The sequence below is a fragment of the Rattus rattus genome, chromosome 2, assembly GCF_011064425.1.
Source record: "Rattus rattus isolate New Zealand chromosome 2, Rrattus_CSIRO_v1, whole genome shotgun sequence".
NCBI classification, from domain to species: domain Eukaryota; kingdom Metazoa; phylum Chordata; class Mammalia; order Rodentia; family Muridae; genus Rattus; species Rattus rattus.
The window spans coordinates 101,200,019-101,265,933 of NC_046155.1; the positions used below are offsets into that span (position 1 = coordinate 101,200,019).

General features: G+C 40.1%; 1 protein-coding gene across 1 annotated transcript; it reads right to left on the reverse strand.

Annotated features, from left to right (window-relative positions):
• Positions 1-2,165: 2,165 nt before the first annotated feature.
• Positions 2,166-57,949, reverse strand: Lix1 (limb and CNS expressed 1). The gene is made up of 6 exons (XM_032893143.1): positions 57,438-57,949; positions 35,699-35,862; positions 18,143-18,283; positions 15,532-15,627; positions 5,301-5,378; positions 2,166-2,699 (listed from the first exon to the last, which is right to left on the reverse strand). Exons 1-6 carry the CDS (start codon positions 57,517-57,519, stop codon positions 2,412-2,414), a joined length of 849 nt encoding a protein of 282 aa, XP_032749034.1. The 5' UTR covers positions 57,520-57,949; the 3' UTR covers positions 2,166-2,411.
• Between the last annotated feature and the right edge of the window lie 7,966 nt (positions 57,950-65,915).

Here is a 65,915-nt window from a genome sequence, read left to right on the forward strand (position 1 = left end):
CTGCAAAATAAAAAATAAGAACTCTAAAACATCCAGACTATAGTCAACTAAAACAATTATTTTGGCTGAAAACATTTTTCACAAAGAAATGGGAAGAGTTATAAATGTTGGTATTCTGTCTAAACTCCACCCTCACAGCTACCTGGCAACAGCCCTGCTCCACCCCACAGTTGCCTGGCAACAGCCAACAGTGCCTAACTGTAAAGGGGGGTGCTGGCCCCCTCCCCTCCCTCTTACTCTCTTTTGCTGCTCTCATGCCCTCTTCCCTGTCTCTTCTCTCCCCACCCCTACCATTTCCCCTCCACGTGCCCATGGCCGGCCTTTCCTCTCTTCTACTCTTCTCTCATTAAACCTCTCATGTGGAACCATGTTGACTTGGTGTGCTTTGTCCGGGCGCTAGCCGAGATTTAAACCCCAACAATAAACTTTTGGTTTTTTTTTCCCATTTATTTATGTCCAGATTGAGGGCACCAAAATTACCAGCATCCAAGGACTTGATTCTTTTCCTTTTCTAGAAATAGTTGATGATAAGAGCAAAAACACTCGTGAACTGTAGCTTTAAAAAAATGGGTAGCCAAATTCAGAATATCGAAGGAATAATGATTTTTATTAAATCTGTAATATTCTGATAAAGTTGCCCAAGTTTAGTGTCTAGTTTGTCTTAGTTTCTTTGTTCACAACAACAACGTATATTTTGATTTTTATAAAAATTAAGCTATCATTGCCAAAACAATACAATTCTTTATTTCAGAATGATGGTAGTAATGTTAAAAATATGGTCTATGGGTTATTAGATCTCTCTTGTGAAGTATAAGATTATGCTTTTAAAATTGTGAGCTTCAAACTAAGGGTTAGTCATGCTCTGGGCTAATCCATAAATTTGGGGGCAGGACCATATGTTTTATGAAATTGTTATATTTGGCTATGAGCTAGTCTATGGCTTTTTATCCAATTTTCCGGGAGTTCATAGCAACAACTGACACCTTCAGGGTTCCATCTTCTTAGAGACTCCTTTACTCTTGCCCCTTCCCACAGTTCAGTATTAAGAACAAGACATGAGCCAGTGTTTGTTTTGTTTCTCTCCTATGTTCCTCTGTGCCAGTGTTACAGACATGGGATACTCTTTCCACACAATGTCCTGGCTGAAGTTGATTTGCTATTAGATAGGGTCACCCATGGCCGTAACCTTTGTTACATTTGCTGAGGCTTCTGGGAATATTCCAAGGAAAAGCAGTCTACATGATTTTCGGTTCAGAAAATTTGTACAGTGTCATGATTATAAAACAGAAGAGAAGCTGGTTATTGGTCCACCCAATCTCTGTTCTTGTACCTAATCAGATATCATTCTTCTGAGGTGGACATGGTCAAATACAGCAAAGATATGCTACGTGTAAAGATCACAGCCAACATGTGGAAATGTGCTGGATTTGAAATGACAGAGATTTTGTGAAAAAAATCAAATAGAAATGTCTTTTACTTAAAAAAATTTGTTCAACAAACAAACCAAAAATTCCTAATTCCCTCTCAGGATTACAAAAGCCTAAAGTTTTCTTCCTGATATTTAGTCTCATAATGGGAAGTGATGTGATTTTTTTTTTTGGCTAAAATATCATTTTAAAATGGAATCCATCTAACATTACACATCATTACCTTTTTAGGACATTGGGATAGGGAAGTTATGTACTCAATTTCATCTTCTCTGAGAAATGTATGTGATAATTTTTGTTATTAAAGCTAATTTCAAAATATATGATGAGAATACAGTAATTTTCAGGAGGTTTCAAAAACATGGTGACTGTTGTACTTTTTTTAAAAAAAAAATCACCTGTACTATTTATTTAATCTTAAGTATTTAAAACATTATTACAAGATGGGGGTTGTGGCACATGTCATTAATCCCAGTACTCAGAAGGCAGAAGCAGGCAGATCTCTGAGTTCACGGACAGCCTGGTCTATAGAGCAAGTTCCAGGTCAGCCAGGACTACATAGAGAAACTGTGTAAAAAAAAAAAAAAAAAAAAAAGTGAGCATGATGCTTTCCCTAGTCCTGGTTGCTGTTTTCTTCCAACACTGGACTGTTGTGTGAAGCAAAGCATACAGTTGAGCAAGGCTCATGTCAACTAGGCTTTTTAGATTAGATCAAACCCTGAAGGACACGTTCTAAAGCATTTTGTTGTCTTTCTTTTATTCTGAAGTAGAACCACTAAGGGGATGGTTGAAAACATACATGAAGTCGCAAGTTGGGGTCTGGACCAGTCAACAACCCTAGCCTCCCATTCTGTGACCAGACTGTGTAAGAGCAGTACAGTGTTCAGGTACTGACTGTCATGCTAAAATGTCTAACACCTTCCGTCACGTAGATTCCTGCTGTGAAAGTCCTCAGGAAACCGGAGACTAGCCTTGCTAGCCTTGCTAATGATAACCACACAGAGCGGTGAGGCTCAGTTGGTCATCACTGGGCGAGGAAGGGTCAGGGTCACTATAGATCTGTGTCAGAGCCAAGCTCAGGATTTCTTTTTTTTCTTTGTAAAATCGTAGTTCTTGTCCAGCCTTCCTGGCTTCCTCCAGCTGCCCCAGGGCTGCACGCAGCTCTTGAGAGAGAATTCCTGGTGATTCACGCTCCTTCATAATCCAGTCCAGGGCCATATGGCTACGCATCTTTTCATCTAAAGAATATTGGGAATAATAGGAGATGACTTCCTAGAACCAAGAAACAAAAGTTCAGAGTGTCAATAAAGAGGAACAGAGGCGCATGTGTGTAAGGCCTTCCATACCTCCCCAATCATATGGCCTTCAAACAACTAACTCTAACTTTAAAAATCTGAAACCAGATCCCATTGACATATTTCTGAAAAGGAAATGATGAACTAATCATGTCTCGAAAAGCCTGTCACTCCAGGCTAAGTCAAAACCTAATACTAGAAAATACTGCAATGTTCACAAAATGAAGCTCTGGAAAATATAAGCCTGTCCTTGAAAATGTATTCCTGTAACAAGTAGTCTAAATATGACTTAATTCTTCATTGGATCCTTGGGTCTCGTACCATTGCCTTTCACAAGACAGAAACCTGAAAGAAGTTACAGACAAGTTGAGGTAGAATAAGGTTTGGCCATGCCTATTTCAGAAATGAGGAAGGAGTCAGTCACGGGGTCTTCAGAACAGGACTTTGAAATTCAAGACTCTCCTTCCCAGCCTCTGTGCTTTGTTGTTGGAACACAGTTGAAGAGTGGGGTCTTGTGAGGAGAATTTTGAGTGCTTGTAAGAAAACGCCAAGAAAGCAAGACTGTTGGGGTCAAGGTTGTCTTTGTTTTATTCAAATGTTGATTTCTGTACTGGCAGAGAGCTGAGTACTGTTCAGATTTCGGTATTGTTATTTTTATACATCATCACCTGCCTCATACTTTGCAAGCATACATCTCCCTCACCTTCTGATTGGTTTGATAAAGATCTGATGGCTAATAGCTAAGAGGGACAGGAAAGGTAGGACTTGCGGGTCAAGATAGGAGGGAGGGGTGGAATGAGCAGGTGCCTGGTCTGAGGGAGAGGTCACAGACTGCATGGCAGATGTGGACTAGATGAGTGGGGTTAATTTAAATGAGATGAGCTAGTTGGAGGTACCCATCTATAGTGAGTGCCTAAAGTGTCATAAATGTTAATAAGTATCTGTGTGGTTATTCAGAAGCTGGTGGGTCTGAGACAGTCCATCCATACAAGACAAGAAGAATCTTGTGATCTCTGTTTCTTTAAAAACATCTAATTGTTCTTGGAATATATTTTCATGCTCCTTCCAAGTGTAGCAGATAGGAGTGAGCTTCCTTCATATTTTTCATTACTGTTGCCTCTATGGAAGCCATGTGTGGCTTGTCTGCCATGTGGAGCTTTCTCTTGTGATGGTATACTTTACTCATGTGACTCTTCTTAACTCTCGAAACTTAAGTTGTCCGATGCTCTGTGTGAGCTGGGCTATGGCAAGAGACTTTAGTCCACCTCATTCATTGGCTCAATTCTCCCAAGCCTCACTGCCTTGAGACTGGTAAACACTTTGTTAACATAAGGAACACAAATATCCAAGTAGCCCACAATAAACGCAGAAGAAAACACTTCAAAAATATATGATCGAATAGGTGGCTTTCACTACTGGTATTACAAAGATACCTTTGTGATACACCGTTTCTTGCTTTTGCAAAGCAATTAAAAAATTAGCCACTCCTTTCGATTCATCTCTGAAAAAATATCCATCTATCATGCTGTCACATACATGTTTGATCACGGGGAATGGATGCGTTGCTTATTTTTATTTTCAAGAACATATGGTATTTATTTATGACCTTAACAAATTAAAAACAATCATGGAAAAGTGTTTATAACCGACCCAACATATTTCAAAGGACTTTAATAAAATCAAAGGAAAGGAAAAAAAATAGCCCAGGCTGTTGTCAGCTACTCATCTCTTTTCTGTCTTTGACCATTTGAGAGCCAGACTTTCTAAGCAAAGAACAAAATGGACTGGGGCTGCAGAGCCTCCACCCGCATCTTGCTGACTATTAGAGGCTTAGTTCTTCATACGAATTCTTATTAGGAAATTCTCGAAAATCAATTATTGTCTTCCAAGTTCCAATGGTGCGAAGAGAAAGCATACATCTCACAGGACAACGTGGAGAAAATATGAAACATACAGGACAAGGTTTACATTTGGTACTAAACAGAGGAAGGGTTCTTATTCTAAGTAATGAAGACATTGCAAAAACAAAGAGGGGAAACTTCTAAAATTAAGGTGACTAAATTCGAGGGTGTCCATTTCATGATCTTTTCTGAAGCTTTTGAAGAACTTTTAATGGTTGAGAAATAACCTTTTGGTATAACGATTCTGTCTGTGTTTACCTAGGAGGTTTTGAAAGCAACTCGTTCTCTTTCTTTCTGTACTGGAGAGTGCAAGAGGGCATAGATCCAAGGTATGAAACTGGTGGCACAAGGTAAGTCAGTACCTCACTGAGACTCCAACACTGTCTTAATGGTTGCTTCACTCTGCTTCCAGTATAATGGGTGTTCAGATCAAACCGATACAAAGCCAACATTCTTACTGTGTTGCAATCTCTGATTCAGTATTTCTTCACTTGTCCCTGCTCTTAACTCAATAGGAAAATATAAATTTAAAACAAAAAATTGCATAAACAGAGGAGGTTTTAGTCCGTATGTGTAAAATGTAAACAAGTGTCTGAACAAAGAAAACCTCTTCGAAGTTTGCTAAGCTCCTGACCTTGTCCTCAGCACGCTAATCGGTGTCGAGCAGAACGTCTCACCTGTCGAGAGCACTTTGTTTCACGGAGGGCTTTCAGGCTTCCATTCCAGTGAAGTAGTTGGAAAATGGTCATTAGTTCCTACAAAACCCAAACATCTGTCATTGATCTTAAAGAAGTACATGCCAGTAAGAGCTGAGTAGACATAAGTCTGACCCCCAAAAGCAAAGGAAACAAGATATAGGATATTGTCATATACCTTAAGGCTTTCCGAAGAATAGAGTCCTGAGGCCCCTGAAGTGTAATCCCCATTCCCTTGCTCTGTCCTATGTTCAATACAAAATTACTAAATGATTGACAAGTGTCTTTCGACACTAAAAATATACACATTAAAATAATTCATACACACCAAAAGTTACTTAAGTATGTCAGAACATAGGAAAACTAAAATCCAAAGTTATGTATATATCATTTTGAATAGGCAGAGACTGAAAACATTTTAAATGTTCATTTTTTAGAACAATTAAAGAACGATTTGTCCATATTACTGAACCCTGCATACATAAGGGATATAAACACCCTCTAAGCTGTAATACAAAGAAGTCTGTGATGTATTGTTAACATAACAGAAAAGCACACAACAATGTGTACTTTTGTGTTTTATTTTAAAAGAATAGGAGATTCCTATACACAGGTTTACTTGTAAATGCCTGTAAGAGTTCTTAAAAGATGCAAAAGAACCCTGTAATAGGGAGTCCTAGGATCTCACTTGGTGGCAGAACATTTACTTAGTGTGCATGAGTTTCAATATTGAATCTCCAGCACCAAAACAATAAACAAAATTTGATTTGGTAACATGCCTGACTTGAGAGAAAGGGGTGGGAGGGATTCTTTGCAACATTCTAGAGAAAAGATTTTAGGTTTTAAATCATGTAAATAAGTGACATTAAAGAAAAACACAACTGAAATTTTAAAAATGTAAACTGAAAAATAAATATGCGTACATTCCTAAGTAAAATTTATAGGAATCCATCTGCTTTGGACCATGTTCCTTCCAAAATTTGATCCAAAATGGACCAAACAAAATAGAATCACTCATGTTAAAGTTCCCTGTCAACAATTTGAAATATATTATTCACCTGACTTTCTCAAAAATCAGGAAAGGGGGCGGGATAAAGAGAAAGAGGAAGAGAGGCATGGGGGAAGGGAAAGAATTTTCGCCAGCATAAAAAGAGAGTAAACTTCTCCGCTTTAAGAATGCCTTAAATAGGGCTGGAGAGGTGGCTCAGTGATTAAGAGCACTGAATGCTCTTCCAGAGGTCCTGAGTTCAAATCCCAGCAATCACATGGTGGCTCACAACCATCTGTAATGAGATCTGATGCCCTCTTCTGGTGTGTCTAGGACAGCTATGGTGTACTCATATACATTAAATAAATAAATCTAAAAAAAAAAAAAAAGAGTGCCTTAAATACATGGACAGCATGGTTGTATTTACCCTGAAACAAAGGGTTCTGCATTCAGTGTTCTCATCCTTGAGTGAGCACAACAGGAACCTGGCAGCTCTATTCCCACTTCCCTGCATAAAGTCAAGGTGAGCAGAAGCCCAGCCAGGTGACTATTTCCATTTTCCTAATGTAGTCACAGTTTTCCACTGCAATAGCTGTCTTTTACTTATTCAGGGATTTTGCTTTTGTTCTTTGTTTTGTTATTTAGCTAGACATAAATTATGGATCAATACCATAAACCACAACCGTGTAATCCTTGGAAAATAACATTATATAGTTAAGAAACTTCCTGCTCATGAAAATAGTCAGGAAATCTTAGCATCTAGACAGATGTCCTATTGACTATTCATAACAACAGTCTCTTACTGACTCTTCTGTTTGCTCGAGAACATGCTTTTCTTCTGAAAGGTATAATGTTAGGTTGCAGGCACGTTAAAGTTAGCTGGCTTGTCTCGGAAATGTAGGATTATCAGAGGAACGAGCAGCACTAGTCTCAGCGCTACAGTGGCTATTTCTAGTTTTCATCCTGAGATACAGTTGGGCACATTGTCTCCACCATACAATGCGTATCCCAAGGGACATTGAACGTGAAGTAAAAGCAAAACCATTTGTTTCCATCGATTAAATATCACACACATATAAACTACGTTGGTCCTTCCATGCCGAACAAAGACCCCACTGTACAGTGTTCTAAGTCAAATGCCCAGAAACTTTCCCTGTTCCAGGCCTTCTCTCTGGCCCCATGCAGTTACATGATGCCAGCACATCACTACAGGAATATGAAAATGTCAGAGCACTTCAGCAGACTACTAAATCTTGCCCAATAGGGCTCTCACCGTGCCTGTCAATCCACTCATCAGAGAATCCCCAGTTGCTCAGGAGAGTAAATTTCTGCTGCCTTCCTCAATGCTCCCTTTAAAACCATACAAACTCTTGCCACTCATGTCATTGTGGCTTTGCAGCCACCAAATGAATATAAATTCTCTATGTTCTATGTTGTAATAAAAGTTTCTTTTGATTTCACATTAAAAATCTACTTGACTCTTGCACTCGTTATATTTTTATTTGTGTGTCATGTATACCCATACATGTACACGTGAGTAGATGTGTGCACAAATATAAAGGAATGTAGAGGTCAGAGGTGAACAGTGGACGTACTGCCTAGTAATCAGTAACTCAGCCACCCTTCTTTTTTATTTTCTATTTTTTGAGACAGGGTCTCAACGAACTTGGGGCTCACTGATTTGACTAGATTGCCTAGCAAGCCCTACGTATCTCCTTGTCTCCATCTTCCCACTGCTCAGACTACAGGCTTGAGCCACCATGACTGGCTTCTTGGGCCCATGCAGAGGGCAGAGTTAAAGTCCTCTTGTCTGTGTGTAAGCACTTCAGCCTGAGTTATATCTACAGCCCTGTATTTCTTTTTTAATAAAAATAAATCACTTTGCTTCTTCAGTTGACCCCTTGCCCATCCCAGAACTGCAGTTGGTTTTAAATATATTTACTTTTTTCTAGTTCTGGAGATCAAACGCAGAGCCTTGCATATGCTTGGCAAGCCCCATACCATTGATATATACTCACGGTCCCTATGTAAATTTGGCAGCCGAAAGAGAGAGGCAGGACTTGTGTTACAGCTTGCACTGCCCATATTAGCACTTTCCCAAGATGACACTGTCTAAGTAATAGCTTATTGCTAATATGGCTCTTGATGCCCTCTTTGACTGTTTTTGTTGTTGATGTATACTCTTCTTTCTTCAGGGTCTTCTGAGACCCCATTCTCATCTCTGCACCAATGCCTGCTTCTTGTAGATGTGCTGTTGTTCATCTACCTGGAGAACCTCCCAGAACTTTGCAACCCATGGTTATACTGTGAGCAGACCCAGGAAGCTTTCTCATGCCCCCTGGCAACCTTTATCTCTCAAAGGCTCCCCAAAAGGCTGGAACTCTTCTTGTCTCTAGGAAGAAGGTCATTTTATCTCCCCACTGCTCCGGTTTATCTAAAAAGTGCTTCCTCCTGAGTGTGGCTCTGGGTCTTGCATTTCTTTACGGAAGGTGACCACCTTCTCATCCACCTTCTCTCCATCTAGCTTTTGCCCTGCTGTGTGAAAACACTTGCTATCATTGTACAAGGTATTCCTAATTATTTACACTTCTGTTCTGTTTCCTTATGTGTGACCAAATTCTCTTTTGTTGTTGTTTTGTTTGCTGGGTTTGTTTTTATTATTTATTTATTTATTTATTCATTTATTTTTTATTTTTCCTTTTCCAAGACTGAGTCTCACTATGTAGCTCTGGCTGTTCTGAAGGTCGCCTTATGTGGACAAGGCTGATATGGAACTCAGGGGTCCACCTGCCTCTTCCTCCTTAGTGGTGGGAGTACAGTTCTCTTCACAACTTCCTGAGGATTAGTTTGTGCTTGGTCCATTGCCTCCACGCTCTGAGTATCTATCAATGGAAATTCATGCACAACTTCCGAGGACTTCTGTAAAGCATTCTTTTCTAGTTTCACGGTGGTTCCTGCTGCCTGGGTTTTGCCCTGGCTTTGTATCTCATCAAGCCCTGACCTCCACAGGAACTTGGAGTCACCTACTCTGTGACAATTTGCTCTGTTTTTAAGTTGTGGAGTTTGTTAAATAGGCTAATCCTGTAGGTTTGGGAGCCTGGCTGGGCTGAAAGGAACATGAGAGGCTCATTAGGTTGAGGTATACGAGGTAAGACTTAAACTGGGTGGGGCTATTCATGAATTTTCTGGATCTTTTAAAAAGTCAGTATTTTGTGCCAGGCATTGTTGTACACACGTTCATCTCCAGTACTGGGAAGGCAGCAGCAGGCAGCTCGTGTGCTTTCAAGGCAATCCTGGACTACCTACTGAAACCTTGTCTTAGAAAAAAAAATTATTATTATTGTATTTTGTTTCTTAGGATGGCTTTTTGCATTCATTTCATATTTAAAATACATTGTTGTATAATATTATCTATCTTACTCACTGAGCTTTTTTTTGATGATTTTTATTGGATATTTTCTTTATTTACAATTCAAATGTTATCTCCTTTCTGTTGTCCCCCTCTAAAAAGCCCCTTTCCCATCCCTCCTTCCCCTGCTTCTATGATGGTGTTCTCCCACCAACCTACCCACTCCTTTCTGCCTCCTCATCCCAGCTTCCCCTACACTGGGGCATCCTTCACAAGACCAAGGGCCTCTCCTCCCATTGCTGCCCAACAAGACCATCCTCTGTTACATATGTGGATGGAGTCATGTGTAACTCCATGTGTACTCTTTGGTTGTTGGTTTAGTCCCTGGGAGCTCTGGAGTGTCTGGTTTGTTGATATCGTTTTTCCTATGGGGTTGCAAACCCCCTCAACTACTTCAGTCCTTTATCAAACTCCTCCATTGGGGACCCCATTCTCAGTCCAATGGTTGGCTGCCAACATCTGCCTCTGTATTTGTTAGGCTCTGGCAGAGCCTCTCAGGAGACAGCTATATCAGGCTCCTGTCAGCATGCACTTCTTGGCATCTACAATAGTGTCTGGATTTGGTGACTGTATATGGGATGGATCCCCAGGTGTGGCAGTCTCTGGATGGCCTTTCCTTCAGTCTCTGCTCCACACTTTGTCTCCATATTTCCTCCTGTGAGTATTTTGTTCCCCCTTCTAAGAATGACTGAAGTATCCACACTTTGGTCTTCTTTCTTCTTGAGCTTCATGTGGTCTGTAAACTCTATCTTAGGTATTCCAAGCTTTTGGGTTAGTATCCACTTATCAGTGAGTGCATATCATGTGTGTTCTTTTGTGATTGGGTTACCTCATTGAGGATGATATTTTCTAGTTCCATCCATTTGCCTAAGAATTTCATGAAGTCATTTTTTAAAAATAGCTGAGTAGTATTCTATTGTGTAGGTGTACCACATTTTCTGTATCCATTCCTCTGTTGAAGGACATCTGGGTTCTTTCCAGTTGTGGCTATTATAAATAAGGCTGCTATGAACATAGTGGAGCATGTGTCTTTGTTATGTTAGTGCATGTTGGGGTATATGACCAGGAGTGGTATACCTGGGTCCTCAGGTACTTCAATGTGCAATGTTCTGAGGAACCTCCAGACTGATTTCCAGAGTGGTTGTACCAGTCTGCAATCCCACCAACAATGGAGGAGTGTTTTTTCTACACATCCTCGCCAGCATCTGCTGCCACCTGAGTTTTTGATCTTAGCCATTCTGACTGGTGTGAGGTGGAATCTCGGGGGTTTTTTTGATTTGCATTTCCCTGATGAGTAAGGATGTTGAATATTTCTTTAGGTGCTTCTCAACCATTCACTATTCCTCAGCTGAGAATTCTTTGTTTAACTCTGTACCCCTAGGGAAACGACGCCCTTCACCAGAGCCACAAATAATATAAAATACCTCGGTGTGACTAACCAAGCAAGCGAAAGATCTGTATGACAGGAACTTTAAGTCTCTGAAGAAAGAAATCAAAGAAGTTCTCAGAAGATAGAAAGATCTCCTATGCTCATGTATTGTCAGGATTAATAGAGTAAAAATTGGTCATCTTGCCGAAAACAGTTTACAGATTCAATGCAATCCCCATCAAAATTCCAACTCAATTCTTCATAGAGTTCAAAAGAGCATTTTGCAAATTCATTTGGAATAACAAAAATCCTAGGAGAGCAAAAACTATTTTCAGCAATAAAAGAACTTCTGGGGGAATCACCATCCCTGAACTCAAGCAGTATTACAGAGCAATAGGGATAAAAACTGTATGGTACTGGAACAGAGACAGGCAGGTAAATCAATGGAATACAATTGAAGACCCAGAAATGAACCCACACACCTATGATCATTTGGTCTTTGACAAAGGAACTAAAACCATCCAGTGGAAAAAAGACAGCACTTTCAACAAAAGGTGCTGGTTCAACTGGGGGTCAGCATGGAGAAGAATGCAAATCGATACATTCCTATCCCCTTGTACAAAGCTCAAGTCCAAGTGGATGAAGGACCTCCACGGTAAAACCAGAATCACTGAACTTTTAAAAGCATCTTTGGATTTTGTGCAAAGATTGATGTATCACTTGCTCCTCCTTGTCTGGGCCTTTTCGGGTTTGTCTCAGCAAACTGCCCTGGGTTTTATCCTCAACTTAATCGTTTTTTGAGCAAAGCCCCTGGCGTTTTTATTTTGCACTGAGCCCCACAAATTATATAACTGGTCTTGATCAGCAAAGTGAATTGTAAACTGAATGGTGAATAAAGCCTGTGTTTTCTTTGCTCGGCAGGGAAAATTGCAGTTGCTGCTCTCCATCCACAGCCCACAGCTCCCTGTCCTACTTTGTCATTCACTTCGTTTAATCCTGCAACAACTGGGCTCTGTCCTGGAAACTGCCTGCCTGCTTTCACAATGGCTTTTCAGCCGCTCTGCGTCGCTTTGAGTTGCCTCTTCTGGGAGTTTGGGAGGCTGACTTGGTTCTGCGATTCATCAGAAATAAGAAAAACAAACACTGTAAATGGAGAACTTGGAAAACAGGTGGGCACCATCTCCCCACCCAAGAAAATGAGTTTAAGAGGAAATTTGTTTATGGGATGAGGCTTTAAAAGGCGACCTGGAGAATTTAGCACAGATGTAAATAAACAACTCTTCCTTGGGTTGCATTAGTCTTCAGAGTAAATATATTAACCAACTTCAGTCAAATTCTGCCTGGAGTCTGACCTTGACAAGACCCAGCGCCCGCTGGTTGCGGCTCCTGTCCCTCCCACTAACAGCAGGCAGTTTTCTCCCAGGCCAGCTTACCTCACAATAGGCAGCTCCTTGCCTCCCAAGGAGTGAAGGTAAGCTGAAGCCTATTGCGATTCCTCAGCGCAGCAGGACTGGCCCACCGAAACCCAAGGGCAGTCCGGAGACACCAACCTTGTTTTTCTACGCTATAGTCAACCATTCCTAGATCCAAACACCCTTCTGTAACCACCCCCGCTCCAGGAGGGGGCACTGATTTGTGCCTTTGCAGAAACAGCACAAGTCTGTATTCTTTTCCCTTCATGTGTAGACACAAGCTGATAACATCTGCCCAGACCCTATGGAACAAGCTAGGCCACAGCAGGCAGGCGGAAGGAAAAGCTTGGCTCCCTGGGTCCTCCCTCCTGACCCGAGGATTCGGGTTTTCCTGCCTTCTATCTTTTCCCTTTGTCCTTATCCTGCCTCCCAGCCTTTAGGAAGCATTTCCAGAGTGTGGTTGAAGTGATTATATATCATTTAAATACATTACAGTGGACCACACAGAAAGCAGACCAGCAAGACAAGGGTTAAAGCGATAGAGACCAAAGATTGAGTAGAGTCTTTCATAGTACTTAGAAGGAGTTTTAAGAAAAAAATAATTAAAAAAAAATTGCCTTATCAGCATTGGCAGACTAAGCCACCCATGTTCAAAATCATTTTTTTTAAACTTCTGCTAAATCACGTACAACTTCTTTGTACAGGGATAACAGTAACAGATATAGATATATTTGAGGTTAGATTGTAGGGAAACATAGGCCTTTTATAGTTTCTTCTTTTTATTGTAAGGGAGGAGGTCATGAAGCATTTTGTCAGGGAGTCTTATGAAGCTTGTGATTATATAAAGGTGTGTGTGTGTGTGTGTGTGTGTGTGTGTGTGTGTGTGCGCGCACGCGCTCGTGCTCGCGTGCGTGTCTGTTTGCGTGAGTGTACGTGCGTATACGTGCGTGTGCATGTGTGTATGTGTGTGCATGTGCATACGTGTGTGTGCGTGTGTGTGTGTGTGTATGTGTGTGTGTGTGTTTTGTGGGGGCATGGGGATGCTCCATCAATGAAGTAGCCTGTTTTAAAGTAATACAATCCTGCAGAGTCATCCTTAACCTTCATGGAGTGTTTACCATACGCCAGGCTCTTCTAGACTCCTCTCATTGGGCCCTATTTCACCTTCACACTGGTACTGTGAAGTAATACTGGGATTTCCTCAGATTTATACACAAATGAAAAAACACATCTACAGATAAGGAACAGAGTAAGACTAGAAGCATCCAGTCCATTCCCTGGGTCCTCAACCACTCCAGAGAAAAGTTGGTGGCCTTGGGCTTCGGCTGCAACACAATGATTAAGTTTTGCCATGATAAACAATATTTGTCCATAACATTCTGTAGGTCTGATTACTTCTTAAAATCAAACTGAAGAAAATAGCAGCACTGTGGGTGCTGCTGTACTATTACATATTAATTTTAACTTGTTCTCTGTGGTCGGATATTTTAGTTTCTTCAAGCTTAGCTCTTTAGAGGGACGCACATTTCCTTCCAAATCACTGCTGAATTTTCGTCTGCCTATTGCCAGAATACGAGAATCTGATATGTAAGAAAAGGAGAGAGATTGCCTTGCATGGGTCTGAAGCCAGGAGCTCAGCCATCTCTTAAGTAAAGATAATCTCCCTCGGATAATAACGTCAGGATAATAACAACTATTTCATATAGCTGTTGTAAGGGTTAAATTTTAGTAATGGTTGTCAATACTCAATACGATGTCCCCCCAAAATATAAATAAGAATCAGGTATTGATACCATTGCTATTAATGTAATTTTCATATTGCAAATACAGATACAATAAGCCAGTTGTAATTAGCCATCAGTAAGCCCAAAATGTATACAGTACAGCTAATCCAGGGAACCTCACAGGCTTGCAGAGTATGCCTTCGACACGCTCAAAACATTTGCACTGGCTTGCCATCGGGCAAAAGTTTATAATGAGGAATTAAATATCTTCTGTGATTTATTGAGCAATATACTGAAGAGACAAGGAGCTGTATTGTTTCCATGCCAACGTAAAAGTGGGAAATCGTAAATTGAGGACTGTGTGTGGTAAGTAACAGAGTTCCTCAGCTGTTACCGCTTGTCAGCTGTGGAAGACGTGGTGCTAATGTTGGTTTCCCTCCTAGGAGGGAGAGGCACATGCTTTTCAATAGAAACATCAGAACTGAAGTAGTGCTTTAGAAACTACCTCCTTAGAAACCTTTATCTGTGACTTCTGGAAATCAAGGAAGCATAAGCATTATTATATTATACACACATTATTAAAAACAAATATATAAGATGAAAGAGTTGCACATTTCCCAAGCTTCAAACAAATATGGTCATAAGCAATATTTTTAACTAGTAATAAATATTTGATTTTGTTTAAAGGGGATCTTAGTCCTAAAGATCTAGTTTAGTGCTACTAAGTTGCCAAACAGTCATTACCCACCTGTGTCTAAGAGATATAAAGTGGTGGATGCCCCGAGTAGTTCTGCGGGGTTTTAAATGGGTGTATCTTTTCTCCTGTGCCAAGCCTCTTTCTCCTGTTATTCTCCTCTATGTTTTGGGTTAGTTTTGTTTGGGAAAAAGAAAGACTGTTTATTGTCCTCCTTTTTGTTTTAAGACGGAGGCCTTGAAGTTTGGAGGCAGGGACCCTCATAAGAGCAGTGTTCCGTGATTGCTACCTGATTTGGCTTATTGAATGTGGCCAAAATGAAGTTATCATGCTGGATTCTAAAAGCAGACTCTTGGCACAGAAGGTATCAGTGCTAGTGATAAGAGTTGCGTGTCTTGGGGTTGGAGAAATGGCTCAGTAGTTAAGTGTGCGTCCTATAACTTAAGCTCCAGGCAGATCTGTGATACTCTGCCCTCCACAAGCATCTGAACTTGTGTACACACACACACACACACACACACACTATTAAGACCAAATAGATAAGACAAAAAGAGTTGCACATTTCCCAAGCTTCCAGATTGGATCATCAAACAAATAAACGGCAGGGAGCCAGGCACCTGAAACTCCAGCATAGTCTTCCCCATGTTTGACTCCAGCATGTAGTGATAGGCTCCGACACTTGTGCTGGGGTCATCCGCATCGTCTAAAGTGCCCTTGGGAAGGAAAGCAAACAAAGAAACTGTCACTGATAATGTCTTCCCTTCTTTAAATGATCAGGACCTAATCCAATGGACCTTAAGGTGCTGATATACAGTTCCTCTTGGATTAGATACTTAGTCTCACATGGTTCAAGGAAAGAGTGTTTCATGATCAGCTTGAAAGTGGCTTTTGCTTAAAATGGTAGCACACTGTGTAAGTGCTGATGGGATGATGATCCCAAAGTCGGGATTCCTATATATTTGCCCTATTAATTTGCTATATAAATTCCTATATCAATGCTTTGTGTGTCTGCTGTTCATGGCTGTCACTGTGGGTTACCGAAATCTTGCAACATCAAGACTGTTCAACAGAACTTAAAACAACGGTGTGGTTGTACGGCCCATTCCTTTCTTCCTGCCTGTTTCTTCAAGGAAAGTTTTCATAATAAGCTGCGGTTAACAACTTGAGCGTCTGTTGGTTTATATATATTTTTTATACTCAGACCATTTAATCTTTAAGAAGCAGGAAGGGAGGTGACAGGTAGAAATGAAAGTCCTTTTAAGCTTGGTGGTAGGGAACAGCACTAGGCAGCAAACACAAGCTCTGGAGTGGCATTTCCTTCAGTACCCCATGACCTTGGATTCCCAGGACGGTGGGCAATAGCAAGGTTCTGAGGCTGAACTAACAACGGTCAGCATCAGACAGCAGCAAATATATAGCTTCGAACGCAATAACATTAACACTGCTTCTGAAATATTTATGTTGGCCTTTTAGATATCCTAGGGGAAATCCATCCGAAAGCCTGCAAGTCATATATACTCTCTCTCTTTAGAAATTGCCATGAAAAATGACAGATTACATTTACATTGAGAGCCCTTTCCTGTTCCTAAGTAAAGTCCACATGTTTATAAATCAGGCATCATTTTCCTAACTTCTCTTCCTCAAAGGCTCTTGAAATTTACAGGGTCGGAAAATAAAGGCTTCCTTTTATCTTCGAACCAGACATAGTGCAGAACTCTCCACTTTCTCCCAGCCAAGCTACTAGTCCTACTGTCCTGCTAATGCCATCCCATCTCTCCTCTAAGTGATAAGCGCACTTAACAAGGGGGGAAAGAGTCCCTAACAGTCTGATCATCTCCTTCAGCAGCAGCGGCCCTGTAAAGGCAGAGCCTGTCAATTTAGCTCAGGAGGCAGAAAAGGAGGTGGGGGATGGGGTCGCACTATGGCCTTCAATTTCAGTCCTCAGGAGGCAGAGGCAGGTGGATTCCTGTGAGGCTAAGGCCAGACTAATCTACATAGTGAGTTCCAGGACAGCCAGGACTACATTGTAAGACGCTGTCTGGGGCTGGGGGTGAGGGAAAAGGGAGAAGAAGAGGCAGAGGGAGAGGGAGAAGAATAGGAGGAAACTGACAAAGTTTGCTCTGCTATAATTCAAACTCCTACTCTGGAGCACACACAGAAAAACATCTGCTGTAGGCGGGGCCCAGGTTTCCTCTGTGGCTTTCTTTTTTTTTTTCCCCTCCATCTTTATTAAATTGGGTATTTCTTATTTATATTTCAGTTGTTATTCCCTTGTTTCCAGACCAACATCCCCCTCCCCTTATCTATCAGTGTTCCCCTCCCCATCCTCCCCATTACACCCCCCCAAACAATCACGTTCACTAGGGGTTTAGTCTTGGCAGGACCAAGGGCTTCCCCTTCCACTGGTGCCCTTACTAGGCTATTCATTGCTACCTATGAGGTTGGAGCCCAGGGTCAGTCCATGTATAGTCTTTGGGTAGTGACTTAGTCCCTGGAAGGTCTGGTTTTCAGGTGGAGATACTGGGCAGGAACTCTCCACCATTTATTGGACAAGTAAATATCCAGCCGTGGATGACTGAGAAATTTTCTTATTTAAATTTCTAAGACGCATTTTGATGTGTCATTTTTCTCTCAAAGCCTTTAATTATATCTGTCACGAAAAGTTTCAAAGCTTACTGGAAGATGTAAACGGCTAGAAACCATGATTATTCTAACACACACAGAGCTGTCTAATCTGCCTGCACTTTTTTTTAGCGCTATAATCTGCAAGACTGCACCCTAGCTGGGGAATAAGCATTTACAATAAGGACTTCAAATAATTAGCGGAGTTAGTTAAGTTTGGGGGAAATTAGAACTAGTTTGTCATTTGACTATAAGTTATACTTCCATTGCATACGTTCTTGGACCCTTAAAAAAATACCTATATTCCTCAAAAAGCAAACACGGGAATCAGTGTGATCATGTGATCTTCCTCAGTTTGAAACTTGATCTGTTTGGATCCTGAATTGTCAAGAGTATTAATTAGCAGGATGTACAATGGGTAGCCAGCTCCACCTTCGTGATTTCCAACCTAAGGTCCCATTTTGCTGAGCATTAGTAAGTCACTGGACAAAATTTAACCTGCCCATTTTGAAATGAGAAATTTGCTTGCTTTAGTTATTTCCCAAGATTCAAATGTCCCCATGATGTTCTCACAGAGGCCACCTCTTGCCTCCCTTTGGTACTCACCCTGGTGGAGGCTACTGCTTCCTGAACACTCTCCATGATGAACTCCTTGGTGATCCTTCGGGAGGGCAGCTCATTGAAGAGAGAGTTGATGAGCGCCACTTTAGCTGCGTCTCGCCTGGCCTCAGCTCTACTTAAGCAGCACTTGAGAAGGAAGGAGAAGGAGCTATTAAAGAAGTCAGCATCTCACCATTCCAACACTGCTCATGTCATGGGTTCTGGACTCAGATGGTGGCATTCAACTCTTAACAGTATACACCTTTGCACTAGTTAATTATTCTCTGCTCATGATGTCCTTCTTAGCAACACAATAGAAGGGTTGAACTTGAAATCGATTGGTTGATATGGAGAGAGCCAAGCATGATCATGATACTTGACATATTGTCGTGCTCCATGAAAACATGTCAGTCATGTATATTTTGCCATCATGGCACTGATAAGAATGTGTAAGCTGATGCAAAAGGTCCTACCGTCCATACCTACTGCTTTTACACTTCTAGTCTCCCACCATTTGTTCCCCACCTTTTCCCCCAGCAGTAGTTCTCTGATTTTCTTGAGCATCGCCCTTTCCATTTTGCTTATATAGTTTGGGTAGGAAACTAGTTGGTTAAGTTTAAGGGAAATTAAACTTAAAATTAAACCGTACTTAACCAAAGCCATTTGTTTTTCCCAAAGTTAGGGGTCACAGACAGCCTGTGTACTCGGTAACTCATTAAGTAATTTTCAAGTTTGGCAGAGCAACAAGTCCCATGCAATCCTAGTCCTTTAAAGGCTGAAGGAGGGGGAAAATGATTTTGAGGCTAACCTAGGCTAGAGAGGGAGTGTGAGGCTTTGGCTGAGTTGTGGAGTACTTGCTTAGTATGCACAAGGCCCTGGGTTTGAGTACCAAGACTGTACAATAGTTTTTATCTGTGTTCCCAAAGTAACATTAGTCTCCATTCTCCTAGTGGGCTTCCCTCATTGTTCACACAGGCTCGCCTGTGCATCTCACTTCCACTCTGTCCTCTAATCTCCTTTTCTAATGCTTCAAGTTCTACTTTGGTGTGGCGTTCGAGTGTCCAGAGACAGAGGTGGGAGCCCTAGAAGAGCTGGAATGAGACGATACCTTTACAGCATTTCAAGGTGGGATTACCCCTATCCAGGAGGTTCCTGTGAACACTGGGCTATAGACGCTAAGGTTCCTAGTGGGAAACCAGTCTCATGAAGAAAAGTCAAGTCAGTGGGTAGTCAGGCAGCACGGGCTTATAAGATGTAGTCTGAGTTGTGGTGGCTGTTCTTCCTCATGCACAGTTTCTACAATGTGAAATGTGAGGCTTTCAGAAACATTATGATGCATGGCATGAAAGGAGAGGCAAAGTACCAAGGGTCACACTTTAGTTTTTCAGTTTCACAGCCTCAAGGTTTTTATTTCCCCAACAGGGAAAAACCCAAATCCCCCTGTGTGTGTTCAGCACTCTTCACCCTACGCTGACCTTTCTGCCCTGTCCAGAGACACACACTTGTATCATTTAGAGCTCAGTCTCTTCTCCCCACTACTGAATCCTTGTGATCAGATTCCTGATTTCCAAACCTTCCAAATAGTAGGGCTGTTCCAGTATAGCAATCATGCAGTTAACAATTGATCACTTCTTTTGGTCCCACTCCAAACTTTGGTGCTTATGGTTATGGTGTTTGTATGCTTCAACAGTCTTCAGTGTCCAAGCCACCAAGCCAGGATCAGTGCTTTAAGATCCCTATGTACAGTCAGGGAATGGAAAAGGTAGTAAATTATAAGGACAATAGTGTGTGTCTGTGGGGGGGTGTCTGTGTGTGTGTGTGTGTGTGTGTGAGAGAGAGAGAGAGAGAGAGAGAGAGAGAGAGAGAGAGAGAGAGAGAGGAGATTTAAGACTTGGACTCCAGTTTATGGTGCTATTGGAAGATGGTGGAAACTTTAGGAAATGGGGCCTAGTGGAAGAGAAAGTTAAGCCATTAGAGGCCCCAGAAAGAAATATTGGGAGCCTGGCACCTCTTCTCTCTCTTTTTGTCACCTGATTGAAACCATGAATGTTCTCCGCCTTGATTCACTATAGACCCCAAAGCAGAAGAGGCAATTGACTATGGACTTCTTGAGACCATATAGATCTTGGAAACCATAAGCAAAACGAACTTTTATTCTCTTAAAGTAGATTCTCTCGGATATCTGGTATGGTGAAAGGAAATGACCAAAATACTTTTAAATGAATAGAGTTGAAGTTCTAGACTATATGTAGAATATATATATATATATATATATATATATATATATTGGGTCTCTTTCATGTTTGACAAGCAAGACAAGCAAGAAGGCTTTTGGTATAGTTTGAGGCAACAAACATTTCAAACTTTAGATATCTTTCAAGGGTTGAAATACTTACATTAGATCAGAGAGTTTCTGCTTACATAGTTTTATTTTGTGCTGTAGTCTTGGCCAGAAATATAAAGGACCATAAGGTCTGAGTCAGTTTGTCCTTCAGTGGTGCTTTAAAGCTGCCTTTTTGGCAATTTTTGCCTACCACTCTCAAGCCAGGCTGAAGGCACTGACCATCTTTGAATATAATTGTTTGCTGGACTTTGCCTGCTATTTCCTACCTTCATGCCTTGATTGTTACCCATTTTATTTTGTGTCCCTCTTGTATCATATAATCATGAGGTAATTTCTTTGCATCCCTGCCCTGTTATGATTTGCTGAATGGATAACAGGCTGAAGTATAGACTAGTCAGTAACAATTCAATAAAACACCTGATAAAATGTGTAAGAAGTTCTTTCAAGAATAACTATATATACTTCTTATTCGTAAAAAGTACTATTTTATATACTTTTATGGTATTGTAACCCAGCAATATGAAAATATAATAACCGTGGACTAAAATTCATAAGGATAATTGGCTATTATGTTTAGACCCTGATATGAGCATTTTTGCCAATGCATAGGCAAAAAATGTCATGTTTCTTGTTCTTTGAAAAGTTAGCTTCCCATTAAAAAAAGCAAAGGTTTTTCCAATATCACACAACATCTGTAACAGCAGTTCATTTTAATATCAGTTTTGCTTTATAAAATCTACAACAGAGCCTTGAGGTTTTTAGAATTTAGGAAATAAAAGTCAGATCAGAGCACTCGTAAGAAATATTTTTCTGTCTAAATAATAGCAGTTTAAGACAACTTTGTGTGTGTGTGTTTGTGTGTGTATGTGTTTGTATGTTTGTATGTGTGTGTTTGTGTGTGTGTTTGTGTGTGTGTTTGTATGTGTGTGTATGTGTGTGTGTGTGTGTTTTTGTGTGTGTTTGTGTGTGTGTGTGTGTGTGTATTTGTGTGTGTATGTGTGTGTTTGTGTGTGTGTTTATATGTGTGTGTTTGTGTGTGCATATGTGTGTGTGTGTGTATGTGTGTGTGTTTGTGTCTTTGTGTATGCATGTGCATGTCTGTTTGCGTGCACGTGAGTGTGTGTGCCTGTGCATGGGTGTGTGTGTGCATGCACACATGCGTGTGCGTGTGTATATGTGTGTGTGTATGTATGAGAGAGAGAGAGAGTATGTATGTGTGTATGAGATGTATGTATGTATGTGTGTGTGTGTGTATGAGAGAGAGAGAGCGCGCACTACATAGTTAAAAGAAGCTATCTATTTAAGTAAGAGCAGCTAAGTACAAGATCAAAAGCAGCATGTACATTTACAGCAATATGGCACTGCCTCATAGATCAAAGAAGAATCGGGCAGGCCGGCCATAGACAGAGCCTTTACCAAGGAAGCAGGAAAAAAGGAGGCGGGAGACTCAGCTAATATCAAAATATGGGATCAGACACCTGTCTTTACTTGTCTTATTATTTCGGGGTATTGTCGGTTTTTTGTTTGTTTGTTTTCTTGCTTGCTTTTCCCTCCCAATGGGGAGAAAGTGTGCCTGTTAATAAGCACATAAAATAAAATCAGTTCAGAGCCATCAAAGAACTTTCCTCTCTATTGTTCTTTGTATTTCTGAAAGACAAGGTCCTCAGAATGTCTATAATGTTAGCCAGCTGCTTTCTTCTGAAACTACAAATCCAAGCCAGTAACTGCCGCCTGTTTTGGTTTTGAGAGCTTTAAGGAGAACCTTTCCCCCATAAGAACTTGTACTTGAGCAAGCAATTTAACTCATTTGCAATCTGCTTGGGGTGTCAAAGCCAAAGTCCAGATGCTTCTGTAAGAACAAGCACTTTCAGAGTCACCCCCGAACAGTGGGGGGCCACTGTAAGAAAATAAAATATGGCAAGTTACAGGGTGTTTTATTGTTTTCCAATCTGGTTATCAAGGACATCAATGGGGGTAAGTGAAGTATGATGTTATTTCAAAGCAGCTCCCTGCTGGAATTAGACTTCCCTGTATGGTTTATTCTTGCTGTTTTTCCACCAGACCTCATCATAAATATAGATCTGTAAACTGTGCCTCATGTGCTCTCCATTCTTACTTGCTAATACCCAGAGACGGCTTCCATCCTCTGCACTCTGTGCAAGTTCTGGGCTTGAATATTCAACAGCCATGATCTTTAGCAAAGTCAGCTGTGGACTTCTCAGGCATGCGAAACTAGATGCTTTGTGAGTGGCCAGCAGACCCCACTCAGACGTTTTTTTCTAGCTACTCAGCTGCCTTTTATTTGTGGGTAGATTGTAAGCCATTATAATCATTAATGTCTTCTTAAAACTAAAGCAAAAACAAACAAAACCTCTCCTCCCTGTGAAGCTACAACCTCCCCCCCCCCCGCAAAAAAAAAAAAAAAAAAAAAAAAAAAAACCACAAAATGTGGTATAAATTGGGAAAGCCATTTAAAGGTAATGATGGGCCCAAAATACAATCAATGATCCATCCCCTTTCCCAGCATTCACATTTTCACCTCAGCATTAGTCAGTGGAGCACGGCAGAAGTGACAGTTGTATTTCTCTGCTATGGTTCATAAAGAAAACCCATGGCTTTCAAATTGGTCCTGTCCCCATTTTCTCTGATTGCCTGTATGAGGAAAAGCTAATGATATCTGTGAGTAGCCCTATGGAAAGGCATACATGGTCAAAAATAAATAAATAGATAAATAAATAAATAAATAAATAAATAAATAAATAAATAAATAAAAACCTTTTGTCAATAACCACCTTGGAGAGTCTGGAAGGAGACCCAATCTAACCTTCAGATAACAGCATCTCATCTCGAAGCCTGACTGGTACCTCCAGCAGAGGGTGAGCCAGACAGTCCCAGATAAACCGATTTCAGGGTCCTGAACACGTTTGTAAGTTTCAAGGCAATTTAGTATGCAGCAGAAGATAACTATTACAGAGACTTCACTTGCTTCAGGTCGTTTAGAAGTTCCTTTAGCACACTCGTGGGGAGAGCTCAATAGCAGAGAGATTACAGCTGATCCTGAGTATTTGGGTGCTGTGCTAAGCACTGCAAAGTTAATATCATGTCTAGTTATTACAACAATCTTATGAGGTTGGTTTTATTATTACACTTACTTTGCAAAGGTTATGCATCCCAAGGTGTGGTTGACTTAAAAATTTGTCCTCAAGTATATCTGAGCAGTAGATTATTTTGTACTTCGTAGGAAGGCTAACCCACATTTAGCCAAGATCACATACCATTCCTTAAACCCATACAGTCCTCCAGACACATTTCCCACTGGATACTCTATGGGTCACTTTTACAGAAGATTCCAAACTTGACTTTGCGTAAAAGAAAAACGGGAGAAAATGCAGTCCATTATAAAACAAAACACACACACACACACACACACACACACACACACACACACACACAAAAACCTTGCTTATTGGGGAGGACAATGTGTCATTAAGGTCACCTTAGTGTCTTCTTTCCTATTTTCTGCTTTTCTGGACTATAGGGCAAGGCAGAGATAGAAGGATAAGCTATGGCTTGATCAGAGATCACATACAACTTTGTCTCTGGCTGGATGTGCCCTCATAGATATCATGGGGGTTACGTGCTATTGTATAATGTAAGTGTTGACCAACAATTGTAAGAAGTGTTTGGTAACTCTTCAAGAGTAAAAGTCATTTCCGTTAAACTTTCCAAAGTCTACTGGATAAGACAATTTCCCCAAGCCCAAATCCTTTGGCTTTGTATTTTATTTTGGAGTTTAGGTCATCAGGACCCCACAGATGATCCAATGAAGATCTCCACTGAATCTACCTAAAAACTCAAGTGCAGTAGTTCAAAACCTTTAATGTTCATGTTGCTGTTACCTGGTGACTTATTAAATATGTCTATTTCCAGGCACCCAACTGAGTCAAAACACCTAATGTTAGATGTGTGAGTCATAGTGAATGGTATGCATGTATGTATCTAGGGCAGGGAGTACTGATTTCATTGAATGTGCCTGGAGGACAGTCTTTAGGAGAATATGTCTAGAGGTAAGCAGAAAATTTGGGGTGTTGGTTCTCTCCTCTACCATGGGTCCCAGAGATTCAGCATCAGGCAAACAGTTTTACCTGCTGAGTCACCTTGCTGGCTGGCCTTCCACCTTATTTGGGGACAGGATCTTTCACTGAACTCGGAGTTGACCAATTACTTAGATTGGCTGGGTAGCAAGCTTGAGGACCCAGTTCTGGGATCATAGGCATTTGTCTCTATGCCTCGCTTTTTTTTTTTTTAACCTTAATGTGGGTACTGGGGATCAAACTCATAACCTCACATTTGTATAGCAAACACTTTATCAACTGACCCAACTCCCCAGCTCCCAAATATGCATTTTAATAAGCCTTCTAGATGATTCTGAAGTCCCTAGACCCATTCTTAGCAGAATGCTATTTCAGCTGCTTCTACCTATCTCATTTCTAACTGGCGGTGGCAGAATTTGGTTTTGTAGGTCCTTGGACTTACAATATTTCATGAACCTTATTTAAGAAAAACAATGAAAATTTTAAAGTAAAATAAGTTGACATTATGTTTTTAGTCAGTCTGTGTAGAAGCTTCTTTGTCTTCATAATAAATCCCCCTCTGTGAACATAGAACAATGCTAGTTTCTCAATAGAGGAACTGTTTTCAGGTTAAAAAGTTCTTTGATAGTTGATGGCTTTTCCGAAATACATTGAAGTTCTGCTTTTATTCTAGGGAGTTTTTTATTTCTTCTGTGAACAACACAATGTCAAGATACAATTAAGATTAATCTGTAGGCTATCCTCAAATCAAATAGTAGCTAATTATGTTCATTCATTTTCTTTCTTTCTTTCTTTTTCTTTCTTTCTTTCTTTCTTTCTTTCTTTCTTCCTTCCTTCCTTCCTTCCTTCTTTTCTTTCTCTCTCTTCCTTCCTTCCTTTCTTTCTTTCTTTCTTTCTTTCTTTCTTTCTTTCTTTCTTTCTTTCTTTCTGTTTTTGAATGAAAAGAAGTTCAAGAAGTTCTTAGAATAACTTAAATAAAATTTGATAATTATAGGCAAATTTTTAGTAGAAATGCCTAACAAGAAATTAGTATCACTTTTAGCAATTTATGAAACACTTTAGAACTATTTATAGATGGGCTCATTATAGGATATCTTCTTGTCGTTCTGACACAACTCAGAATGAAGAATAACTTTCATAGAACCTGTCAGTGGATTGATTTTCATCCATAACTTGTTTTAGAAAACAAGCTGGATACATGTGTCAAGTCATCATTTCTATACCCAAGATTTTATTGAACATATATCCTAGGTTCTGTTGGAAAGCATGTGGAAAGATATCAACTCCATATTAACAGGCTTCCTAGAATTATTCATCCATGTGCTTTAAAGATTAACAAAAATAAATCCTTCTCATCTGAATCTACAGAGCTAAATTAAGTACACTCTACTTAATGCATTTGAACAACAGCTGAGGAGCTGTAAAGGCATGGTGAGCAGGATTTTGAATAACTGTAATGTTAGTGTCTGCAAATGTTACAGACTAAGGATATGAAAACCCAAGTTAAGGATGCATCTTTGCTGGGTTAAAGACAGATCAGTGATAATGTAGGTAGACCTCACTCGACGGGGCACTGTACCCAAGGGGCTCTCCCAGGCTAAGATTTTGCAAGTGACAAAACAAACAACTGACTGCAAGAGGTGAGATTCTTGTCCTAATTGTAGATGTTGTAACATCTGTCTTTCACATGGTGGAGAACATTTTGCCTTTGCAACCTGTAGTCCACATTTCTGCATGTGACTTGCAGAGTTTTTGTGTATGGCCTGTGGGCTCTGGTCAGTGTCACCAACACCTCAGTTTTATCCTGACAGCGAGCAAGCCTTCCACAAAAAGAATTCCACAAGCCAGACCCTACTGCTCTTAGTTTTAACACTTTGACCTCTCTGGTCAAAGCATGAACATTTGCATGTGTTCCAATATATTTGGCTGTGGATATATTAGCATCTGCCCCTTCCAAATGTTGATGTGAAAAGGGCAACCTTTGAGCCTCCATCACTCGGGTTAATAGCATCCCTGCAGGTCAGGCTGGAGGCAAGTATGTAGGGAACAATTCTGAGCTCTGTGTGTACTGAGAACAGGGGTTTCTAGGCATGGGGGAGGGGGCTGGTTGGAGAGTCCGGTGTTCAGGAAAAATTCACAAGTTCCTGTTAGCTTAGAGGAATATTTCAGGCATATGGTGGGTCAGAATGTTATTTTCATAATATAAACCACCTGCCCCCCTCCTCATTTACCTCTGCTTCAAATGCTATTCTACACATGTACCTAGACCAAAGTCCCTGGTAATCATTACAATCCTAAATTGTATTATACCCCTTCAGGATTTTCTCCCCCCCTTCCTCTCTCCCTCTCTCCTCTCCTTCTCTCCCTCCTCTCCTTCCTTTCTTTCTCCCTCTCTCCTTCTCTTTCCCTCCCTTGCAGACTTTCTTCCCTCTCTCTGTCTCTTCATCCTTTTTCAAGTTGAGTTGAAGACAAGATGAATTAATCAAAACTCAAATTTTTTGACTTATTTTAGTGGCTCGAGAGGTGGATGGTTCAGCAGTTAAGAGCACTCTCTGCTCTTCCAGAGAATCAATGTTTGGTTTCTATCCCTGACATCAGATATCTCACAACTACCTGTAACTCCAGTTCTAGGGGGTTACACCTCTTCAGACTTTAGAGGGACCCTGCGCACACATAGCACATGCTCACACAAACATACACACATACACTTACATAAAAAGAGTTCTTCTAAGAATTGGCTTATTATTATAGTAGTTTTTGTGTAAATAGAGAGGGATGGGGGAAGGTCATGGAGAGAAAGTCAGTCTTCCCCTCTCAGCAAGGGAAAACAGTGACCATCTTCCCACAGTGTATATTACAAGGGCTGGAAGACTCCTGTGGAGATATCTGACATCCTTGTTTTTCCATGGGGCCTTTTCTAAGCTTTCCTTTCTCTATATGCTACCATTCTCCCTGGAGGTCAAGCATCCCTATTCACTTTAACAGGAAAAGAAACAGGCTAGAATTAAGGGAAAAGCTGAAGTATAAAGGATCTTATAAAAATAATACACACTTCCAAGTTTCATGCAAGTTGTTAAAGTCTGGTGGTTAGCTAACACGCCTTTCAAATGGAGTAGGGTCATAACTAACCTTACTATCTTTGGGTCTCATTAGTTATGACAGGATGTTTTTCTGTGCAGATTTCCACCAGAAAATTCTTCCTTTAGGAGTTGTTATACTGCGTAATGTGTGGTGCATCTGAGCCTAGTACCAAAGGCAGGAAAAAAGCCCAGAATTGTTTCAAACAGTAATGTTTAGAATTAAAGCAGTATTGGTGCTGGACAGTAGACTTGATTTTTATGGCAGGAACTTCACTTATATCTGGAATGGAATAATGGAATTTTAAGGTGAGGGCTTATTTGATTACTACCAAAAAAAAAAGCATTGCATTTCTGTTTAGTCAAATATGTGAACCGATCAAATGTTCTCTCAGTCATGGGCAAAACCTGTTTTATAAACGGATTTATTGTGATTTAGATATATGTTTAGTTTCTTGAATTTTGAGAAGACATGCAATCTATGAAGGTATAAAATGTGTTTCATGTCTGCTTATACAAATAAGTAAAAGAAAACAGTATTTTCATAAGAAATGACTATGAAAAGCAGAGTTGCAAAATCATTAAAGTCCATTATATGAAGACAAAGAGCTTTGCAAGGATACCTCTGCTCTGAGTGTTTTCTCTTTGGCTTCCTACTGTACAGCCCATTGAACAACACCAGATAGAAGTTAAAAATGGGTTGAGGGAGCTAATCAAGAATCTGCTGGTAGAGATACTGAATGTTACAACTTCATGTACAACTGGCATTATACAACTAGTCTAAGAATCACTCTACAGCACGGGACAGCTCTGCTTACTTCCTATGAAACACTTCTGTAGGATGATGTCATACAGGTGAAGGCAGGTACAATATAGAACGAGGCCTGTCATTGGACAAAAGGAAGGATGGGCAGGAGAAAAGTTTTAGAGAGAGGAGGAGATGGGAGCAAAGGGGAGAAGTCACCGAGAGAACATGAAGGCTGATGTTAAGATTCCACTCTGCACATTTACAGGTTGTTATGAATGTTCTTAAGGGATGGATGTGTATAGGGCTTTGTGTGTCTAGGTGGGCAATTATATCTTATCAATTGGATCAGAGGTTATTGTGTTGTGTGTTCTTTCGTGTGGCTATTTAAGTTCAAGAGAGTATGTGGTGGCTGTAACACTAGGCCTCCACAGAATTGGGATGTATATTTCTGGCATGCTGGCAACCTGCCTTGGGAACTAGATAGGTACAGAGAGAAGCCATCGGCAGTGTGATATGGGATAGAACAAAGCAGGTGAGAGGCTTTGCTAACTGAGATGAAGATGTCTACCAGATATCTCGGGGCACTACGGTGCCGGATGTAGTGCGGGGTAAAAGACAGCATTTTTCATAATTTTACAGCAACACACTTCTAACAATAGCACCCAAATAGTTAAGAAAGATACAATACCATAATAAGTTGAACACCCAACATTTTAAATACATCAAATAATACACCGATGTTTGACGGTTTTCTTTAATCATAATTTACAATGTAAATGATTGCATAATAATAGTCTGATACCTAAAGGAAATTTTGCTTTTGCTGATGATAAGAATGAAATCCTCAATTCCAAATTACCCTAACCAATTCTATACAGAGACCACATTATGGTCTTTAAGAAAAAAGTGGATCACAAACATTTAAAATAAAAATATAAAGTAAGATATTCAAGTTTTCTTTTGGGTTTAGAAATAAAAGTAGTTGCTGGGATGAGTGGGTTTCCTTCTGAGTTCATAAGGAGGGCTGGACAATTAGCAAGGACCTTGTTTGTTCATATGTAGAATGTGGGAAATTCCGCTGGTTTTCATGGATGTATTATGTGCCTAGGAAGGACCCAGACCTCCACTCACAAAAAATGGCATGATGAAAACACTCTCAGAATGCACAAATCCCTACCTAATGCTTATAATATTCAATGCTTTCTTTGATAAGGAACCATATTGATGTGTTCCAATATAACTTCTTGGGAAAACTTTTTTATCAGTAGGTTGTTTTATTTACTGTTCAGATATTTCACTTCTCTTTTCCCACACTATAGTAATATGTGAAGGTCTGATCTAAAAGGAGGTCTACAGTGCTCTTTTGCATTCTCTCCATCCCTTCTTCTTCTATTTGGATTTTGTTGAGGGGGGACTTTGGTGCCAAGATTAACTGAAAACTGAAAGCTGCTTCTTCTTCTTCTTCTTCTTCTTCTTCTTCTTCTTCTTCTTCTTCTTCTTCTTCTTCTTCTTCTTCTTCTTCTTCTTCTTCTTCTTCTTCTTCTTCTCCTCCTCCTCCTCCTCCTCCTCCTCCTCCTCCTTCTCCTTCTTCCTTTCCCCCTTTTTATTGCCTATTTTATTTATTTACATTTCAAATGTTATCCCCTTCGCAGTTTCACCTCCACCATCCCCCCTATCCCTTCCTCCCCTTCCCCCCACCTCTATGAAGGTGCTCCCCCACCCTCCACCCACTCCTGCCTCAGCAACCTAACGTTCCCCTATCCTGGGTCATCAAGCCTCCACAGAACCAAGGGGCTCCCCTCCCAGTGATGCCAGATAAGGCAATCCTTTGCTACATAACCAGCTGGAGCCATGGGTACCTCCTGTGTACTCCTTGGTTGGTTGTTTGGTCCCCGGGAGCTTTCGGGGGTCTGGTTGGTTGATATTGTTGTTCTTCCTATAAGGTTGCAAGCCCCTTCAGCTCCTATAGTTCTTGTCCTAACTTCCACATTGGGCTCTCTGCTCTCAACCCAATGTTTGGCTGTGTCTATCTGCATCTGTATTGGTCTGGCTCTGGCAGTGCCTAGCTGAAAGCTTCTTAATTAGCCTTCATGGACACAAGCTTCCCATTTAGTCCAATGAGAGATGCTTTGCATAAAAATCAGTATTAGCTTTTGTCCATCAAAGCTTTGGACAGCTTTCCTTTTAGTAGTCAGAAACCTAAGGATCGTTATGAATGCCACTGCTTTAAAGAATGAATGAGTGGAATTTCTCACAGCTTTCACGAAGCTGCTGAAAGCAGAGGGGTTAGTTCTTTAGCCCAGTCTATGCTCTACTAAGCATCTCTCATTACTTGGTGCACTTGAGGTGATGTCCATGCCCAGCAAGAAGCCTACTCTGGCATGATGGTTTCTGCATGCTTCTTCAATGGGCTTGGCATTAACAATCCATCATAAAATGATCTGCAATGCACATGGGTGGCTTTTTGGTTATGTGAAAAGACATAGCATGATGAAGCATGTAGGTGCTTGAAAGCCAGCGCTGGCAAAACATGGTTTTAAAAAAAGCATTTAAGATAGTTTTGAACTGACAAAGAAAAGGTGCAATATATCTTCACTAGAGAAAGTTTTATTCTTATTTTCTTTCCTGGTTTTTCTCCCCCAATCATATTTTGGAGGGACAAATGGGTTAAGGAGCTGGATTTGATTGTCAACCACCCAAAGACATTTCAAAATACATTTGCTTCAGGAAGTTCTGGATCTTTTAAAGCAAGGATGTTAACAATTCTCTTGAGAACCTTAAACTAGGATGATTTAAACATTAAAAAAAAAAAAAGATGATCAGAGAAGTTGCCCAGAAGTTGCCTCCCTGCTGACGAGTTGTCATTTTTATTTTTTCAAGACCGCAAGGAGGATGTTGAATCTACCACCTAAGGGAAGTTGTGTCATTGGAGTCAAAATTTATGAGACAATAGGGAAAACTATAATTCTCGGGGTAGATAAAACAAAACAAGAGCACTAGAATTCTTAGATGCATGGGCTTTATATATATTTTATATGACAAATGCATTCCTTTTTAGATATATTAAATTGAGTGCATTTATTGACCGTAAACATAATGCACGCCTGGGTACAAGAATAGTCATCATTGGGCAGAGAGATGGCTCAGTGATTAAGAGCACTGACTGCTCTTCCAGAGGTCCTGAGTTCAAATCCCAGCAACCACATGGTGGCTCACAACCATCTGTAATGAAATCTGATACCCTCTTCTTGGTGTGTTTGAAGACAGTGTATTTATATATAATAAATAAATCTTAAAAAAAAAGAATTGTCATCATTGCTTGTTCATGGTCATAAAATTCAGAGAGAATGAAGGGATCTTGGATCAATTATTTCACATTCATCCAATTTCAGTAATTTCGCCATAGATATAAACAAGATAATGGTAAATGAGATATAAACAAGCCATAGATATAAACAACATGAAGGTTCAGGGTTACCGAGCCTTTATAGCCCTACCTGGAAAAGTTAAGTGGGATATTTTTGCAGATTATTGATTACACACAAGAATAATGACATTACATTATTCTTGGAGTATGTTATTTAGTCATGTGGGTATTGATTCAACAAAATGTATTAGGCTGTTACCATATGAAGCAGCCATGCTTAAGATTATGAAGGTTGTAAGGATCTGGGCCCCATCCCTGAGGTGTTTATATTTTATTACAGAGACAGAACATACACACAAGATACCTTAGCATAAGGTGCTAATAGAGAAGCACATAATTGCCTTGAGAAATCTGAAGAGGTAGATTGTTTTCAACAAAAGACACAGAGAATGTACATGGAGTGTATTCTTGTGTGGAGTCCTAGAAGGCGGGGCAGGAGCACTGACTGGTGGAACTTAGGCCAAAAGAATCAAGTGTCAGAAAAGGGACTCTGGGAGATAAAGCCTGGAAGCAAACTGGGGTAGCTGAATAGTCTGTTGCTGCAGAAGGATTTAGACTTCAATAAGATAATGGCAACCACTAGTTTTCCTCTTTACTCGAGCTTTTTCTTTGGAAATAATCTTAGAGAAGAGTTATAAAGATAATATAATTTTCTACCAGCCAGAAAGTGGTACATATTTCTGTGTGCTGTCAAATGCTTTAAGTGTGTGTGTGTGTGTGTGTGTGTGTGTGTGTGTGTGTGTGTGTGTGTGTGTGTGTGTGGAGGGGCCCTCAGAGGCCAGAGACATCAGATCCTCCTGGAGATAGAGTTATAGATGATTGGGACCCACTTGACGAGGGTGTTTTGCAATAACAGAACCTATTCTTAACCACCTAGCAATTTCTACAGATCCCTTGTGGGTTTTTTTAACATAATGATATTTTGTAGTACACTTGTATTACACTTCTATGACTGTAAGACTTGTAAGAATTGAGACACATATCTTTTTAATTCTTATTTTCTTATTAATCAGAAATTCCATGTCTTCCTTACTCAGCTTTTCAGTGGCCCATGCCATTTTGTTAACCAAGTTTACTGTGTTTTAACCCATTTCAAAGTTTCCCCAAAGCTACCTATACACTCAATATATTCTATCTAATTAAAAAAAAAGCAAGATTAATGGATATAGTATCTAAAAAAACCAACAACAACAACAACGAAACGCTCAACACACTTTTTAAGCAGAATGCCTTACTCAACGACTCTGTCCACAATTCCCAGAGTGTGCTCCTGCCTCATCTTTCTTGGCCTGTGGCTGTAGCTAAGATGGAGCTTCCATCCTAACTGCCCAACTTCCGGTCACTTTTCAGTCCTTTCGTATTCTCTGCTGACCATGCCGTGCATGCAGCCACCATCATAGCTGTTCACCCCGGAGCTCTTGGTCTTAGCCTCATTTAGTACTGAAGCATTTTCACGCTACCATAAAAGCAGTCGTTCAGACACATATCTGGATATATTGTTCACATTCAGGGTTCTGATTTCTCTTAGTATAGAACCTGCAGTCCTTTGCAAGGTGTGATGGTGGAGTGTCTGAATGTCATCTTCCTATGAGTCCTTTCCACACGTACACTTTGAAAATCATGGACGTGCTTGTGGTTTCCTCTTTGGGTGTGTCTTAGCACACACCATTCCTAAGAGTGAGAAAGTAGATCTTTCTCAGCTCGCTAAGATACCTTCAGCCATATATGCCTCAGCTTCAATTTACAGTCCCCAGTCACCCCTAACAACTACACTGCTGGTTTGTTTATTAAATGATACCTTTCTTGGGCCAGTGAGATGGCTCAGCTGGTAAAGGTGCTCGCCACTGAAACTGATGACCCTAGCTTGAGCCTCAGGACCTACATGATGGAAGGAGAGAAATGACTCCCACAAGCTGTTCTCTGACCTTCACATAATCACCATGGCATAGTGAGAACACACAAACACAACACAACACACACACACACGCACATGTAATATTTGAAAAAAATTAAAAGCTTAAAAACAGTATACCATTCTCTCATTAGTCGAAGGATTTGAGGCAATATGAAGCAGCTATACCTGGCAATGAGATAAAATAGCGTAAAATAACTAATTCAAAGGGAGAATGTAGGTAGAAATAAAAATAACATCGGGTATGATGATGATAGCCTTAGAAATGTTGAGTTCTGAACACGTTCATGATAAATATATACCCTGAAAACCTTCATCTGGGCTTCTTAGTTGCCAAGGCTCAGAAGAAACTTGGCTGTGTGCGCTTCTCCATATGTTAGAAATGAAGCACCACCGTTAGTCCCTGAATGAGGGATGGTTTATTGCATTAAAGGGGTGCTTAGAAAGAGGACTGGTAATTTTAGAAGCGCCCTCGCTTGTGTTTGCAGTGACCCTTACATATAACTCCATAATTACCATAACTTTTTTGAACATTGATTTCCTAAGGGTATAGAATATATCCTCGGCCTGCTCGATATTTCCTATTGACTCACTGGGTAACCAGATGTTGATTGCAGTGTAGGCAAATGCTATGCATAGAAGTGTTTAGAAATATGTCTACAGTTACACACAAAGAAAAAAAAGTGTAGCCAAAAGTATTGTTCTAACTGTTGGCATTCCTCCTAGGCCCCGCCCAACAGTTACCTGGCAACAGCCAGGTAGGCTTGACTTGCTGCAAAGGCACTGTTTGGCCTCTTCTCACTCTCTCTGCTCTCTCTCTCTGTGCCTCTGTCTCTGTCTCTGTCTCTCTTTCTCTCTCTCCCACTCCCTCTCTCCCTCTCTGTCTCCCTCTCTCTCTTACCACCTCATATTCCTGGCTAGCCCTCCCTCCCCTCCCCCTCCCCCTCTTTGTCTCTCTCTGAGTCTCTTTCTGACTTTCTCTCTCTCTCCCCTCCCTCCTCATATTCCTGGCTGGCTCTCCTCTCCCCCATTCCCCTGTCTCTCTCTGTCTCTACTTCCTCCTCAACTCTCCTTCGTATACCCTTAATAAACTATTCTATACTATATCTGTCCTATGGCTGGTACCTCATGGGGAAGGAATGTCTTAGCATGGTTCTGCCAAAGGCACCCCTTCCACCTCACCATACCGAGCTCTACAAAACATATACTTGACTTTACAAAACACAACAATAACAGTACCTGGATACCCTACAATCTAGAAGATATATCATGCTAACATATTACAAATGTACTTTCTATGAACTCTGGCTAATCGGATGGATATTTCCCATCTCAAAGCTTGGAAAATTGAAAGGTTAAGTAAGTTTTTCAAAGAAAGTGGATAGAGGCATAGGTACTTGATCCCAGCTTTCAACTGGGATAATGCTTTGATGTAAGGTAGGCTTTGTGTATTTTTATTTTAATATTTAGTTAGTTAGTTTTGACACAAGGCTTTATTATATAGCCCTAGCTGGCCTAGAACTCTGCGTTATCAGGCTGACCTTCAACTTACAGAGAGCCATCTGTCTCTGTGCTGGATTAAAGGTATATGCCACAAGGATGTAATACTTAATTACAACAAAATTATGGTAGTGTGGACTTTCAACTGTTAGAAAAGCCCCGATGGAAGACTTCACCACTGTTTTCTAGTCCTATACATTTTTTTCCCAGAATCTTCTTGAAGGAAAGAGCAATAGATATCTTGGAAACAAAATGCTATTCTATAAAATCTGTTGTTTTTTAGGGAAGTATCAGGGCACATCACAAAAATCGGAGCATCTGACTGATTTTTCCAGCACGTGTGAGAGACATGCGTCAGCTTTCTCTACTGTATCAAAAGAATCCTACTAACTACTTTGTGAGAGGCTAATCCTGCTCTAACCCAGTTACCTGTGCTAATGGGGGTGCTGGCTGCTCTTACCTGGAAGTTGCCAAAGCAGCTCCCTCCGGGGAGAGTCACATAGCTCACAAAGGGAGGCCCAGAGGAAGGCATTGACTCATAGACCACCAGCCCCTCACTGGAGAATGTGGCTCTCTGCTGCTGTTTGCTTTCCCAAAATTCCTGTAACATGGACACGACATTCACTGCAAAAGACAAGAAAGAGCATCAGTTAGAAGAGTGGACAGACATCAGGTGTTTAAGGCTGGATTCTGCCACCTGTCCATTTTAAACAGAACTCGCTCAGCACAGGGCTGCTTTCAACTGTGAAGACACGTTAGTTAAGCACGGGAAAAGACCGTTAAAATATATAACTTTAGCACACGTGTATAGTTCCTTTTTAAATTACGTTTTGTTTATTATGTATATGAGAGAGAGAATGTGGGTGTATGTGGGGGAATGAGCATGCGTTGGCACCTATAAGAAGGTCAGAGGACAGCCTTGGGGAGATGGCTCCCCTTTCTATTATGTGGATCCTAGAAATCAATTCAGGTTGTCAGGCTTGGTGGCTGAGCCATCCAACTGGACTATGTGTACGTTTCCTAATGAGTAAGACTTAAGCAGTTTTAGTACCCCAATTCTAACAAGGTTGCAGTATATATCAAATTTGTTTTATAAATTATATTAATATCAAAACTTAAAAATCTGACCATTCATCTCTGAAAATCTGCCTTGGTAGACTTTTTCCAGACCTGTGATTATCTACAGCCCATATCCAGTTTCTCAGGCTCAACCCTGAAAAATGAAGGCACATTGTGAAGTAAAATCTAAGCGAGGTAATATTAATCTGGACTTACTATTTCTATGACTTAAGAGGAGAAATTTAGAAAGAAGAAAACTCTTTTATGTTTCCTCTGCCCCAATCTCAAGGAAAATCAAAGGCAATTGTCAAATAAGCAAGAGGCTGCAAAGGCCATAAGTAAACTAATAACTCGGAGTCTTTGTAAAGACAAGGTCTGTTAGAAGACGTTGGAAATCACAGGAATGGGTAGGGCCATGTGTTTTAGATTAAATGACCTGTGATAGCCTGCAGAGGTTCCAGATCAAATTAGGCTGGTTTGTTTATCCTGTACTGCAAATTGAATTTGGGAAATTAACAAGGATAATGGAATTGTGGAGTCAAACGTGACCTTATGAGTCATGTAGGCTAAGCTTCGCCTGACGCAGGAATCCCTTGCCAGCATCGCTTCCAGGACAGCTGTCAGTCTGACCTGTACACAGACAGTTTCAGTCGCTGATGTTTCTAAGGGAAGGTGAGCTGAAGTCTGCTTTCCTTTAAGGTTTTTGGAAGGGGTCTACCTGCATTTCTGGTGAGCTCAGGGCATATTTGAAGGCAACACTGGATGTTTGTAGGTTTTGCTCGTGGCGTAATTTGCTCACCTTTCCTTGAAGTATCACATAGTCTTTATGGTTGGGACTGGGGATTTGGCCAAAGCTTATGCATTTAAGAGGCAACAGTCCAAGACTTCTGTTGGAAATTCTCCTTTGTTCATGTGTGCGTTGAAGGAATAGGAGAGAGGTGGTTTGAGAAGGAAGTGAACACACAGAAGGGTGGCACGGGAGATGGAAGAGAAAAGTCTTCCAGGCTGAACACCTGGGGCCACCTTTGCACAAACTAGGCTCCTTCCTGGCTTTTCTGTGAATTATCTGAAACAATCTGTCTGCTGTTCCTTTAAGCCTTGTTGAACTGCTCTCTCTTGCTTGCATTTGAAAGTGTACAAATGCATGGAATGGGGATTAGCTCAGTAGAAGAGTGGAGAGCACTTGCCTAACAAGGTGAGACCCTGGGTCTTCCTCCAGCACAACAATGCAGTTTTGCATGTTTCAAAATGCTGACCCTTGCCTCCTTCCCGAAGTCAAGAGCATCTCAGCATTTGATCTAGCAGCAGAAGCACTGCACATCCACAGCTCTAAGCTGCTTCTGAGACTACAAGGATCTGACACCTTCTCCTTAGGTCAGGGAAGTTCAGAAGTTTGCTAAGGAATTGGATATCTTTGTACCTTAAAAAAACTAGTTCGGTATTTAAGTGTCTTAGGAAATATTGAGAAAAAATAGGCTTAACAGAGGAAAAATGGATTAATATATAGGAAAAGGATTAAGTTGGTGAATACAGAAATTTTATTGACAGATTTAAAAGTGTTTTATACTAGTTAATAAAACTCAAAATATGAATTAGATTTTTTATATGGTTAGCTGTTTGTGACCCATGCCACTTTTCCTTTCCAGTTCTGAGAAGACAAAGGTTTATGAAGAATCTAGCTTATGTCTCTCTCTACATGCAATTAGCCCTCTGAATTCATCCAAAGATGTCCTGAAGCCTGAAGCATAAGATGGAAACCAGTGGCAGTTTGTTCTACTACTCAACAAAGACTAGTGCCTTCCCATTCTTAGCTCATCATTGAGTGAGATTGTTCTTCAGATTAGGGTAGAAAACGGAAGGCTCATGATTATCTAGATAAGATACACACAAGAATTTGGGCCCACATAAATAAATTATTAGAACTAAAGAGTTTGAAAGTTTAAATTTAGATTTCTGCATGAATAAAAAAGAAAAAGAAACCCAGCTTTTTGACTTTTTCCTTATGTAACCACAAAAGATTCCTTTGATGGTACTACAGATGTCGTCACCCTTAAAAGTGCAACATATGTGCATGCACACAGACAATGCATATTTCTATCTCCTCTTGTGACTGGAAACTAAAATGTATGGAGTGCGGGCGAAAGAAGGCAAGCTTTGCTGTCTGCAACTCTAAAGGTCAGTTATATCCGAGGGTGTTCTATTTATAAAACACACGCTCCTTTTTTTGTTTACGGAGCATCAGTAAGGTTTATAGACGATTTCAAAGAAACTGTGAAGACAATGATTCACTGCATAGTTTACTCTCTACATGCCTCAGCTCCAAATCTTGTCTTCTCCCTGTTATAAAATAAACTTGAGGTACCAAGTGTGGGATAGTCCTCATCTCTGTGTCTGCCCAGCTCTCTAATAATTCATGATCTTTCTCCTGGGTATTATTTCCTTAGTCATACTCTTGACCTATTTTTAAATGTGTACTCTCTGCTTGTTGCTTCTCAGCAGCTATAAATGTGTTTGAGACAGTGGATGAATAATAAGATAATCAATTAAATGTATCACTTTTCCTTGGAACTATTTGTGGTTACTGGTTATTGAAATTTTCATGTTATTGTCAAGCTGCTAGTAAGAATATCCTGTGTTAACTGTCTCTGCTTCCTTAATGTTCTTTACGTGCCATAGCCTGGCTTCCTTCTGCACTATTCCAGTGGAATTCTTTAACAAGTATCACCAATTCATGATTTTTCAGTCTTCATTTATTTGACTTCTTAGTTTGACAATACATATTCTATCTGTATCACCTCTTGTAGCTAATGGTGTACAGTATACAGAGTGTGACCCATGCATGTTGTATGTTCAGAGCCAAGATTATAGCGAAGTCATGTGATATGACATAAATAATCCGTGCCCTAAGTACCTTGGATACAGTATGCATTTGATTTTGAATTAACTTTTGGTCATTGCCAAATGACCTTGGCTGTTGCCAATGGTTTTTGTCACCTCCATATTCAGTTGACTACATGTGGGGTCACCACAGCAGCTTGAGAAGCTGCTCTCTATGACACATTGTTTGGAGCTAGGCATTGTTTCTCTCAAAGATTAGTAAGGTTTCTTTTGTAGTCTCTACTTTCTGTCAATGGATACTAAAGCAAAATGGTTATTATCAACAACCATGACAAGGAGCATGATAGTGACCCTTGGTTGGCTACCTGGAGAAAGCACACAGTGTTTGGCTGATGCTGGAGACACAACAAGAAGATAAGTATGTTTGCTTTTGCAAGGTTGCAAGGTAACTGATGCCAAGTGATATGGCTGCCACAGAGAAGTATGATGCCCAATGGCTGAGGTGGCATTGTAAGAGGAAGTAGCGAGAACTCTCAGGAGATCCTAGAAACTATTCGAAACTCAGTTCTCTTTCATAACTTCTATCATCTTAGAATATCTGAGAATTTAAAAAAGCAATTTACTTCTAAGTAATACTGTCTGTCAAACTGTTTAATCCATCCTCTTGCCTTGAATAGCTTCCTTGGATGCAGTGCTAAATCTCTTCAGTATTTTGAATGTTTTGTATGTCGATAAGACAATTTACTATACAGTTTATAGACATTACCATGGCTACTATCATCCCTGTTTAATGTATTCTAAAATTTGACCATAATTGTGTTTTTGGAGTAGCAATTAGACTGCCCAGTAGCTCTTCCTTATGGCAGGTTTCCATTTTCTCCTTCTGCAGGTTTCCCATTTTTATTTCAAAGTCCAGCACTGAAGCTTTCACAGCTAATGAAAAACAAAACTAAAGAATACAACAACAACAACAACAACAACAACAACGAAAACCAAGAAATACCTTGGCTATCTGACCTTTAACCACACCAGCAGAAATCTTTCACTGGCTTCAGCAAGAACATTCTCTTTAGTCTTTGGACTCATGAGACTTGTTGTTTGGCCAGGACTTAACTCAAGTTCTCCCTCCTACCTTGAATGCTTCTGCCCACTACACTTCAGATGAAAAATCACCTCCTCCATCATGCCTTATTCACTGAGTGTAGCCCACATGCCTCTCCTGTCCTGAGCTCTCATTCCATTAGTGGCCCTGTGTCTTAGCACTTAATCTCCTATAAACCATGCTCATAAAATGGATATGGTGCTCCTGGCTAAATTTATCAAGTCAGACTTGGCTAGACTTTCTTCTGGCTAGAAGTATGGAATGTCTTGTGGTAACAATTCATCTAATAAACTATAGTTTTCTGTGATTTAATTCACAGCAGATTATGGGATCCAGGAAGGGATGAACTCTTGTTCATTCTACTCTGCTCTGATTGGGTAGCTACCAAAAGGATATAGCTACCTTCCTAGAAACCGGCATCATGTTCATTTGGAATCTAAATAACACTTTGCATAATCTGAACATTTGTGCAACTGACTGAATGTACAGGGAGTGAGTGAATTTCCCTGATTCTGGGAGATTTCATGATATAGGAATAGAAAGAATAGAAGCAATGGGAAAGTTCTGTAATAGGTTTTATGTATGAATCTTAGTGGTTCTCAAACATCATGACTGTGACAGTTGTAACCTGCCCAGTTAGATACAGTAGAGGGAGTGAAGAAAAGGGAAGCCTAGTCAGAGTTAGCACATGACTGGTAGTTGTGGCCTCACTTGGGTTATATCGTTATTAACTATGGCTCCAGGAAATTGCGAATGGGGATGGTAGGTCCATTTGTCTTGAGTGCCAACTTTATTGATTTATGTTTCATGCCTAGAATGCTCTACTGAAAATATCTTCTAAGATCAGTGGAATAGTACATCTCAATTAACAAGCAATTGTACACTATGCAGTCTATGTGTGACCCCCTAACCTTGAAGTATCAGAAAATTCAAAACAGGCTTCTCAGCCCACAGACATTTACAATCTGTCTGGAGAAATAATATGTTCATTATATAATTAGTGAATAAAACATTAGAGTGCCAAACTGTAGAATAGAGTGAATGTTAATATTTAAAGCTTAAAATATCATGGCACAGTAATTAAATAATTTTAAGGTAAAAAGAATATGGATGTGAACTGAGGTTTCTAAGAAATGTCTATGTAGGAGGAGCCTAATCTGAGCTCTCCGTAGGAAAATGAGATAGACAGGTACTGGGGGAAAGAAGAAAAATTGTACTCTCAAAGCAATAACACTGACATTAAATTAAAAAAAGAGAAACAATTATTCGTGTTTGAAGAATTTCATAAGGAGGTGATTGGACAGCAGATTAGAGATTTCTAACAGTTTCTGAGGTCTTTACAAGTCTGAAATTATCAAGTGTTTGGCCACAGGAGAATGTGGGTGGTAAAGCAAGGCATAGGAGTGGAACTGTGAACAGTAGACAAAGACCAGGTGAAATACAGAAAGATTTAACCTCAGGTTTGTAAAAACAAACAAAGAATCTTAACAGTGAGCAATAGATAAAATTGTAGAAAAGGGAAGGACACTCTTCTGCAGGGTTTTATACAAGAACAAAGGAAGCCCTCTAACACACAATCTGATACTCTGTGAAAACATAGTTTAAGATGAGAGATATGTGAGCTACGCGGTGAGCAGAGGCTAAAGGTCCCTGTATGTCCTAGCTTAATCTCCAGGGCCACCTGAGGAGCCACCTCAAGAATATGCTTAGAGATCAGGACAAGGTGGCACATGGCTTCAGTGTCAGCATTCTAGAGACAAAAACAGGCAAACCTCTGAGTTTGAGGCCAGCCTAGTCTACAGAGTTAGTTTCAGGGCTACACAATAAGACCCTGTCTGGCTGTTCCTCAGAAAATTGGACATAGTACTACCTGAGGACCCCGCTATACTACTCCTGGGCATATACCCAGAAGATGCTCCAACACAGAATAAGAAGAATACATTCTCCACTATGTTCATAGCAGCCGTATTTATAATAGTCAGAAGCTGTAAAGAACCCAGATGTCCTTCAACAGAGGAAAAGATACAGAAAGTGTGATACATCTACACAATGGAGTATTACTCAGCTACTTAAAACAATGACTTCATGAAATTCTTAGGCAAATGGATGGAATTAGAAAATATCATCCTGAGTGAGGTAACCCAATCACAAAAGAACACACATGACATGCACTCACTAATAAGTGGATATTAGCCCGAAAGCTGGGAATATCCAAGATACAATTTACAGACCACATGAAGCTCAAAAAGAAGGAAGACCAAAGAGTAGATGCTTCAGTCCTCTTAGAAAGAGGAACAAAGAGCTTCCAGGGACTAAGCCACTACCCAAAGACTATATATGGACTGACCCTGGGCTCCAACTGCATAGGTAGCAATGAATAGCCTAGTAAGAGCACCAGTGGAAGAAGAAGCCCTTGGTCCTGCCAAGACTGAACCCCCAGAGAATGTGATTGTTGGGGGGAGGGCAGTAATGGGGGGAGGATGGGGAGAGAAACAGCCATATAGAAGGGGAGGGAGAGGGGCTAGGGGGATTTTTGACCTTAAAACCGGGAAAGGGAGTAACAGTTGAAATGTAAATAAGAAATACCCAATTTCATAAAGATGGAGAAAAAAAATTCATCTTCAAGACACATGCACAAAAAAAAAAGAAAGGGGAACAAAATACTCAAGGGAGGTAGAGGGTGGAAGGGACTTGGGAGGAAGAGAATGGGGAATGGGGATAACATTTGAAATGTAAATACATAAAATATCCAATTAAAAAAAACAAAAACAAAAACAAAAACAAACCCACCAAACTAACAAACAGAGTGAACTTGCAGTAAAATCCTTATGTCAGGATAAGGCCCTACACTTGCTCTTTTATATCCCCAAGATCCAAAGGCCTACCCATCACTGGATTAATAGAAGACTGCCCGATAATTAGTTTGAGCCCAGAACTGGCTATGACTTGGAGAGAGGCACATACATAGGTTTACATGGCCCAGATGCACAGAGGAAGGTTACATTTGGAAACTACAGTGGGACATCTAGAAGGAGGAGCAAGAGCAGGTGTGTTGAATACGTGTTAGGAAAGAGATTGCTGGCCAGGCACACAGGATGCCACAGTATTCAGGGCTCACCACCCCATCACAGAAGCCTTTGGTTTTACTGCCCTGTTTCTGCAAGAACTTCCAGAAGACTTATCTGGCAAAAAAAAAAACCCTTTCTAGTCTAACCTGTTAGGACTTCAGAGCAAAAATGAGTTAATATCATTCTTTTCTCCACGCCAGGTAAACTGCGGAACTGTTTGGCAAAACATTTGAAAAAAAGTTAAACATCCTATCTTCTGTTCCTCAGCCCAAAGTTTTTTTTTTGTTTTGTTTTTTTTTTTTATCATCTGGCTCTGTTCATTGTGTTTTTCCCTTAGCATTTTTTTCATACCTTCATCTCGTACGCTTTTATTCTCTCTGTGTAATTTTTAACTCTGCTAGATTATAACCATTATGGACCTACATACACTTCTGTGTGTGTCTGTGAAGCTGTTTCCAGCAAGGCTTAATTGAAGAAAAGGTACCTGGATGTAGCTGTCACCATCCGGGCTGCAGGGCTGGACTGAATAGGAGAACGAAGTGAGCTGGGCACTGGCATTTGTCTGTCTCTGCTTCCCAACTGTAGCTGCAATGTGACCAGCTCCCTCACCCTCCAGCCGTCATGCCTCCTCTTTGATGTAGACTGCACCCTAAAGACGTGATCCCAAATAAACTCTTCCTTTTCGGCAATTGCTTCTCTCAAGTACTTTCCCACAGAAATGAGAAAAGTAATGAATGTACTATCCTACTCGATTGTTTATTCCTTCCTCCACTGCTTATTAATTTTATTATTAATTATTAATACTATTTTCACTCTTAACTTTTAAATTCCTAGTTAGTCCAGTTCTCTTTAAATTACTGTTTCTGTGGTCTGTGTTTACTCATTGGGTAGTAATGAAGATTCAGACTTCAAAAAATGGCTGTTCATCAAGAGGTCTCTCAAAATTATAGATATATAAGGTGATATGTATATGTATATGTCCTAAAATATATGGAAATTGCAACTTAGAAACAAAAATATGGAAAAATGAGGCAATTTTAAGTTCAAGTGTCTTCTTAGAGAATGAGTTTGAGGCCAGCCTGGGCTACCAGAGACTTTACATTTAATATATAATAATAATAAAAAGGAAATAGATAAACAAACAAACAAAAAACCCAACAACAACTAGCAAACAAAAGAAGAAACTTGGGCAAAAAAAATCCTTCAAGTTCAATAAGATGAAATTGAGAGATTATTACATTCAGATAACAATAAAGAAATTCAAGCAATCATGACCATAATTTTTAAGAATTCTGAGAGATTAACAAGGGGCCAATCTTAAGACTTTGTGGTATAAAAAAAGAATTGAGATATAAAACTAAGGTATAAAGAACTATTTAATAAAATTATGGTAAAAATATTCTCAAAGTAAAGGTGTGGATATCAAGGAAAAGAGTATATAGAAACCTTATAGATATGTCTAGAAGGAAAAACTTCCAGGTTACACTGAAGACGGAATGCCAAGAAAACAGAAAGAATATTAAAAGAAGAAAACACCAACTTACCTTTAAAGAGGAACTCTTCAAATTTATCTCAGAACCCTAGCAGAACCTCTAAAACCATACAGAAAAGCACTAACTGATCTATTTAAGTCCTGAGAATAATAGCTGCTTTTCAAGATCACTGCATCCAGCAAAGCCATTCCTTAGAACCGAGAGGCATAAACACACAAACTACACCAATTCACAACTACTAAGCCATCATCACAGAAGACATTTGACATAGCCTAAATGACAATGAAGAAGAAAGATGGTCACAGTTGTAAGAGCATGAGAAAGAATGAGTTTAATTAGGAGAATAAGCAATCAAACATAATTGTCAAAGATTCAAACATTTTTTGTCCAATAAACAGGAAACCTCGACTATGATGAGGAAGGAAAGAAAAGAACAAAGAATACTCAAATTAAAAAAAAAACATACATAGAATTAACACATATCTCCTAAATAATCTGGAATGTAAAGTTTACTCTTCAATTAAAAAGAAAGTTTGCCTGTGGATAAACTAACAAGATTCAACCATCTGTTGTGTCTAAGAAATGCATCCCATTGACAAAAACACAGGGAAGGAAATGAAAGGGCAGACAATGATTCTTCAACAAATGAAAGCAAGATGGAGTATCTATATAAGAACTTGACAAAACATTAAAACAAAATTAATGAGGCAAGTCACTACATATCTGTAATGTTTAATTTTATGTCACCTTGACACAAGCTAGAATCATCAGGCAGAGGGAGCCTTCATAAGATATGGATGTAGGAAATTTTCTTTTTTTTTTTTTTTTTTTCCCGGAGCTGGGGACCGAACCCAGAGCCTTGCGCTTGCTAGGCAAGTGCTCTACCGCTGAGCTAAATCCCCAACCCCGGAAATTTTCTTAATTAGTGATCAATAGAGGAAGGCTCAGCTCATTGTGTTTGGTGCAATTCCTAGGCTCACGATCCTGATTTCTAGTTAAAAAAAAATGGCTGAGCAAGCCATGAGGGGCAAACCAATTAACACATCCCTCTTGCTGGCCTTTGCATCAACTCTGGCCTCCTGGTTTCTACCCTGTGTTAAGTTCCTGTCCTGATTTCCTTTGATGATGAACCGTGATATAGAAAGAAATGTAAGCAGAATACCCCCCCCACACACACACACCCAAGTTGCTTTGGTCATGGTGTTTCATCTCAGCAATAGAAACTCTAATGAAGACAATACTAATTAAAAAATCTTTTAAGAGGGGTTGGGGATTTAGCTCAGTGGTAGAGCGCTTGCCTCAGGAAGCGCCCAAAGGCCTGGGTCTGATCCCAGTCAAAAAAAAAAAAAAAATCTTTAAGAAAATATGATTGTCGGGGTTGGGGATTAGCTCAGTGGTAGAGCGCTGCCTAGGGCTGTGCAAGGCCCTGTCTGGTCCCCAGCTCCGAAAAAAAAAAAGAAAGAAAGAAAGAAAGAAAGAAAAAAAAGAAAATATGATTGTCAGTATGTGTTAACCAAATATCCATATACCCAGTGCCATGATAATTGGGCATAAAAGGACAGTGAGTGATTTTAATATATCACTGTTATCAATAGATAGACTACCCAGAAAAAAAGTTAATTTAAAACAACTTCAGATTGAAATGGACTTAACGAAGAACTGCAGAATATTCTACCCAATAGCTGTAAAATGAATGTGCTTAAAGAGCCTATTGTTTAACTTTCTCCAAAAGACATCATGTCGGAGGCCATCTTAACAGAACAAAACGTTGAAATAACTTGTTACATATTATCAGAAGATAATGGGGCAAAACTAAAAATGAATAGCAAGGGAAAAATATACAAATACTCCTAAATCAACTAATATATACTTGAGAAATCAGTAGATAACTGGAGAAATTAGAGGGGAATCTGAAGTTTCCTCGAATCAAATGAAAATGGTAGTGTTGGCATGTAGTCTAGGCTCCACGCCATAGTTACCTGGCAACACATGTATGCCTGACTCACTGGCTGCTTGCCCCCTCCTCTCTCTTATTCCTCTTGCTCTGTTGCTCTTGCTCCGAGTCCTTACCTTCTCTCTCTCCATTCCCCTCCCCTTTCTCTCTCCATATGCTCATGGCTGGCCTCTAGTCCTCCTCCTCTTCCTCCTCCTCCTCTTCCTCCTCCTCCTCTTCCTCCTCCTCCTCCTCCTCCTCCTCCTCCTCCTCCTTCCTCCTCCTCCTCCTCCTCCTCCTCCTCCTCCTCCTTCCTCCTCCTCCTCCTCCTCCTCCTCTCTTCTTCTCTCTCTCTCTTTTTTGTCAACTCCCTTTCCATAAACTCTATTCTACACTATACTGTCACCTGGCTGTTACCTCAGAGGGGGAAGGGATGCTCAGCATAGGCCCACAGAGGCACTTCCTTCCCCAACACCTGACTGCACATCCACCAAACATTTTCCTTCTCTTTTATGTTCTATAAAACACAACAGGTAGAACTGTGAGACAAAAGGAAGGCAGTTTAAAGAAGGAAGTTTGTAGCCATGAATGCCTAAACTTATAAAAATTAAACCTATTTCGATTAAATAAGTCCATAGTGTATTATTAGGTCTTATAAAAGGAAGAATAATTCAATGAAAATACAAAGTAAAAAATGATAAAGATCAGAGCTGACTCTAATGGAACGGGAATAAAAAATAATACAGAGAACTGATGTAGAGTTGGTTCTTTAAAAATAAATAAATAAACAAACAAACAAATAGAAAATCCCTTGACAAACTAACTTAAAGAAAGAGAAGATAAAAAGCAAATAAAATTAGGCATGATAAATTATAACAGAAATTACAGCAGATAACATTTGTCCCAAACAATAGATAGGAGATATTTTGAAAAATTCTTATTTAATAAATCTGAAAAGCTTAAAATAAATGGATACATTTTTCAGATACATTTGACATACCAAAGTTGAACCAAGAGAATATCAAAAAAGCCCAAGAATATCTCTAACAGCCAATACTATTGGAGCAATAAGGAGTGTCCCTTTAAAGAAAAGCTCAAGACTGGATTGGATATATTTTCTGCTAAATTCTACCAGAAACTTAGAGAAAAGTTAACACTAAGAAGGATATGGTGTCTGTCTTAATTAGGGTTTTACTGCTGTGAAGAGACACCATGACCAAGGCAACTCTTAAAAGGACAACATTTAATTGGGGCTGCCTTACACATTCAGAGGTTAAGTCCATTATTATCAAGGTGGGGGGTGGGGGGAACATGGCAGTGTCCAAAGCAGGTGTGGTACAGGAAGAACTGAACTGAGAGTTGACTTCCAAGCAGCGAGAAGGAGGGTCTTATAGCCCACACCCACAGGGCCACACCTACTCCAACAGGGCCACACCTTTTAATAGGCCCTGGGCCAAGCATATGTAAACTATCACTGTATCTATGGTGGTTTGAATGAGAATGGCCCCCAAAGGCTCATAGATTTGAATGCTGCGTTACTAGGGAATGGCACTATTTCAAAGGATTAAGAGGTGAGTACTTATCAGAATAGCTATGGCCATATTAGAGGAAATGTGTCACTGGGAGTGTGTTTTAAGGTTTCCAAAGCTCAAGAGGGACCCAGTGACTTTTTCTCCCTGCTGCCTGTGGATCCAGATGTAGAACTCTCAGTTACTTCTCCAACCATATCTGCCTGCATGGCACCGTGTTCCTGGCCATTATGATAATGAACTGAACCTCTGAAATTGTAAGCAAGCCCCAATTAAATGTTCTCTTTTATAAGACTTGCTGTGATCATATTGACTAACAATAGTACAGTGACTAAGACAGTGCCGGACTCCTGTAATCATAGAGGCAAAAGCAGGAAGATTATGAGTTTGAGATTAGAGTAGGCTATATAGCAAATTCAAGCCACATCCTGTCTCAAAAGCCATGGACTTATACGATATATATGATATGTATGTGTGTGTTTATAGTCTATAGTGTTTATAGGCCCTTGTCTGATACATATAGTACCACAAAATAGAAGATATAATAGGAAGAGGAGGATAAGGAGGAGAAAGAAGAAGTAGAGAAAGAGAGGAGAAAAAGAAATAATACACCCCCTCCTTAATCAATAATCATCAGAGTATTCCATAAAGTAAGAAAGGGGGGATACTGTCAAACTCATGCTACAAAGCCAGATCACCATGGTGATAAAACGGGGCTACACGATGCATGCAGACGCAGACATATGCATGTGTATATACACAGAGAGAGAAAAAAAATAGGAGGTATGAGATTTATGTGCTCTGTGGATTCTAAAGTGGTTTTCTATGTGAATTGAAAGATAAGCACTATTGATATACATTAAAACGTTTACTGCATTTTGTCTACTGTATTTTTATCGTTAAGAGATGGACAGTTCCTGAATCGTTAGAAGCTTGAGAGTAGAATCAGACAAGCCTTGGTTTGAATCCCGTTTGTACCATAGTTAGATACCTAACTGATCCAAACTGAGTTCCTCATCTGAGGAAAGAAATGTGTCTTTAAAAACAAAATGCAGCAGGGGTGGTGGTGACACAGGCCTTTAATCCTAGCATGTGGGAGGCAGAGGCAGGTGGATCTGTGTGAATTCAAGGCCAGCCTGGTCTACAAAGCAAATTCCAGGACAGCCAAAGCTACACAGAGAAACCCTGTCACAAAAAGCAGCAGCAGCAGCAGCAGCAGCAGCAGCAACAACAACAACAACAAAACGAAAGACAGACAGAAGGAAGGGAAGGAAGGAAGGGAAGGAGGGAGGGAAGGAGGGGGAGGGAGGGAGGGAGGAGGGAGGAAAGAAGATGCTCAGAGTAGGGTTCCTCACATGCTAAATACTAGTGCCATAGCTGTTGGGATCAGAGATGTTGAAAGAAGACATAATTATATGTTTGCATATTGCATCTTTGAGGCTAATTGCTCATAGAGTTTTGGAAACCTTATCATTAAATACTCTAAAAATAGTTGGTATGTCTGAGACTTCTCTCATGAAATACATTGTGTTATTTATTGCCCAAATCCACCAGGAGTTCAGAGACTGAAGAAAGCAAGCTCTTTTATAAACACTCATTGGTTAACTCAAAAATTTAGAATGGCCAAAAAGTGGATGAAATGTTTCATGTCTCAATATCTCCAGATAATAGTATCCTCCATTTTCACTTTCTCATACTAAAGGCAATGGATCTGCTCTTAGCAAAAACTACAGAGGCTTTCTTAAATTATTTTTATTGAAAATAAAATACTTTTATTTTAAATTAATACTTAACGACTTCATGTGCCTCAAGAAAGTAGAAACAATGTATTTCATGACCCAGTTCAATTACTTAAAATGCAAGCCCTAGAAGAGACCATGCATTCACACACATATACACAAAGGATCATAAGAGTCTGTTATAAATCTACTACAAAAAAAAAAAAAAAAGAACCAATTTCTTTCATCTCATATCAGAAAATTTTCTAGCTGAGTAAAATATCCCTTGCCAAAAACAATTAAGACAAGTTGGAAAGGCTGATGTTTACAAATCGTTTAAGCAGCTTTCAAGATATCTTATTTTCAAATTGATTCTCTGCTTTTAAACAGATGGATTTATGTTCGTGATATTTCAATATCACCTTTAATTAAAAAACACTGTTAACAGGTGACATTTTACATCATCTTAAGTAGTATTTACTATTCCAGCAACTTGTTCTAATTAGTGTGATTCTTCTGATTTTATTAAGGAAAGAAAGAGGAAAAGGACTCTCAAATAATATAAAAGGCAGACTCGTGATATATTAATTTATAATGCACGCACAGTAGGTTGAAAAACGGGGTGCCTATGGATCTCGTGCTGGGCCTGGCTGGGTCCCAGAAACTATCAGCCATGCCAGGTGTCCAGGAATTTACAATGATTCCTAGCTTTGACTTTAGACAGGCTACTGAACTCTTGTGGACCCTGCCCCTGTGTTCTGCAGCAAAAGGCGAGCCTTGGCCCCTTTCCTTTTATGTAAAAGCTCTTTTAAGGCAGCTGCTCTGGCCCGGTGGGACAGGCAGCTGGAGTCCTCTCTGTTCCCAGCAGGGGCGCTCTTCAAGGGTTGTGCCCCAGCTCCTTCAGCGGCTGGAAGGCTGACTGGCTTTTGTTTGGTTTTTCTTTCCTTTTTTTTTTTTTTTTCACTTCCATCCCCCTACCCCAAACATTTCTCTGAAAAAATGGAAATCTTTTCAGTTGTTTTACATAGTTAACCTTTCAGGAGGGTCTACAAAAAATTTAAAAGAAATATCCTTCCATTATTTTTTTTCCCCCGGGGGCGGGCACTACTTTTCACCTTTAGAATATAAAAAGGTTGAACTGTAAATTCTTTTATGAGAAAACTTAAAGAGCATTTATGTTTTATATATCTATATCTATTATACATCTATATCATATAGATAGATAGATATAGATATCTATATATTTGCACGGACACGGGGGGGGGGATGGGAGGGAGAGAAAGTATGAAGGAACTAAAGGAACCCACAAAGGCCAATTAAATTGTTTGTATCACACTTAAAACAGCAGCAGCAGCCGTACGGTAGAGTTCACATGTGCATTTTACATGTGTAGCATGGGCCAGATGATGTCATCCAATTTTAAAAGCTGCATAGATGTGACCTATTTACCAACTGTGGGTATCTATCTTCCCTCAGTTCTATTGGGCACTGTCATTACCCTGTATATGAGTCACTTGCCCGGAGCACTATTGTGAGACAACTAGCTGAAGATCAGTTTTATGAAAATGATTGAATCTGTAAAAATATGATTTTAGGTACATCATGTATTTCCATGGAAATAATGATTTAAAGAATGCTTTTCTAGTATCTGCCACAGGGTCAATGTATAAGACGCAAATGAAACTGGGCCATACGAAGGATGTTCTAGTAACCCATAGCTGGAGTCATACTGTAAGGATGGTTGTAGGGATGGTAAATTCTGATACTGTGGAATGATTCTTGAGGTTAGCTCGGGGCAGCTTCCTGGCTGAACTGTCTGAAGTGCCTTTTTGTCTTTTGGGTCTCTTCTTTCATGGTTCCTCCTGCCTATATCTTTGTCAACTTATCCCTAAATGTAGTCATTCTCTGACAATTGTGTCGATTGAGGAAGGCTTAGAATAGTCAGGAAAGTTTATTTCATGATTAAGGAAAATACTTGACAATGGGAAAACTCTTCCCCTTTCACAGGGGGAAAATTAGCCAATCAGTAGTTTAAATATGCCTGCCATATACCTTCCAGGTACCTGGACCTGTAGAAGGCATCTGGCACATGACAAAAATACGAGGTCCGTCTCTGCCCTGGGACTTATAACTAAGTTATGGACAAAACCACCCCGGGGAAATTATAACAGGTAGTTCAGAAGCTAGTCAAGAAATGCTGATGAAAAGGCATAGGCCCAAAGTACCAACAGGGTGGTGGGTTAGTGATACGTTCTCACAGCTGCTCACAGGATGAGATCGAAGTAGGGATCAACTGATTATCACCGCATTAGCGGATAAAAATAAAGCCAACGAAAAATTAAAACCGTGACATTCCAGTGACTCCAGAGAGACAACGGAGAGAACTGCGGGACGGAGTCATTGTCTCTTCTGCTAGCTTTAAGCTTTCAATGGGATTCTTTTTCTTTTAAAATGGAATTGTTTTAAATACCTCTTCAGACTAAACTTACATGGGCATTTGAACATGGAGGAAAAGAAATAAAAGCCTTTGGGGTTAAAACGTGAATATGAAATATATTAAATAAAAATTCCTTTATGAAAGGCTTCTAAAGTTGTCTAACATTTCTTAAATCAATCTGTAGCACATAATCAGTAAAACCATATCATTTAAACAGAAAGATCATAACTTAGAACCTCACCCTTGGGCAGCTGTATCCTATTATGGGCTGTAACTTAGCACATGAGTTTCAGAAGTTGTTAAAATTGAGTTCGAGCTAACAAATCTCAACTCTTAAATAAAATAAAATAAAATAATAAAAATCTGTGGTGAGATGAGGCAGCAGCCTATGAAGAGGTCCCACGGGAGAAGTGTCTATCACATTTTATTTTGTCCTGTTAAATGTATTTATATATGAGGAAAAGGGTATTAGGACAGATATGGCCTTTAAGTGACTGAGAAGTTACTCCCCTCTTTAAAAGACTTTGAAATATTTTCTCCTTGGACTGTCTTTCAATATTTAAACTGTCAAATGAGCATTTGCTGATAAAAGATAAAGAGAACATCTTTTATACTGCTGATAGCTGAGCTGAAGCTTGCATTTTATCGCATGAATTCAAATAAACGTCATCGTATTCTGTTACAAATAAAATAAAATTGGCATTTGAACAGGCTTCCATAAAACGTGCATTTCTAGTTTAAATACTAGAAGTATCAACATTTACTCCATTGCAATTAAGATGGGATCATTGTTCTGAGCTGAAATGGTGTTCTTTCCAGGGCTGTTTATATGGCGGAATACACTGCAGCATATGTAGGAATTTTACATTTCTTACATCCACCCCTCTCTGTGAAATGTGAAAACTATAAATGTATCATCAAATTTATAGATTTCAAGTAACGACACTAAAGAGAATGGGGTGGAAAAATATTTGACTTGAGAGAATTTTTGTTCTCCCAGGCTATATACCGCCAGATTCATGATTACTAAGATGTTTTTAATAGCCTTGTAGTCTGGTCTGAGTTTTCCAAAGAGTAGAAATGAGCTCTTTGAAGTTAAGTATTCACCTATCAGATATATATAAAACCTTCCATGCAGAGAAATGTTTTTCAAATAAAAAAAAAGTTAATGCACCTCAAATATGTGAGAAATTTGCATCTCACTGAGCAACATTTAGCGAAGACTCCATCTTACTTTTTCATCAGACAGTGTGGAAAAAAAATACCAATGAAATCTAACATATAACTTTATAAAGCCAACCTGTCACCCACTAACTCATGTAGCTGAAATGACAATCAAGACAGTTTTAAAGCTATCTCTTGGATAAAGTTGTTTTGATTTGGTTTTCAGTGAGTGCAAGTAACTTCTTTCCAGAGATATATTTACCATTCGCTAACCTTACAATCTTGCCTGGGTTGACGAATGGTTTCCTACAGTTCTTCCTAATGTAGGTATCAGTACACACACCTCCAGCAGATAGCCTCTAGGTTTTGTCCCAAGACACATAAAGCCATAAACTTCTGCTTAGTTTAAGGTCATCCCTAACTCCTGTACCTGTGTGTTAGCAAGATTCAACCTGCTTCTTCTCAGCTCCCATTCAATCCGTGAACCTTGTATATGGCCTTTGGCCAAGTGGCTTCTCCTCCTCTAGAAATGTCCCCACTTCTCCATTTCTGTTATACTTTGTTCAGATACTTATTAGGCTCCCCCACCTCCCAGAAATGCTCAATTTTCTCTCCTCTCTGCTCTCTCTTACAGGCCTGATAATAGGGTAACTGGCAGGTCTAAGAGGCAGTGTCGTGTAGTGAGTGACTAAAGGTAAGGAGTTGGAAGATAGTTTTTGTATCTAGCCTCCAAGCCCTACTACAGTGGACCTAGTATGGACATGTATACAATGAGGATTTATCATCCTATTTTCTATAAAATGAATGAAGTAGCATTCTGCAGATTAGGTAGTCAACTATCTTATCCTTTTATGATGTGAAACATTAGTGCCTGGGTTAGGATCTGCTGTACACCCATCTAGAAATCATGCAGTAGTTTCTTTTGAGAAAACCAAGGAATGGTCAAACAGTCGCGAACCAATGGCAAGTTCATGCTCGACAGAAGGACAGGGGCTGCTCTTAAGACAGCCCATCCTTGCTTGTGACTCACGACCTATGGAATGAAACTGGATGGCAGAGAGCTCAGACTGGAAGGAAGCATGGGCATAGGCCACAATCTCTCTGCAAACAGATTCTGTCCGGCCGCGTGGAGCTATCCAGTGCTGCCTGTGGCAGAGATGCTCCTGTTGGAGATCAGCTTCATGCCAGCCTTCAGAAGCAAACTTCATATGGGGAGCCCACCTTATCTCAAACTTCCTTCATTTGAATGTCCGCTAGGGAGTAAAGGAAAAATGCTGTGGGGTTCCTTTCCTTTTAAAAAGAGAAAACACCACCTTTAAAAACACACAGTTATCATAGAAGAACAGCTTATCTAAACTGTAACAGACCGAACATATTGTAAAATGCCGTCTGAGGGCTGAGCCATGCACTCGACATTATATCCTTAAGCAAATGTAACTGTTCCCACATGGCTCTGCCCCAGACCAGAAAACTCTTCAGAGTGCTTTCCCTAATCAACTTGAAGAGAAAATTTCCCCGCTGCTGCTTGTTTGTAAGCAAATCAAAAGCTAACCGAGGGTGATGAATGGCTCAGGAGGCCAATTTTTGCTCTCTGTACTGTGTGTCCACAGAGTAAAGGAAAGACCACTTTGCATTCACAGAAGAGATGTTTAGAAACAGTGAGGCCGTTTCTTTGTAATACTCCTTTGTTCACTCGAGTTGCGTTTTATAATTTCTCTAAGTCCCTTTTCATCTTCCAGGGAAGCAAGGAAGCAATTCTTTTTATGTGTTCCTCCTGGCAGAGACTAGATGGGTGGCGGCAGGGGAGGAGCCTGGAGTGAGTGAGCCAGGAGGACAGGAAGAAGACTTTTAAGAACTGCCATTAAGGCTGGTGGCAGCTTTTTAGGTGGCCAGCAGGAGCGTGGTGGCAGTAATTTAAAGTTGTGCCAAACTAATAAAGTCCACGAGCCAGACTGACATGTGTAGCCCCCACAGTTGCCCGGATGTGGCTTGCTCCTCAAACAGACGTCTGATGTCCTGACATCAGAAAGGAAACCCATTTCTACTCTTCCGCCAAGATCGGTTGAGACATTTGTCATTTAGCTTACATCATTTGGTCACTTTGTTTCCAGCTTAGCGAAGCCGGAAAGGAGAGGACCTAACATTCTCATATTCACAACTCACTGAGCTGAGCAGCTGCAGAGCGAGCAGTTCATTCCAGAGTTAAGTCCGCAATGACAGATGCTAATGTTGGGAATTTTGTTGTTGTTAATGAATGAAATATGTAAAATGCGACGCAGTTTTTGCATATGAAAAAAATGCTGTGTGGATTACAAGAGTCTCAGAAGAAAACAACAATAAAATATGGCATTCTTGCAAAAGTTTTGGTGACATTGCCCCTTTTTAGTCTCTCTTCTAAACTTCCAAACTATATGGAATTGGAAGAAATTAGTTCAGCTTAAAAACTGGACCATACAGCCTCAGATGTGAACTTTTCCCTCCATTCCCTTTAACTGCTTCTACTCTCCAAATTCTAGATGTAAGTTCTTACAGTTTATCCAAAGCTTTAGACATGCCAAAGCCTTTTACCCTTCACTAAGAATTGAAGGCATTGAAGGAGAAAGGCATTCTTTCCTTCTCTCTCCCTGAGAGAAACATACCAAGCCAGAATAGACTCCAGGCTAAGATCGAGGATGGAGTGATTTTTATTATTTCTAACATAGCTATTGACAAATGCTTGAAGGCAATATTTTTTTTTTAAATTAAGAAAGAAAGTAATTTTCATTTTATGCCTTAGAGGACAGATTGGTTACAATTTAATTTCTAAGAGGGAAATTTTATAGAATAAAGAGGCCAGACTTTTCTCTCTTTCTCTTTTTTTTTCATCACACATATGAGAAATATAAGCTTCAGGGACATCTGGAAAGGACCATTTTTCACTAATCAGAAAGCAAAATCCAAACCACTGGTACTTTGATGGAGACACACATCACTAGAGTCACAAGGAGGAAAGCTGTAACGTATTGCAGGCTAAAAACATTCCATATGCATTTTCACCTTTTGGGCAGATCCAAAGCACAATTCTATTTCAGAAGCCCTTTGTAATCTGACACCCACTGTAGATAAGATACACTATGAAGATAGTCTGTTTTGCAGCAGCGAGAAATCAAATTGGTTCCAGAAGTGAACTTTCATGACAAATGGTTTAATAGTATTGCTGGAATTGTAAACCTTGACTGAATTATTTCTCATAATCATTTTAGAAAAAAAAAAAGGTTTAAAAATAACTTTGCCGTGCCATGTGGGGTGGGGGCGGGGATGCGGGAAATGAGGCTGAAGTGAGAAGGCATCTCATTTTATTGGCATTATAATTTGTTATTAAAATGTAGGAGCTGGGTGGTTAACGTTAAATTTTGTTCGCTACAAATAATTTCAGATAAAAAAAAAACAATACCTGACTTAATAAGTCTAGTTCTGCTGTGGAAGATTAAGTAGATTAACAACGAGCAGTGCATTTTTTTTATTATCATTTCCAAGTTATTTTTAGTTCTCACTGAGGTCCAGTCAGCTTTGTTTTATTCCAGAAGCATCTGGAAAAGTTCATTAAGACTTGGCAGGTTTTAGACTTTAGAAAAAGGGTCATCTACACAGTATTGTCTTGGCAAAATAGCCCAGAGTCTTGTGGATGTAGGTAAGATGAAATCATTCTCCTGACTGAAGTCGGGAACAATTTAAATACCGCTTAGCCCACAGCACACAACTACAAAGACCTAGCAGAAATCGTAGTTAAATAGGAAGTGACTAGACACTTAGGACTATTTTCTAAAAAGTCAGGAAAAAAAAAAAGGTTGTTTTTTTTTTTCCCCCTTCAGTACTTACGGTCTTTGAAGACCAAAGCCGGGTCTCTGTGAGGCAAGGCTTGGGCAATGATGTGCCTCAGAGATTCCAAGGTTCTGTCCATCTCGGGTCTGCCTGTGCAAGCCTCCTGCACAGTCTCCTCATGCCTGAGTTCTTCCAGCTCTGGACTGAATTTGTGCAGCTCATTGATGCACTGGATTACCAAAGAATCCCTTTTAACATCTGCCAATCAGACATTTCCCAGAATCTAAAGACCCTCAGGGCCCTCCTCTCAGGCTCACTTATCTTTGTTGTATGCTGAGCTAATTAGCCTGAAAGGCTGGCTGACAGGCTGGTTCCCATGGCTTCGTTCTGTTAAACACACCCACCTACAGGCAGGCTGGGGAAACTCACTAATCATGAGAGCAGATCTCTTCTCCAACCAGATTTTGCCTGGATGCTGTGCTGCCTTCCCATTTGGGCTTTTTTTTTAACCTTCCATCTTTAAATGTGCTGTCCCTGGAATCTAGAGTCTAGAGGCATCTTCCTGCAATTTCCTGCAATTTCCTTCCAAGGGGAATGCTTGGGATGGCCATTACTGAATAACCACTACAACCAACAGAATGTAAATTCCCCTTTGAAAAAAAGGTGCTATAAAGATTATGATTGGAGTTAGATCATGCATTATGTCTGAAATCAGAATCCTCCCTGCCATGACAGTCACTTCTGGTGAGCAGCAGCATAGTGGACTATTTTATAGTTTGCCTGACCACACTTGTTTTCCTGTTACCCTCCAAAACAAATGATTCCAAAGATTGACTTTAATTAATCCCGATATCACTCATTCATAATTTATTCTGTTCCACATTTCAGGGTGAGGCCCTGGAGAAATGGCTCAGTGTGTAAGGACTCCTGTAAAAGCAAGAGAACTTAGTTCAAGTCCCCAGCACGTGTGTAAAAGCAAGGCATGGTTGCATGTACACGGCTGCTCGGGCGGGGACGCTGAGACAGGTGGATCTCAGGACCTGCCTACCAGTCAAGTTAGCAGGAGTGGGTAGTTTCACATTCTCTAAAAGATGCTGCTTTAGAAACTAAGGTGGACAGTGACAGAAGCCATCTACCATCATCCTCTGGAATGCCCCTGCATACACCGCAGACACCACCACCACCACCATCACACCACCACCACTGCCGCTGACGCCACAGCAAAAGCAACAGCAGCAACAAGAGTGACAAGAATTTCTAGTGAGGAAGAACAAAAAGCGATACCTTATTCTTTGCTATTTATGCTCTCTACAGCGTCCATAATTCTGTGTAAAATAATATGTTGACAAGAGACAAACGTGTCATGTGATCGCGCATCACACTTCAATACTCTGTGACATCAGAAATAAGCGCCCCAACTTTAATGGCTGTACGCTATTGTTGAGGAGCTGTGAAAGATTTCTTTGCTCCATTTAAAGTCTTTTTGACACAGAACTCCCCACAGATTGTTTTCTCATGTTCCTTCCAATTTTCACATTCCATCATCATGAAATTAATTCTTTAAAGACTGTATAAATAGAATGTCTTTCATGTGATCAATTTTTTTCAGCTAGCTGCAGAAGGGTGGGCTTAATAGAACACAGAAAAGGGAAAAGTAGCAGCGATAGTAAATGTTATTCTAATGACGATTCCCTGGCGAATACCCACAGGAAATACAGGCCACCCAGAGGAAAAATTCAGGATTGTCCCACAGACAAAAGCATTAAACGAAACGATACATAGATCTACATATACTTCATATGTATGCTTGAACCTGAGTGAAGAGACTTACTTTGGGTCACAAAGTACATTATATATGGCCTGTATCAAATTTCGAGCACATGTGGGCACGAGTGCACATGTGGTGTGTATGTGTGTGTTTTGCTGAAGACCAAACCCAGCGACTTGCACAGGCTAGATAATCTATCTTTGAGCAATAGCTTCAGGCCAGAAAAATATGAATGTTACCGTCTGTAGTCCAAGAATTTAAAATTTATTAATTTTTTATTTTGGGGAAAGAAGTTCTTAATTTTAAAAATAATCTGAATGACTGGTGTATGAAAAAAACCTGTTACACAGCAATTAGACACAGGGTATGAATGAAGGTAAGTACTTTGAGAGTCACATAGTATCGGGAACCAAGACAATTAATGCTCTCATTATGGAACCAGGACAAATAATATAGGTTTCCTAAAAGAGTGATACTGATAATAGGAAACAGAAAAGTTAGGAATGATTAATGCCTGGAGTTCAATCAGTGAATGGGCTTTTCCTGTAGATTTAAATTGAATGTAATAATTCTTTAAGACATTTTATTTATTTTATGTGTATTGGTGTTTTGCCTGCATACGTATCTGCACCAGATGTATACCTGGTCCGTGCATGCTGGGACTTAAACCTGGTTACTCTGGAAAAGCAGCCATCTCTTGAGACTAAATTCTTGTCTTAAAAATAGCGTGATAGAAGGAAGAATGTGGGCTCAATAAGGCCTGGGTTTATAATTTTGTCATCCAGCTGTGAAAATTGATTCATCTCTGAGTTTACATTTCCCATGTTCAAGTCAGGGAGTTAATCTGAATGTTCCCTTTACGTTCAAAAACCTATGATTTTATGGTTATACATAAACACAAATATTTGCACGGATTTTTCTAGACATGTAGAACGTCAGACATTCATTTCACAAGTGCTAGACTGATATCAGAAAGCCACTTCTAGTGCCATTCAACCTAATCATTCATTTAGGGCAAACATAACCAGTATCAATACAATAAATTCAAAGACGCTCACTGCCAGAGCGACATAGTAAGAAGACTATGAGCATCTTCACAAGACCTTCAGAGAAAATTTACCAGGACAGTTCCGAGAAACATTATAGTCTTTTATGATTCTCGTTTAATAAATGAAAACAGTAATTCCAATAAAGGCAGATTACACAACGTCACAGCCAGCATTGTTTCCTCATTAAGTCCAATCTTTGAATAAAAGTTTCCTAAGCCTCTGCTCACACATTCTTCTCTAAATGCACATAAACGTTCTGAAGGCTCCTGGGGCGGGGGGTAGGGGGTGGGGGGTGGGGGTGGGGTGGCACACTCCTTTAATCCCAGGACTCGGGAGGTAGAGGCAGGCGGATCTCTGGGTGTTTGAGACCAGCCTGGTCTACAGAGCTGGTGCCAGGACAGCCAGGACTACACAGAGAAACCCTGTCTCAAAATAAATAAATAAATAAATAAATAAATAAATAAATAAATAAATAAATAAATAAATATAAAATTCTTAGATCAAACTTTTGTTATTAGCAGTCAGAAAAACTACTGCGCGCTTTCCTTACTTTCTTTGATGTAAAAGCGTGCCACTAAGCAACGTTTCACAGCTCGCAGGCTTTCGCCGCGAGCATTAACTACCTGAAGGTTATGCCAAAGGCACAGTTAAAATAGGGAAATGAGGTAAGAGACTGCAGTAAAGAAAAGGATGCTCTTACAAACACTGCCAGAGGACTGGCATCCAACTGACATGCTCAATGATGGACGCTCAGCACCCAGCGGTAAAAGAGGGCGCTTTTAGCGAAGCCGTACACAATCTAAGCTTCCAGAGGGACACACGGAATGCGAGGGAAGAGCTTTGCTCGTTTCCCAGTAGCGTGCTTATTATTAAGTAACAAGTCATTATAAATTTATAAGAATGGTGGGGGCTACCAGCTGGGATTTAGAAAACACTGAGTGTACCAGAGGGTCACACTTAGTTAAAAATGCAAAAGAAAACTCCTCATGTCAACAGTTTGCTGTATTCTGGAGACGGTGACCAACGTTGTCAAGGCAGCTCCAAAGGATAGGGCTGTAGTCGTAGCCTCAACTAACGTACACTCTTTAAAAAAATTATTCCTATTGTGTGCATGAGAGTGAATGGTGAGTGAATGGCATATGCCTTGGAACACGTGTGGAGACCAAAGGAGCTTTGGGGAGCTGGGTCTCTTCCCACAGGGGTTCTGATGATCCAACTCAGGTAGTCAGGCTTGTATGCCAAACACCTTTACTCAGTGAGCCGTCTCAGGGGCCTCTGACATATTTTTATTTCTAGTGAATCAGATAACAGGAAGGAGGGAAGGGAGACCCTGAGGGAGAGCTGGGAACATTATCCCCTTTGAAATAATGTCTCACTTCCCTTGATGCTAAAGTTTATGACGAGATAGAGGAAATCAAGAGGAAGCTAAGGCATGGAGTTAATGTGTTAAGACAGAGCGAATGGTTTACAGACACTGACAGATTCCAATGAGGATGGGCAGGGTGTACTGGAAGGGCCAGATGGAGAACTGGCAAAAGAGGCCAAAGCCATGATCAGTAGTATTTCCCAGGGAGGGTGGGAGGAGAAAGGAGACTCAGAAGTTGATGTTGTTGAGGTCTAGTGTCACCTCAGCAAGAAAGAAGCTAGGAAGGAGGATGAGTGGCTCTTAAGCATCCACTTTAATAATTAAAAGAAGGGAAGGCACCGCTCAGAGTCTTGTTGCCTGTTGGGAGGAGTCTGAGGTGGTGTTTGGATAAAGGCTTTTATAAGAGACAGCTGAAAAGGGAATTGCCAACACTCTCCTAATAACAGTTTAAAAACACAAGTAACATGGTGGACTTTTACTCCAGACTCTTTATCCACTGTTATTTGATGACACTAGAAAACTGTCAATAGCAAGTAATCCGTTGAACCACACGATAAAAATAATGACTATCCCATCTGCAGAGTAAGGGAATGTATGTTTCTTCTTTGTTATAAAAATAGTTTTAAAAAGCAGTTAAAACAGTCCTTTATCCTTGCTAGGGATGTCTGAATTTGCCCTCATAGCCAGGAAGGACAATAAAAATAAAGTCTTCACCCACTAGAGCTCCTTGGTTGGTGAATAAATTTGGGGTCCCTGCATGGATGTACGTTACTTGGACTCTTATATGACAAATTGTCTAGCCCTGTCTTAGAATTTGGTCTCTGAGAGAAGCACAGTTTATTCTTTTAGAAATACCTTACAGGTCTAGCATATCGTTAGGAAAGGTTTTCCCCACAGGTTAACATTGTTGGAATAAACTTGGAATTGTTTAAAGCTGGAAGAATTTGGCTGCTCCATTTTTAAAGATCAGAGATAAAGATGTCCAGCCATTTGGTCGTTAGATATGTGTCCATGAACACTGAACTGATACTTTAATGGTGGCTGGCTTACTTCCAAACAAGGATTGCTTAAAAATTTTGGTTCACGGAGAGATTTTTGTTAATGGCTTTTTCTTTAAAACAGTATTTACCCTCAAAGTCTAATCAATTATTAGTTCCTGTTATTGCCCTCTCCTAAACTTCCCCCTTCAGGACTGGGATTTAAATGAGTGGTTATTTGAGAAAATTGACACAAGATATGGCTATAGACTGAGATTTGTGGAGAGGCCATTGAACTCCAGCAGTGTTTGAGCCACTCCTACAGAGCGTGCTGGGGGCTGAGACACCATTTTTTTTTTTTTTTTTTTATTTTTATTTTTTTTAACTTGAGTATTTCTTATATACATTTCGAAAGTGTTATTCCCTTTCCCCGGTTTCCGGGCAAACATCCCTTCCCTCCCCTTCCTTATGGGTGTTCCCTCCCCACCCTCCCCCCCATTGCTGCCCTCCCCCGACAGTCTAGTTCACTGGGGTTCATTCTTAGCAGGACCCAGGGCTTCCCCTTCCACTGGTGCTCTTACTAGGATATTCATTGCTACCTATGAGGTCAGAGTCCAGGGTCAGTCCATGTATAGTCTTTAGGTAGTGGCTTAGTCCCTGGAAGCTCTGGTGGCTTGGCATTGTTGTACATACAGGGTCTCGAGCCCCTTCAAGCTCTTCCAGTTCTTTCTCTGATTCCTTCAACGGGGGTCCTATTCTCAGTTCAGAGGTTTGCTGCTGACATTCGCCTCTGTATTTGCTGTATTCTGGCTGTGTCTCTCAGGAGCGATCTACACTTCTGCACTTCTTTGCTTCATCCATCTTGTCTAATTGGGTGGCTGTATATATATGGGCCACATGTGGGGCAGGCTCTGAATGGATGTTCCTTCAGTCTCTGTTTTAATCTTTGCCTCTCTCTTCCCTGCCAAGGGTATTCTTGTTCCCCTTTTAAAGAAGGAGTGAAGCATTCACATTTTGATCATCCGTCTTGAGTTTCATTTGTTCTAGGCATCTAGGGTAATTCAGGCATTTGGGCTAATAGCCACTTATCAGTGAGTGCATACCATGTATGTCTTTCTGTGATTGGGTTAGCTCACTCAGGATGATATTTTCCAGTTCCAACCATTTGCCTACAAATTTCATAAACTCGTTGTTTTTGATAGCTGAGTAATATTCCATTGTGTAGATATACCACATTTTCTGTATCCATTCCTCTGTTGAAGGGCATCTGGGTTCTTTCCAGCTTCTGGCTATTATAAATAAGGCTGCGATGAACATAGTGGAGCACGTGTCTTTTTTATATGTTGGGGCATCTTTTGGGTATATGCCCAAGAGAGGGATAGCTGGATCCTCAGGCAGTTTAATGTCCAATTTTCTGAGGAACCTCCAGACTGATTTCCAGAATGGTTGTACCAGTCTGCAATCCCACCAACAATGGAGGAGTGTTCCTCTTTCTCCACATCCTCGCCAGCATTTGCTGTCACCTGAGTTTTTGATCTTAGCCATTCTCACTGGTGTGAGGTGAAATCTCAGGGTTGTTTTGATTTGCATTTCCCTGATGACTAAAGATGTTGAACATTTCTTTAGGTGTTTCTCAGCCATTCGGCATTCCTCAGCTGTGAATTCTTTGTTTAGCTCTGAACCCCATTTTTAATAGGGTTATTTGTCTCCCCTCGGTCTAACTTTTTTTGAGTTCTTTGTATATTTTGGATATAAGGCCTCTATCTGTTGTAGGATTGGTAAAGATCTTTTCCCAATCTGTTGGTTGCCGCTTTGTCCTAACCACAGTGTCCTTTTGCCTTACAGAAGCTTTGCAGTTTTATGAGATCCCATTTGTCCATTCTTGATCTTAGAGCATAAGCCATTGGTGTTTTGTTCAGGAAATTTTTCCAGTGCCCATGTGTTCCAGATGCTTCCCTAGTTTTTCTTCTATTAGTTTGAGTGTGTCTGGTTTGATGTGGAGGTCCTTGATCCACTTGGACTTAAGCTTTGTACAGGGTGATAAGCATGGATCGATCTGCATTCTTCTACATGTTGACCTCCAGTTGAACCAGCACCATTTGCTGAAAATGCTATCTTTTTTCCATTGGATGGATTTGGCTCCTTTGTCAAAAATCAAGTGACCATAGGTGTGTGGATTCATTTCTGGGTCTTCAATTCTGTTCCATTGGTCTATCTGTCTGTCTCTGTACCAATACCATGCAGTTTTTATCACTATTGCTCTGTATTACTGCTTGAGTTCAGGGATAGTGATTCCCCCTGAAGTCCTTTTTTTATTGTTGAGGATAGTTTTAGCTATCCTGGGTTTTTTGTTATTCCAGATGAATTTGCAAAATTGTTCTGTCTAACTCTTTTGAAGAATTGGATTGGTATTTTGATGGGGATTGCATTGAATCTGTAGATCGCTTTTGGTAAAATGGCCATTTTTACTATATTAATCCTGCCAATCCATGAGCATGGGAGATCTTTTCCACCTTCTGAGGTCTTCTTCAATTTCTTTCTTCAGTGTCTTGAAGTTCTTATTGTACAGATCTTTTACTTGCTTGGTTAAAGTCACACCGAGGTATTTTATATTATTTGGGTCTATTATGAAGGGTGTCGTTTCCCTAATTTCTTTCTCGGCTTGTTTCTCTTTTGTGTAGAGGAAGGCTACTGATTTATTTGAGTTAATTTTATACCCAGCCACTTTGCTGAAGTTGTTTATCAGCTTTAGTAGTTCTCTGGTGGAACTTTTGGCATCACTTAAATATACTATCATATCATCTGCAAATAGTGATATTTTGACTTCTTCTTTTCCGATCTGTATCCCCTTGATCTCCTTTTGTTGTCTGATTGCTCTGGCTAGAACTTCAAGAACTATATTGAATAAGTAGGGAGAGAGTGGGCAGCCTTGTCTAGTCCCTGATTTTAGTGGGATTGCTTCAAGTTTCTCTCCATTTAGTTTAATGTTAGCAACTGGTTTGCTGTATATGGCTTTTACTATGTTTAGGTATGGGCCTTGTATTCCTATTCTTTCCAGGACTTTTATCATGAAGGGGTGTTGAATTTTGTCAAATGCTTTCTCAGCATCTAATGAAATGATCATGTGGTTTTGTTCTTTCAGTTTGTTTATATAATGGATCACGTTGATGCTTTTCCGTATATTAAACCATCCCTGCATGCCTGGGATGAAGCCTACTTGATCATGGTGGATGATTGTTTTGATGTGCTCTTGGATTCGGTTTGCCAGAATTTTGTTGAGTATTTTTGCGTCAATGTTCATAAGGGAAATTGGTCTGAAGTTCTCTTTCTTTGTTGGGTCTTTGTGTGGTTTAGGTATAAGAGTAATTGTGGCTT

What these genes read in the sequence shown, in the direction of transcription:
- Lix1 (XM_032893143.1), bottom strand. Translation starts at nt 57,519, where the DNA reads ATGGACAGAACCTTGGAATCTCTGAGGCACATCATTGCCCAAGCCTTG. An exon ending in GGCTTTGGTCTTCAAAGACC is followed by an intron (nt 35,863 to 57,437) that starts GTAAGTACTGAA and finishes TGTCTTTTGCAG; the next exon opens with TGAATGTCGTGTCCATGTTA. An exon ending in AAACAAAGTGCTCTCGACAG is followed by an intron (nt 2,700 to 5,300) that starts GTGAGACGTTCT and finishes TCTTGGTTCTAG; the next exon opens with GAAGTCATCTCCTATTATTC.